Genomic DNA, 72,089 nt, shown 5'->3' on the forward strand with positions numbered 1-72,089 from the left:
GGCTCCAGCTATCCAGGATGTTAAATCTCACAGATAGACAAGTCAAAATCTGGTTCCAGAATCGGAGAATGAAAGAAAAGAAGCTAAGCAGAGATCGATTGCAATACTTCTCGGGAAATCCCTTGTTATAATTGAACATTTCGCTGGGTGTCAATGTTCGTTACACCTATAGTTACTGTGGTACATGATTAGGCCATTTCACATCATGAACAACCCGAAAATCAGTTTAAGTCAGCATTTACAATGGTATCATTCGTAGCAACTGCAAGCGAATGCGTTTATTTGTCAGTAGCATAAAAGCGTAGTTGTCCGTGATTGCATTGTAAGTGCATTTAAAACGATTTGCTGTTTGCTGTAAAAAAAGTCATTTATGTTCAGTTATTGTCTAGCTCACTCATGTCATATGTAAATCCCAACTCCTCTAGAATCTTTGTTTTATTGTTCATAGCACACCTAATATGTTAGTTACTTGTATGCTACGAAACTGTCTTTTAGGTTGTGGAATATTTGACAACCCTTGACTTTTATGTGTATGTGGTCATTGTATATATGTAACATAATCGCAGACACTCGATTCGGACTTCGGACTTGAATCTTTCCAAAAAAAAGCAAGTTTTTTACATTTTAGCCATCGAGAACTGTGACGTGTACAATCTGTAATATTTTTTTCTTTGTACAGAGACTATGCAAAGTGCATTCGTGACTGTAAATATAAGTTTATTTCGAATTTCTTTTCTTTCTCCCTGCTGCTATTTTCATTATATTGCCGAGGCAAACACAAGAGCTTTACATTTCGTTTCTAAATTATTTGCTTTGTGCTTGATGTTTTCTTGTTATGCGGTCGGAGAGAAAGATTACATTGGGCCTGTGTACTATATCTGTCAGAAATATTGGGGAATAAACCGAAATATTGGTTAAAAACAATGGTTGGTATTACTGGTAATTTCCAAATAATTTAATGATGCTTAGGCCAAGTAGGTTTTCAAGCTACATGCTATATAGTATAGGTAGGACTACATGTACACTATCTCTCTGTCTCTCTCTGTCTCTCTCTCTCACACACTCACACACACACACACACACAGGCCTGATGGTCAGCGCTCAAAATAAACTTTAAAATCCCTAGTAGTTTGTAATCGTTTATTATTTTCAATCCAACGGAATGAAAAAAGACTTCATTGTGTTGGAGAAGATGGAGAGGATTTGAGTAGAGAGGCGGGAAACTGAAGGCGGTTTACAACCAGATATTATGCTAGCGTGCGTAAGATCAACGGTGGGTAGCCCTTACACCTTTTGTAGGCCTACTACGGAGAAAGACGCAGTACGACGACATTGAAATTGCAGCCAAGAATCACGGCGGGGGAAAGACAGAGGGAAATGACAACCTCCTTTAGTGCTCACTAAATGGAATAGCCACTCTTGCAGTCTAGACACCGCCATAAAGGCAGAGGCACTAAATGGCTATTTTTTCCCTTAATTGCACCGTCTGTTCGAAGGGATTGGCGTTGACTTCCGCAGTAAATAGCAAACAAGTAAGACTGGCTTTTCGGAAAAAAGACAAAACGTTGGAAAGCCCTTCTCGATATGTAAAATAAGTGACATTTTATTTTGCAACCACCTCCACCGATTTCCGATTTGATCTGTCAATTGTACATGGTTGTCAACTGTACATGGTTGTTAGGTAGTGACCCTTAGATAAATATGTTTTTTTTAATGATGGCCTGTGGATACCGTGCATGTATGTGGATATTTGAGTTTCTGGGTGTGCGCATATGTCTGTGTGTGTTGTGTGTCTGTGCATGCGTGTGTGTCTACTGTCTACTCCCACATTGAAGTGCAAGTGTGTGTTTGTGCCTGTGGGTGTGCACATATGCACGCCTGCAATGTGCCCACGAGTAATTATGCCATAGCTTCCAGTGCCTTAGTGTGTATTCATCCGGGCATATGTGTATGTTGGGTTTGCACGTGTGCGAGCTGCACACGTGTGTATTAAGTTAAAATATATAATTAAAAAGTTGTCTTTGAACTTCAATAATGTCAAGGCCTTCACCTTTAACCTATTGCAATAAAGCGGAATCAAGGAGCCCCCTTTGCCAGGAAATGTGTGGAGGAGGACAAATAGCCAATGAGAATGAGTGGGAACAGAAAAAGGAATGTGTAGAGAGAACCAACTTTGACCCTTACAATTAAGCTACAGCAGGTAACTCTGCCAGCTTCAGCGGGCCCAGTAAATACTCTTTATTGTCCTTGTAAAATGTAATATTTTCACGCATGAGCAGTTTTAGGTTCACATTTAGGTTCAGCGCTTTGGGTGTTTCTTCAAAGTTCGTACATTCAGATTTTGCTGAAATAAGTGTGTGTGTGTGTGTGTGTGTGTGTGTGTGTGTGTGTGTGTGTGTGTGTGTGTGTGTGTGTGTGTGTGTGTGTTAGGGAGAGAGAGCAAGAGATATGTTTGTTTCGCTTGTTTGACACATGCATCTGGACCTGGGAAAACCTAGAAATGAAGCCCATTTAGCATATATAAAATGACTGTTGATATGTTGGAATTTCTGTTAGTTCCTTATTTTCTTTTGTATTTGTGTATGTGTGATAGAGAGAGAGAGAGAGGGAGAGGGAGAATAACTCAGTGGTTTGTTCAAAATAACAGACGGAGTGATAAGATTGCGGTTGTAGAGGGGGAAGGAGAATCTCAGCCAGGGATCAAGGCTACGGAAGGCTCCATGCAGTTGCCACACCCACCAACCTTGGCCCTGGCTCTGTGACGTAGTTAATATATCCAATTCCTCTGTCTTTGTATCGTCGCCATCACCACACAGCATGTCTGAAATAATGCATATCAAACAAATTAAGTTTTGGGGTCGTGTCTCGCTGAAATTCTTAACAGCACACCAAACGACGCGCGTTTTTCTGCAAAACAGTGTGGTCGCACACTTGTAAACTATCTTCACAAATGCGAATTTAAATGTGCTCGGTAATTATGACCGAAGAACTGTGTAGCGCTTGATTGGCTATGGAATATGTTGAGTTTTCATTCACTTTGGCAATGTTTCTGAGATATTCTGGTGGAGTGATCTAAATGGAATGCTGGAGCCAAAAGAATCATCCGGGTGCGCTCTTGGCACATGGAAAAGAAAATGGCGGGGCCCTTAGAAACATCAACATCAGACTCTAGCCTGGAAGACAACTTAGATGATTGTATGAAATTCCGTTTCGTCTGGAAGCACGTTGAATAGCAATTAAGAATAAAACATATGTGTTTATGGTATTATAAACGTGCAAGTACTGAAGATTAAGGATGGTTCCTATTAATATTTTGTAACTGTTTTTCGACAGTAATGCAAATGCAAATGGTAATCTGAAATTGAGTTGTTACTAAACATAAAGTGAAACATATCTTTATTTGTCTCTTTTTATAGGAACACGTGTAAACTGGATAGCAGAAATTAAAATCATCGGAGACCTCTTTTTGATTTGTCTTCTCTCAAAAATTGTGATGTGGTTAAATAATGCTCAGCAGGGGTATCCATAGCCCAGCACATCACTACTTTGCACTTTAATTGCTTTGTGAGATTTCAGTTGAAAATGTGCATTACTGCAGGGTTCCTGTAGTGACTTCCTCTCTCACATAAGTGTACAGTGAAAAAAATAACCTCCTAGGCGGTGTTCTGTAGTCATTTCGGTGGTCTTTCGCGATATTAAAATTTAATATAATGCTGATGTGCATCTCGATTACCACTCTCTGATTTATAATTGTCTTTAAGACGTTACATGCAGCAGCTATAAATTTCGTAGCGCCGTGGGTGGACGGCTGTTTAGTGAAGGGAAAAGAGCTGAACCTCGTTACTTTAAATTGGAGAGATATTTCATGGTCCTTGCAATGCATTTACAGGTCCAGCCCGCCCGGGTTCTGAGCAAAACAAATGCAGTGTACGTACCTGAGTGATGTGGTAGTGTAGCGTTGAATCGGATAGTTCCTAGTCTTCTGTTTTAAGATCAAGGCCGTGGGCCTTTTGCTCACAACTGATTATACATACCTTGTCCCTATCTTACCACCATATCTTGTCCCTATTTCCCTGTCTTGCCTCATATTATTTCCCTTTCCCACTCGTTCAAGTGTTGAAAAATAAACAAATTATAGACAGATCAAATTAATTCTAAACTTTCATTAATTAAACTTTCATCTGTCCTTTGAACAGGTTCAGATAGGTATAAATGAAGAATGGATTATATGCCCAAAGTGTGAAAAGACAACCGTTTCCACATATGGAGTTGTTTTTTTACATACTCAATGTGTTAATATTTTTCCAAACATTGTGACCACCATACGTCAGTAGTAAACGATAAGTAGGCTAGTAAGAGATAAGCTGTACATACCACACACGATAAAGAAAAACCTTTATTCCTTTAATTGATTAATTAACATGTACAGATAGCAATCAATCAGATGAAACATATTACTCATTCAACGTTTGTTTCTCGTAAGAATTCCAACTGTGCAAATAATGGAAAACTGTCTGCACAAATGTCCAGCAACAAAACTGCTCCGCTGCTGCACACACTGACGCATATCGATGAAAAATTCGATCCTCGAAACTTTGCTTTGATTCGTCATTGCGCAAAATACCAAAATGCTCTTTTCAAATTGACTTCTCAAAAACAATCAATGGAGTAATGCGGTGTTTAAACATACTGTTGATCTTGACTTTGGTCTTTTTAGTCAACACAATATTTACATGATCACAAACACGATGACACGGGGTTTAACCTAAACATTTTCACAAATACACAGGCAAGGTACACATGCATAGAATAATATTTTAACAGCATAGTTATTTCATAACTCAGTGGATGATGGAGGAGCCTGGATATTTTCTAATGTAACCATTGATAATCATTGATAATCCGCTCCATCGGCATTGTATGTATGAAATACTTACTGCGAAAAAGAGACATTAGAATTGTAAATACATTGTACATTGTATAATGATAAAAAAAAATGTTCTGTGGTTAAAAATGTTATGGACAGACCTTTCTCTCTAAATAGGCCTACTGTTTTTTTCCACATTGGCACAAGGGGAAATGTACAAGCGTTTGACAGACAGTGGAATGGACCAATCACACCGATGCAATAAAATCCTCGGAGGGTCATTGGCAGTGACCTTTCAGTCTGCGCTCCTGAAAGATAAAGCCACGGACAAGGCCTTCAAAACAAACCCTCCATTACAGAAGAAATATACAATTACTTCAGTTAAATGTTGGTAGGGGACTGGGTGATAGCGTTTGAGGAAGTAAACTCGACTTTCTTTCAGTGAAAAAGCATATATGCATAAGACGTATACATCTGAATTTTGAAGGTGTTTTAAGGCGGCAGGACACCCATGTAGGCTTATGTATAGGTTGTTTTATTTATGTTATAATATTCACATTACCGAAATGTAACAACCTTTCATTCAACCGCTTAAAAATCGGTCAAAATGTTATGTCACACCCTTTGTGCTAACATGTTTACAATGCTTCATTCAAAATCACCCAAAAAAACAAATACACAGAAAATGTTTACACATTTCTATCACATGGCTTAATTTGACGTTCAATCACACCATCAATGAGCATCATGATTTACTACAGAAAAAATGTAACACGGTTGTGGTATCATTAGTCGACATAATTTTTCTCTTGTGAACATAGGCATTTTACGCGCAGATTTACGTACATAATCCGAAGATGTCAGCGCACGAAGACCAAAATTAGGCGACGTGATTCAACGAATGTCGACTCCTATTTTTACCAAATTACCTCAAAGTAAGATAAACATTATTGACTTAACTTTAGGTACTTTTGAGTGTGGATTTCTTCGTTAAATAATTTAATCTTGATTAATATTAAATACTCTGGAGTATGTGTGTAAGTCTTTACACAACACACAAAATACAGTTAAATTAATAATTCAAATACCTATATTACAAGTGTTGCAGATGGATGTGTGTTATTCTACTAAATTAATTATTAACACGTGAGGTTAGGAAATCGTATGGGCTCCAACCACTGTAGAAGAGGCTAAAAGTAAAGCGGAAAACAACAGCGATGGGCCTAGCGTAGGCTACCGTTCGCCGGCAGGTTTAGGCTACTTCACCTTAACAACAACAAAACAACAAACTGCAAAGGGGGAAAAGTCTACAGCCAAAATCAAAGCAATCAATGTTCTCTTGCGTCTTGGCAGATATTTGAAAACATCTATATTTGGTGATCATGTCTTTGGATACTATTAACAGACCGAGGAGCGAAAGTAGTACGTAGATTGCAGTCATATTATAAGCTAAATTAAGACCAACATTGCAGTCTCCACACAATGCGAACAACGGCAAACTCCAATGGGATTCTTTATTTGATTAGTATTGGACAGCAGTTTCAATTGAAAGCCCTTTGCAACAACAAATTAACAAAAATAAAACAACACCCAGTAGATTGGCCTGTTAATATGATATAACTCGAACATACCTCATGCTTATTCTAAGGTAATTCCCTCTATTGAGCCTTCGTCAGTTCGGCTGGATCCCTGGACACGATCTAAAGAGTTCTCCAGGTTGTAAACATTTATATCGGCCATCACTTTACAGTCGTCTTTAACAACGTCGGCTCAGGCTTTTTGGGGTGAGGGTGGGGGGCTAGTACTTCACATTTCTCTTCAGAAAAGGTCTACCACAGGCGCCCCAGTCCCGCAATAGAAAGCCAAGCCTGGTTCAGCTGTTCTTTGTTCCTATGAATTAGAGTGTTGTTACAAGAAAATGTCGGCTAGATGGCGCCATTGCTCCACCCTACATCTCCTAAGTTTACCAACTTGACCCCGGTGACGTAAGCCCAGTCTGGAGCATCAAGGCCACTTCCAGAAGCTCATTGGTCTGAAAATCACATGACAAGGTTCTCTGACATCCATAATTATGTTGCTGATATTTTTGCCCCCCCAAAAGATGTCAGCGTCCTACTGTCCCTATCCCTCACGGAAAAAGCGAAATTGCTGCAAAACAAAAGGGTAGGCTAGTCCTTTACACACCAAAATGACATGTCCGAACAACGTGGCAGCGGGATCGTTTCTAATGGATTCGTTAGTCGGCGGTTCATCTCCTTACAGAGGTGAGGGTTACTCCGCCAACTCCGGGATGTATATGCAAACGGCTGCAGACTATGGCTGCTCAATGATGAGAAATTTCGGTATTCTGGGCGCACCTCTGTCTAAACGGGATGAGCTTTCACCAACCAGCCTCTCCCTGAGCGCTTACCACCACTCGCATTACCTGTCACAGCGGGACGCCTGGGGAACGGCTGCGAAAACTTACAGGAATGGACAACCTGTTGCCCAGGCTTTGCATCCGTGTTCCTTTACGACAAGCAATGTCAAAGAAGAAGACATTTCTTGTGTATTTCAAGCTGATACGGATAGGTCTAAAGACTCAAACGAGTCGTCTACTACGTACATACGATTGGGAGACAATACCAGGCAGACGGATCAAAGCACGGTCGCTGCGCACGACTATTTCCGCGGAGGATATTCTACCCAGGGAGGACAACAAGGAGGTGGGTTTGGAACAGATTTTCCCTCTATGCCCAGAATAACATCGCCCATTGAGACCCCATCGTCAGATGAGTCTGTCAAAAGAAGCAAGCTCAAGCAGGGCAGTATTGATGATGAGACGAAAGCTGAGGAGCATGATACCAACCAAGGGCAACCTAGGAAAGAGGAGAATGGCCCTAAGACGGACAGCTGTACAGATGACTCAGAAAATGAACTGAAAGGTGAATCTCTAAAACCATTAATAGCACAAAATAATTCTGTACAGATGAATTTACCAACACGTATCGTCTCTCTGTCTGTCTCTCTTTCACACACACACACATACGGGCGCTCACAAGCAAACATACACACACGCATTCTCCACCCCATGACACTACCACCTTAACAAACACTGCAAATGTAGACAAACAATTTAAATGCACACACACATGCGCACAGTACTGTATATCAAACAAAATATCAGTTCTGCGGGGAAGATGATAAATGTAGGAACATAATATGTAAAATATATTATGTGAAACAGTTGAATTCGAACAACACACATCTCCAGCAGCATAATCTTTAAGTACATTCATCTCTGTATCATTAGATTGCAGAGATATTTTGTACCACGTTTTTACAGCGACAGCTAGACCCATACAATGTAAATTATATGGAGAATGGATATGTGTTTACGGCGCTCACTGTATTAACACCTTTCCATAAAGGGAGAGAGACACTTACTATTGAAATAAACACTCTCCCACTTGCCCAATATAACGCAAGCACACGCTCACACACTGGTATGCACACGTACTTGCTACATGGACCATTTGAACAGACAAAACATAGTCCCCTGCCACTAGGCCCATGGCAGTCCCCATTTGCGCAATATTACGCGCAAACAGGCCATTCAAATTGAACATCTTGTTAAGCAAATAACACACGTGTAGCCATGCTAGGCTATTTTAATCGAATTCTGAAACCAATATATTTTTTGCACTGAAAAAAAAATAGCTTGATAAAAGGTTTAGCCTACTGCATTCATTGGCTTTATAATGTTCCAAATACATTTCCCCATGGTTCATATTTTTTCAATTTTTTTATTTAGTTATGTTTCATTTTTCTATAATTTTAATTATTCAACAGATCTCCTCCGTCATACTATTAAGGTTAGTGTTAGTTTTCACATTTTCATTTTACATTTGATATCATAAAACATGATTTCATAATTATATATTTGATTTGTATAGTGAACTTGGTCTAAATATGTTTATGAAATGGTATGAGGCGCTTGTAAAGTATGCTGTATAGCCTATATACAGATTCGCTCAATTTTAGTTAATGTGAGTGTGTATATTGTGAGCGGGAAAGCATGTCTTTCTTTCGTTTGCCTAAAATTCAAAGCTCAAAAAGTTTAAAGCTGGAGAGCTATGTTAAAAGAGTTACATTAGATAGTCCTATCATGGTAGATGAGTATGTTCTGTCGTGCATTTCCCCCTTTCTGTTTTGGCTATTCTGAGGCTCATAAGCGCGTCTGGTAATAAACCCTTACACTTTTAAAAATGTACACATTTTTCAACACTGCTCACTTGATTTTGGCCTCATATAATACTAAAATTAGTTTGGAGTAATAAGTCAAGTAGAATGATAACAATATTTGCAGTGCTGGTAATACTTCACTATAAAAACAGTGAGTTATGTTCTTGAATGATACACTTATCGCATTTATAATGGCACAATAATCCCGTTCATACGTAGATTAGAATACGTTTATTTATTGTTTAATTGAAAAGAAATAACTTGTATGAGGACTACGGTGATAGTTGCGGATAGTAGGCTAGGCTTACCACATTGCAATTTATTGAATAGGCTCATCATGGCCTTAAAAACATAAAAACGTTTATCTCACCCACCATTGTCACTTAATCTAAAGGTTTAGAGATAGGATTTCTGCATACTTAAATCAGTGCTGAATTAATGGAATTTGGATTCAAACAAAAGTTATTCTGATAATTCTGGATGATGTGAACGTAAATTTGGCTAATATAACCTGGTATATCTGTTATCCTACAGATGAGGATCGATTGGAAAAGACAACTGGAAACTGGCTTAAGGCAAAAAGTGGAAGAAAGAAGAGATGCCCATACACAAAGTACCAGACTCTCGAGCTTGAGAAGGAGTTCTTGTTCAACATGTACTTGACCCGTGAGCGCCGCCTGGAGATCAGCAAGAGTATCAACCTTACTGATAGACAGGTCAAAATATGGTTCCAAAATCGAAGGATGAAACTGAAGAAGCTAAATAGAGAGAGCCGAGTTCGTGAGCTAACAGGCTACAATTTCCATTAAATTGATGTGCGAACACACAGACACACACACACACACACACACACACACACACACACACTCACACACGCATACACGCGCGCGTTCGAGCATGTGGATTATGATCAGGGATTGGGAGATTTATGCGGATGATACAAACACAATTCTGTTTACACAATTCTAAAGAAACCTTTACAATTAATATCAGCTTGACTTGGTCCTGTACAAAGCCTGATTAAGACATTGACCTCATAGTGTAAATAGCCGTCATACGGAATATTGATTGCCCAGAAAGTAAACTTTACGCTTTTTTTGTATAAGATGCCCTCAACATTCTTATAATGTATTTTGTGAGCTTATATGTTGTAAGTGTCCCATACAATTTGCACGATGTATTCTGCATGTACATTGTTTTATTCTTATGCATTTATCATTTGGTGACTAAAATATAATGTGATTCCTTTCAAAGGATCATAATAATAAACTAGGGGTTGGCCAAAATAATGCAAGACATGCTTTGATCTGCTTCCCCTGGTTGTCCTTGCTGACATCACTTAAGACAGAGAAAGAGGCACAAGGAGAGAGTGAAGAAGAAAGGAGGGAGAGTGTGTCAGTTCTCTAATATAAGTGGGAGACCATAACGTTGATTTAAATATTATCCAGGTGACCACAGTAAGTCAAGGTCATAAAATTGTAATGTCAGGACAGTCCTGCAAAGCGCTGGGGGTGGATTTTATGATCTGCAAATATAATGTGCTGCTGCAGTAAAGATGCATTAAAAGGTGAGTGGAGGAGGGCTTAATCCACATAGCCGGGACTGCAATGTGCTGGATTCACCGAAGCGGTCTGCGAACTCGTTGCCTCCAGGAACTAGCAGCTAGCTAGAGGGAATAATGGAACACTTTTATACCAAGGACCTACGATGGATGGCTAATAAGAGAAAAGACTTCAGGAAGCTGATGACAAGATGGACAACCCCGTGCACGGTCTTCGACGATTCGTAAGGTAGGACACAGTATGTCATTATTTACTCTCACCCTCTGGCGAAGACACGAGATATCGTGGCAGCTGTTTCCAGACAGGTTTAACTGAGTCCTGGTTGCAATAGTACAGTGGTTTGGTTTTACCTTTGACAAATGCACTTTGCATATGTCACCGACGAGGTGGTTAGGCTACTGCGCATCTCCAGGGTTCATTTGTAGCTGTTTAGCACGTTTGGGATACTTCCTGCATTTAAGACAGACTACTGGTTGTAATTGTTGTTTTGTTTAGACGAATTCTAATTCGCGTCAACATAGCCTACAATATCCAAGCTGCATGCTTCCTTCACTTTAGCTGACACCAATTTGAAATAGCCTACCCTACTACTAATTCCATGGGATTTTGACAGGTCGTGAAGTCCATCATGATAACAACACTATTTTGTTAGTTTGTTTGTGGTTGCCTACTGCCTACTGGAAGTAGACTTCAAAATCTCATGTCACGACTGAATTGGACAGGAATCAAGCCATGTGTTTTAAAAGGAAACTACAATTAGCATACTAGCGGCCAGTTATATCATCAAACTGTATGGTTGATTTTTATTCTTACTTGTTTCTGGTGCATGTGTCGTTTGTCCTCCCCGCTGGATTACAAGTTACGCGCAGCTGATGCGTGGTTTAGGTAGTTTCATGTTGTTGGGATTGGCATCCTGGCTCGGCAACAAGAAACTGCCTTGATTACGTCAGTTCGTCTTCATCAAGGGCGACAATTGCCGTTAAATTACACCACTGAAATCCTCGCAAATGGCTTTGTAAATGAACTGCACAGTTACAGCCGGGACAGGCTCCCCTCTCAGCTTTGGTTCCATTTATGTGACTGGTTGTAAAATCAAGTAAGGTTCTCAGGGGAAGAATGGGTTGTAAACATTCAGGGATAAACTTCGACCGCACAAACACTTGGGCCCATATTTTGGTTGGAAGTTGGATCATGGAAGTCAGTGTTTTGACATATCACTCCTATCTGTCATCTTTGAGATAGATAGATAGATGGATGGATAGATAGATAGGAGGGGTTGATGGTTGTTAACAGGAAGAGCAAATTGAATACAATACATTCCAAAAATTATGCTACAGAAAGAAGAGATATCTGCTGCCGAGTGAAACCAAAAATAGTTTAAAAGCCGGTTGGTAAGATGCGGACTTGAGATATTTAATATGCAGGTTACCTCTTACGCTACTGTTGTGTATTGATTTATTTTGGTGGTACATTTTATGAGGATCTGTTTACTTTTTGATGTTGTAGACCGTGGCGTGCGTGTGTGTGTGTGCCCGCGCGCGCGCGTGTGTGTGTGTGTGCGTGCGTGTGTTTGTGTGCGCGCGCGCGTGTGTGTATGTAGGCTTAGGCGCACAATTCAAGTTTGGAAAACTAATATAAACAAACGTCTTTGAATGAGAATATGTAACAGCACATTGCAAAGTATTTCACTATGCATTTTACTTTAACTCTTGTGGAGGACTCTTTTAATAGATATGCTCCAACCTGATCAAAAACAAAAAATAAAGTTGTAAGGTGTTTATGAATAGGTACCTACAAAATAGGTAACATTTCATGACACATGGCACGTCCCCTAAATTCAAATGTCCATTTGCATTCAATCCTTCAATTATTTATTATAGGCCTATTGCATTTGCAGACAGTCCTTTTCATGTGAGCCGTAGCACAGTCAAGTGTCTTGCGTGGCAGTGAAACAGTTGTGCTGTAAATATTTTCTTGTTGTCCTAGCACCTCAACCTCCTACCCCCCTGTACAGCTCAGCTGTTTGAGACGTTAGGAGACAGTCTGGAATCCAAAGTCATTTTCATTCAGTTGAGTGAATGACTTCTCCTTTGGAATGCGCCAGCAACAAAGAGTTTACAGCACGTGAGATGGCCCCCACAGGACATGGATACCTCCACGGCGGATACAGCGGCAATTTGCGAAGAATAGCCTGCGATTTAGTGCAGTTCGGGATGTTCAGGCCTACTTTGAGCAGAAGCTATACACAAAGTGTTGTCTATGTTCTCTGTGTAGAATCTCTAATCGAGTAATAGCCACAAAGACGCTACCAGTCGTAGGCTACGGCATGCAAAGGATGTAGAAGGCAACTTTGGTATAGATTACAGCAAAGGGAGGGAGAGAAAACGAGAATTATGAAATGTCCATATGGTTTTCAGAGTGTAATATATGGTGATCATATATTGTTTTATATTTAAAATAGGCTATACATACAACACACACTAGTAGTCAGAGGACTGGGCGTATGCAGCTTGTAACTTGGGAGAGAAAGTCACAAATTGGCACTGATGAACAGGAGCCATCCTCTAAGGAGTTCAGAAGTGGATAAACTGAATAATTATTTAAGTCGATCTATCAAGGTTTTCGTAGCTCACGGGCTAGTTTAGCCAATGCCTCGCCGTTTAACCATCCTGGGATTTAATTGTTTTAAGATCTCAGGCCTGGCACTGTAAAATGTTGCCAATATACTACAAACACACATCACTAGTGAAATAGTGTTTTCAGCCATAGTGGACATATTTTGTCCGTGGACACACTGAATTATACACAAGATATTGAAATACAGGCCTCCCAGTGGTGCTTATCTAAAATGCGGCCATTTCGATTCGGATACAAGTTTTCGTTTTATATGGCGGAATAGACTTTCACAGGTACTGAGAGAAGAGGTAGGTGTAATTGTATTATATGTAGGCAAATTAATAAATATTATTGCAAAACCTTGGCTATTTGTAGCCACAACTTTAAGCGCCAATGAATACATATCAAAGGTTGAGTGACGCCAATTACGTTTAGGCTATAGTTTCTAAGGACTAAATACTGATGACCATAGGCAAATCATATTGTGTGTGTGTGTGTGTGTGCTACAAAATGAAGACACAAAAACATATAGTAGGCTACACACTTCTTCATTTTATTACAGATGTCTTTGGTCAAAACATGCATCTCATAGCCAATTCAAAGTATAGCCTACATTAGACATACATGGAAGATCACAATACTTCATAACATTAAATGCATATTCGTTAATGTCTTGTAGCCTTATTTATGTACACATATATGTACACGAGTAGATTCAATTCATGATAATAGTTTTTGTTGTTTAGTTGTTTTTGTTGTTTTAGTTGTCAGTCAAATTCAAGAGTAGGCGTCTAACGTTACGCATCCATTTGACGACTGACCAATAACTGCATTTCTAGCGTAATACGTGAATCTGCCTTATAGCCTTCCTTTGGAGGTTAGTCTGGAATCATGTTTTGCCATTCAGGTAGGCATTGAGCAATAAGCATAACCAGGTGATCATAAGATATAGACTAGCCAGATTTACAAAAAGTTACGAATCTATGGCAATTGTTACTCACTGGTTTGTATTCGCAAGGAATGAATTTATACCTAAGTAGCCTATACCTACTATGCTCATTCATTGTCAGTCACATATTGAAAGGTGCTGCATGAACATATTAATTAATCCTGTTTCATTAAACACGTCTCATAGCAAATATGAGATGTCACATTCAAAATAGGCAAACATTTCTAACATTTCTAACACTCGGGATGAGTAAAGTATCTATCTATATTTATCTATCTAGGCTATTTGTACACAAGACTATGGATTCATGAATAGATGTATCCAATTGCGCCAATTGAAACAGGTTGTGTGCCTCTGATGTGCTGCCAAAGGGGCGACACTGATGAGGCAAGCGTGGGCTTTTCTGTTCGTGCGCGGAGTGCAAAACGTCACCAGCCAAACCTTGACCGAAAACATGCAGTCGAGACTCGAGACCACAGAATCAAATTGCATGAAGCATTCGCTGCAGCCTTAAGGACACCATTTTAGGTAATATGGCGTGCTGTAGCAAGCATTGATGCGCTATTTTTTATAGGAAAGTAGGCCGTTTAGTTTACGGGAGGAGAGGTTATATTTTTAGATAATATTATATGAATCCAAACCCATGGCAATCATTAAACACCACGGGTTGCCTTTTTAAGTCATCCTAATATTATTACATTTACAGAAAACTGAGCTGCACTGTATTTATACAATGGATAGCCTATCCCCACAGATAGAATAATTCGGATTGTCTCATTGTATCATGGGTCACTAGCACCCAACAGAGAAGTATAAACGGTTAAGCCAAAGTCACTATAATTTGAGCGGACTATTTCAAACATACAATTGTTTGCCTCTACTCTATAAATGTTATTATGTTATTTTTTGTTTACACTCACAGATTGGCGTAGGCCTATGTTTGTCAAATATCCATTTAGTTGAAAAGCCCAGACAACTGAGGCGTAATATTTTTTTATTTACAAAACATCAAAATAAATTCAGGCAACAAAATGTCAATCAGGGCCTATTGTCTACAACTAGTTTATATGGATGAAAGAACTTGTCACGCAATGCGGAATGGATCGGATTGGGGAGTCAAATTGTCAAATTAACTAGGCAAATTGAATTCGCAGTCTGATGAAGACAAGGTAAAGAGTGACATTAACGTTACCTAACAATATGACAAAATTATCATATTTAAAACAATTGAGCTAGCCTAAAATAAGGCTTACGACATCTGATAAATGGGTGTGGTTATGATGATATAATCTAGTATAGGCCTAATTGTAAACAACAAGCCAGACAAAACTGATGTTTTAAATCAGTTATCTATAGGCTACTAATCTTTCAGATACATGTCCATTGTAATATTTTATAGATGGCACAAATCTGATAAATTAAAGGATAAAAAAGTTAAAATTACAAGGAAGAAACCAAACAAACCGAGACGTAAAGGAAAACTGTTCCTAGGTTCCTAGGTAAGTGTCACGATTGGCATGAACAATGGAAAATGACACGAATATTGCCTATTAATTATTGTTTATTATCAAAAGCTTTTGAGAAAAGAATGTAGTCGTACACTGCACTACAAACACTACAGTCGTTTTTGGAACATTTGCGGGCATGATGTAGGCTATGCTATGGCGTTAAGGCAGATGCATTTCACATGAACCCATACGCTGTACAGGCTACCCTTTATAGAATTTAGTAAACATATTCGTGCATTAGGTGCGTCAGCTTGACATCATGATATGGTAAGAGTGCTTAATTCGTAAAAGTAGGCTACACTTTCAGGAAAGGCTACTTGTGAAATAATGTATTTTCCCGGATTTGAAAACAGTCTAAATAAATAGGAAAATCTTTCAACTCAACTAATTCATGTTAACAATAACTATCGTAAGTATCTAGACTGATAGTCTGCTTATAGGCTGAACGAACCTATTTCATGCATCTAGCCTAAGTTAAAGCCTAGTCGAGGTTACGGCTGCAGCCAATAATACTCATAATAATAGCCTAATAATAAGCATAATCATAATAATAATAGATGAAACCCCAACAATATGAATGAGACTAATGTAAATTGATTTAAATGTGAACGTGTGTGTATGTGTGTGTTGCTTTAGAGGAAAGATTTTGAGGAAAAAAGCCTGACCTCATGTGGCCGCCTGGATACTGGGCCTAACGCTGACAATGACAGCAGACATGCACTGATTTGGACAATGCCGAATGTCAATATCATATCCTCGAGTTGTAGACCAAGAACTCAGCACCTGTTATCTGTCTGCTGTTGTGGGCAGACACATTTTTCAATTGTAGGTCTGTCTGACACTTAAAAAGAGACTTAATAAAGAGACTTAATCGTTAAAAAGTATTGTAGTTTACCCGTATTGTGGCTGTTTGCACGTGATACTTACCATTAATAATCTCATAGCCTACTCACACATCTTTATGAACGAGTTTAGTCGAGCCGTTTCTTCCGAATTTGTCTGTGAACGAGAAATGTCTACGAAATCGGCCAAATCAGATCTTCTGAATCAAGCACACCATGCACTACAGATTACGAGTCCCACGATGATATAAACTTGTTGTTTGCATACCACATGCAAAGACTAAACCGGACAGCAACTCAGCCTAGGCTACCTTATGTCAGTTATAGGACCAAACAAGCAAATATGACGGTAAAACAATATAACCAAATGTATAGGCCTACTTGTAGCCTAGGCGCAGTGAGTATTCAATCTACACAGTAAAATAAATTCTGGCTCGTGTGTTATTAGACATGCAGAAACTATTAGGGATTTCTTCTAGGCTAAGAATAATTATGCCTGCATTTACATTATACATTTACATATGCGCAAGCACTTTTACAATTTGTTTGGCGATGATAATGTGAAAAGGATTGTGCCCATATTGGTCTCTATTTCCCCTTGTCTGCAAGTTGGTTTATTCTCCATCACTGTTTGATGGGACTTTTTTCACAAGCCTCGTGTTGGTTTTATGCTATACTGGGAACTCAACTGCAGTTTTATTAACGACACGTTTATGAACAATCAAATGGTCCTCGTAAAAATTTATTGAAGGACATAAAAACATGCACGGCCACTTGCCGAATGTAGCTGTAGATACGTCTGTGAGGATGTAGGTATTCCCACCTCCCCGGTTTTAAAAAACATCATTTTACAAGGGATGTCCTGCTTGTGTTTATTTGTGACTCATGGAAACTATAATTCCAGTGTGTTAAAGACGCACTGCAACTCAACAGACCAGACTTTGGGGGTCTGTGAAAGCACAGGAATTGTCCACATTTAGGGGGAAATCAGACACACTATAAATGTCAATCAGGGACAAAAACAATACCTTTGGAGTCAAATAGTGGATTTTACTATCGAAAGCGGTGTTACTGAAGTATCCTACTGGCGCACACAGTGCTTCCCACAGATGTAGGGACAGACTCGACAAAGATTAATTACATAAAAAAATAGTGCCATTGCTAGATCTTAACGTACCTCGTACAGCGACGCGGCTTCACAAATATCTTTTGAATAAGAATAGCTAGACCAAAGGATTGGAGTTATACTTTTATCCTGGCGTCCCTTTGAGAGAAATCTTAAAATCACCACACTGTTATCCCGAAGTGCATTGCTATCCCAGGACAAGTCGCGCATTGATCCACTGTGCATTTTTTTGTGGGGGTAAATATAATCACGTGTTGCAGAGTCAGCCAATAGACGATGAAGACGGTTTGAGAAATAATTACCTGCTTGATTGTTCTATGGGTAGATAAAAAAGTACACATAGCCTACAGTCCATATAATAATCGGATGCATGTAAAAGAGAGGAGACGGATAATGTCGACCACGGGTCCCATAACTAATTATTATGTGGATTCTTTGATAAACCATGAAAACGATGATGTATTGTCGACTCGCTTTTCCTCTGCTGGTCCGCTTTCCTCCGGTCCCCGTTCGACAACTCTGGTGCCTGAGTGTGGAGACTACCCTTCCTGCAGCTTTGCCCCGAAACCAACCGTCTTCACTACCTCCTGGGCCCCTGTTCACTCCCAGTCTTCAGTGGTGTACCACCCATACACTCACCAACCTCATTTGGGAACGGACTCGAGATATGTACGATCATGGCTAGAACCAATTCCTGGTGCCGTATCCTTTCCTGGCTATCCAGCTAACAGTCGGCATTATGGTTTGAAGCCCGACGCCTTTCAAGAGCATAGAACCGGAGACTGTTTGTCCGCCAACGGACGCACCTATACGGATTATCTGTACTGCTCCCCGGCAGACATCCGAGAGAAAACGCAGCCGCACAACCCATCGCCTGAGACGGAGATTCTTTCTTCCGGAAAAGAAAAAGACGAGAAACCAGAATTAGACCCGAGTAAGTTGAATCTATGTTCATTCACAATGTGCTGTTGTGTTATTGCAATAGTGTGTCTTCTCTTTGTAGATATTAACATCTGGCTCCCAGATTCACGAGGTGTATATTTCAATAATCCCTGTCTGTTGTAATCTGACTAACCGGGGAGAAGGCTTTCTTAGGTATTGGAAAAGGAAAACACAGAGACGCGCGCGTACCAACACACACACACACACACACACACACACACACACCAAACATTGGGTTGTAAATGGTTATAAAATTCTAGTAGTCCAATTAATGGCGAGGTGGAGAGTGAGCCCTCCTTTCAAAGAACCAAAGTCCTTGTTATTTAGCTCCAGTGCTAGCATTGCTCATTTATTTTTACCCTAATGATAATTTCTATGACGGTGACAGTATAGTCTAGCCAATTTACATAGCCCATAATTTACCTGTAGCCTACTTTACGGAGGGGCTCACATCTTCAATTTTATCTCTTTTAATTTCTGGGTATTGATAGGCTACCATTTACCCAAAATATAGGCCCACCACATTTATAATGCATCCTCTTTTATCATAGTCCTTATAAATATAAGTGATGGCTCATGGATTTATTTTATTTCTTACTATGGCGGATATCAGCTATTTGAGTTCAACAAACAAAGACTTTACTTAAAGAAACAACTTGTGCCGTGTTACAGAGCCGGCTCCTATACCGCGACTGCAGCACTATAAGGGCTGGAGACCACAGGGCGTTTTAGTTCTTTATGGGCCTATAAAGCGAATAGGTGCATTCACTTGGCCTGCTTTATGACGCCTTTTCACTGTACTAAGCGATTTTTAGCACGGGAATCAGATCTGATAGTTTGCCATAATTACTGGAGGCCTGTGCCCTCAGTCGAGGGCAAGTGCGTAGATACTTTAGCAGGTTTGCTCACCTCTGAAGTCACACTCTTTTTCTTTTCTAAGCAGAGTTTAAGTGTATTGAGGTAAATCATGACTAAATCATCTATTTTTTCCTTATTTTTTACACAGATAACCCTGTGGCCAATTGGATCCATGCGCGATCGACGAGGAAAAAAAGATGCCCATACTCCAAATATCAAACATTGGAACTAGAAAAAGAATTTCTGTTCAATATGTATCTTACCAGAGACCGACGCTACGAAGTTGCCAGAGTCCTTAACCTAACCGAAAGACAGGTTAAAATTTGGTTTCAGAATCGACGGATGAAGATGAAAAAAATGAATAAAGAGAAAACAGACAACAAAGGACAGTCATAAAAACTGTGAAACAAACAACCCCACCAGAGTGCACAGTCTCACCAAACACACACACACACCAAGAGGAACTGTGGCCAAGAAATGTCTTATGCAGTAAACAGTTGTATTCATTCCTGTGACCTGTGAAACGGACTCCTTTAGTATATTTTATTGTTTATGTCTTTTTGGAGCAAGAATTTGGCGCGATTTAATTACAGAGGTGAAATATTGCTTGCTTATGCTAGAGGAAACCCTTTTAGTCATGGATTCATGAAACCTAAAACAGGCCTAAGGATACAGGCCGGTGGAAAAGCTGCCTCGAAGTAAAAGCAAGAAAATACTTGAACTGCCGTGTCTTTTTCATTTAGTAATTTATGAACTTCTCAAGACACTATTTCTTTTCGTTATGTTTGGGTGTTTGTGAATAAGTGAGATATTTTGTACAGAAAAATATAATGTCTTTCGTCCAAATACCCTATGTGCTAATGTCTTCGTGGTGTTGTAGATTTTCGATGTACCCAGTCGTGTATTTTCAATAGTTCTGTTTACGTTTGTTTTCTTTCTCCATTGCTCTGTTCAAATATATGGTCAACATCCAAATATTTGTGATTCATAATTTTATAGTAGACCTATTGTTACATCAGGCTGTAGGCCGGATTTCAGATGGCGACCTAGCCTGCTCCTTGTCGCTGGATAGATAGGCTACCACTAAATATCACATTATAAACTGAGTATTTAAACGTCACAAAAGTAATCAAAAGCATGAACACACATATGCCTATGTCAATAAAAGGCTGAAAACAACTTTGCATCGTATTACGATACCGTACAGTGCCCCTTGAAATTTAAGCAAAACTCATAGCTATTCTCATAGCTATTTGGAAGACGATAGACGAATTGTATTTTGACCAACGTGTAGGCTACAGGCTGGTCAAGCATAGTCCTCTAGAAAGGATAGGATAGTAGGCTATATGATTTTGCTGTAAGTAGGCCTTAGCATATACAATGAATGTGACAGGCCTACACCTAAGACTTAACGTTGAGTGTTAGACTTTTCTAATTAAGCAATGGGCCATATTGTTTTTTTCGAAGACAAATATTGTTTACGTATTGGCCCTCATGGTATAATTAGCCTAACAAATGAGAGACTTTTGAGAGAGAGATTTATATTCAAAGAATGTAGTCATATTTTAAATATGGACGCTGTGTCTTCACAGGTAGCCTGCCACCAGTAGCAATATGACTCACAGATATCACTAGCCTAATGGGAAAAAAGTAGGCCTAAATGGTTGCTGTTTTTGACCGTTTCCCACTATCAGTGTATGGTCACAGAGCAAAAGTGGACTATATTAGGCTACTTGGTAACATGCTAAGAATATTATCACTGCAGTGTAGGCCTAAACATATTCCACATAGATCCACAGATTGGTCTTAAGTAATTATTTTAAGCTTAAATAATATACATATATTGTGTGTGTGTGTTTGTGTGTGTTTTTATTATTATTTTACGTTTTGTCTAGAAACCAGAGCCATAAGTCTCTGTGTCTGGCGTTTGTTTCCTGACATCGGGTGAAATTGCCGTTTTGTATTGGCTAACAATACGAACAGGATGCTGAAATTTCAAAGCCTAATCCAGAGCATTTCCGCACAGGACAAAAAAGCCCTCGTTTTACAGTCTTACGTTGTTTGTCTCAAATGCAGACGAACAAAGCAAACCCGGCGAACTGGCTAGACGTCTGGGATAAATTACTTTATGGTTTAATGGACACTCATGGTGGATCCGTTCAAAGGGGGCTTTGGGTGCCATTAGACCCTGAAGCCTGCTGGAAATAACATGCTTTTCCCCACACCTCTCGGCGAGAAAGAGTAGCCTATATTCTAAAAAAGGAATTAACAGCTATCCACCCAAGGACAAATCAGCACTGCACCCTGTTTAATGTAGGCTAGGTTGTAGATTAACTGTAGGCCCTGTGGGCTTATCCCTTCCAACAGAATCGAAAGGAGTGGGCTACTTTTCCCAGCCATGACAGCGTACTAGGCTATTATGAATATGTGTTCGCAAATCAGTTACTGCGCCGAAAAGAAAATAAGGGGCAAATATCTGAGGGCAATCCTGCAATTTGTGTGTTGAATGACGTAATGTAGGTATCCCATCTGAACGCTAGATGACGCTGTTGACTGAAAATTGGTGCCTAGGCCTAAGCAACAATGCGAGTGCTGTGACGAAGAGCATGTCTGTCGAGTTAGGCTACACATTGACCTCAAAAAAGAACTCAGTTGTTCGTTGAATAGTAGCCTACAGATATATGGTTATCTTTATGATTCAGAGTATGATAGATGAACATATTTATTGTAGTTTTTTTGTTTAATATTCGACATATGTAGGTAATAGCCTAGGTCCTTTACAGGCCTATTAAACAAAACAACCAAAATGTAGAAGGCATTGGGTTTGGAGTACTGGAGGAATGCTTAGGCCATTTGAAATGTCCTGAGGCAAAATCTTCCTGGTGGAAAGCGAGAGATGTTTACTAAAACGTAGCCCTATATATCTTATAGAAAGCGTCTATAATTTAGTACCTTACATCTGTAGCCTATAGATTCAGACTGTATAGATTAGACTGTGGCTTGAGTTACTCAGACACTGTATGTTAATGGTTTGGGGTGCATACATAGAAAAAAATATACAATTATCGAAGGAGGGCTATAGCTCATGTTTTGGAGGACTTCTATACTTGCAATAATTGCAATATAATTTCATTCACACGTCATGTCCAAATAGGCTCTTTATCATGGATTGAAAACTATAGAAATTGTAAATGTTTCTTATGACTCTTAGACCATAGCCGAACTACGGCAAAACAACAAATATAAATTATTATTATTATTATTATTATTATTATTATTATTATTATTATTATTATTATTGTTGTTGTTGTTAGGCCTATTATTAGTAGTATTATGTTAGACTATTTTTTGCCGAGATTTTGGCTAATTGTGCTATTCCTGATCATTGTAGCCATGAAGAATAATTCAAATTTTAAAACAAGGTTCTAACCAGGCCAGAAATGACCAGTAATCTGCATCTTTATAGACTGTGAAAAGTCTATAAACTCTCTCTGTGTGCTTTCATATTTTACGATGATGTGTTAAAATCGTCAGTACCGCCACAAAACCACAAGAGTATACTTAAAGGAGGCCCTCTCAACCAGCGCAGCCGAAATAAACAACGTGATATGATGGTGTCTCGGAAAATAACGAGGCATCCAAGCTCAATTTTATTAACTCTGCGGGGCAGATTTACAACTTTTCACGAAAGGTTTAGCAGGGTCAGAGGAGTCAGTGACATGAAACTCGCTGGTCAATTTTATTTGTATTTCGCTGCTGACACATAAGGCTATTTGTGTGTCTACATTAGGCGTATGCATATTAGGCCTACCCATATCAAGGTTGACTTTAATACGACTAGCGGTTTAGCTGCATCGCACCACTAAGATAACCGATTTATAAAAATAGATAAATGCCATGTTTGTAAAATGGCCTCCACCATCGTTATACCATGCCAAGATATGTTAAATGGGAATGAAAGACTTATTGTGCATGACTGTAAAACTGTTGGCTAAAACATTGCGGATGCAAATGAGTTACAATATGAAAACAATAATAATATAATTTATTTTAATAATTTTGGTTATGTGGAGTACCTCAGACTTACCACGTGCTGGCGCTACATTGCTGATGTATATAAGACACAAATGTAAAAATTGGGCCTCCTTATAATCATTTATTAAATGTTTTCCCCCAAGGTGGACGCCTGAACCCATGCGGAAAGATGGGGAGAGGAAGGTGGAGGTGGCGGTGGTGTGTGGTGGGGTTTGAGGAGGGGAGGAGGGGGGTCATTGTAGTGGGGGTGGCTGGATGGGAAGCTAAAAAAAAGACCGCTTGTGACTGTGCCGGTGGAGCTAGCCAGCTTTAACCTTAACACACATCCACCATACACACCGTGAGCCGGATTTGAGACTGCAAAAGGAAAAGCTTGGTGAAAGAGAGTAAGTGTAAGGGAGAGCGAGAGTGGCGAGGACAAGGGAGTCGAAGAGAGAACTGCCAGATATTGTCCAAAGAGGCAGCATTTCTCCATCTAGTTCCGGTTTCTCTCTCTCCCTGTCTATGCTTCCAGCGATCTAGGACTTAAACAAAAGGCAGCCACCGAAAGGCATAAAGGACAATTATTTCAAAGGGACTCGTTTTAATGCATGCTAATCATGAGCTCATATTTTGTCAACCCTTTATTCTCCAAGTACAAAGGTGGCGATACACTGGAGCCAACTTACTACGACTGCAGGTTCCCTCAAAGCGTCGCCCGTAGCCACACGCTTGTCTACGGACCAGGAGCAACTGCGCCGGGTTTTCAACACCCGACTCATCATGTCCAGGATTTTTTCCATCACGGGGCAACGGGCATCTCAAACCCAGGATACCAACAGAACCCCTGCGCTCTGGCGTGCCATGGAGATGCAACGAAATTTTATGGATATGAGGCCATTCCGAGGCAGTCGCTTTATGGTACCCAACAAGAGGCGAGTTTAACGCAATATCCTGACTGTAAATCCAGCAGCTCTAACCCCGGAGAAGGACAAGGCCACTTAAATCAAAACTCGTCTCCCAGTCTCATGTTCCCCTGGATGAGACCCCACGGTTAGCAACATTATTTTGAGTTCTTATCTTGTGTGCTCGTGCGAACTTGAGTATGTATGTATAGGATTTGTGAGTGTATATTTGTGTAAGCGTGTGAGAAAGGAAGTATAAAAAAGGGAATAAGAAAAATATTTTCTTGTCATGTAATAACTCTAGCCAACAAACCATATACAAATTTCAACTTTATTACTGACCTAGTGCTACAAGCAACTTTTTGAATACTTCTACTTGCATGCATTTCGCCCAATTGCCATGTAATCTTGTGGTATGGTCAAAATGCAGCCATGGTAAAAAGGTTGCAGATCTTGGATTTTGATTGCAGATGTCTTCTGTTAGTTCGTTAGTTGTGTATAGTCCTGTAACAACAGCAGCGACAGTAAAGCATGTCCGTTTAATAAGTCAACTTCATACCCTAGCACAATTATGCCAGAGCATGAGGCACAGCAGCTTGAAGTTTATTTATCTTCGCTGTCATCGTCAGTGGACCATCAGGAAAGATTTATAATATAGTCGTGAAGTGTTGTCATTTACATGTGGTAGGGATACAGTAGCCTACAGTACAGTTTAATGGCACTGAAAAGTATAGCTCCAACTTTCCACATCACATATTCAAAATGCCTGATTATCCTCATCCAATCCGATACAAACAAATATACATACAATAACCTTTTTATTTATGTCAAATAGACTTAAATTAATGATATCTCTGCGTAAAAGTGAAAGTGTGTGTGTGTGTGTGTGTGTGTGTGTGTGTGTGTGTGTGTGTGTGTGTGTGTGTGAGAGAGAGTGTGTGTGAGAGAGAAAGAGAGAGAGAGAGGGAGGGAGAGAGAGAGAGAGAAAGAGAGAGAGCTCTGAAATGGCTGTGCAGATCAGTACAACCAAACGTGCATATATATACATGCCAATGACGAGATGGCCTGTTAAAACGATAGGCTAGGCCTACTTATCTTTTTTTTTTTAAGGATGACTCCGCTGAACATACAGAGTATCTCGATGTCATTGCTTGATTGTTATAACATTGGTTATCACCATCAACTTAGTCCAAGTAAGTTGAGAGAAAACAATATTTTAGCAGATTAAAAGACTGTCGATCGATGATTTCATTCGGTCTGTTCATTGTTTTATTTATTAACCATGTCCTTCTAAATACAATACAGTATGTTGATAGGTGTGAGATTGATATAAAAATGTCTGTATTCTGAATGTCACATACACTTAGTGATCATATACTTCTTTTACTTTAAGCCCCTGGAAGACGCAATGGAAGACAGACGTACAGCCGCTACCAGACTCTGGAACTGGAGAAAGAGTTTCTTTTCAATCCTTACCTCACACGCAAGCGGAGAATTGAAGTGTCCCATGCCCTAAGTCTCACCGAGCGACAAGTCAAAATATGGTTCCAGAACCGGAGAATGAAATGGAAAAAAGAGAACAACAAAGACAAGTTTCCGGGTCAGAGGGGAGAGACCGAGGCTGAGGAGGAGGGCAACGAGGACGGTGAAGTGGACGAAGGGGACGACAAGGAAACGGAAGAGAAAGAGGAGACGAAGGAGTGATTTTATGATCTTTTATGGTTATATGGCTGAGGGTCTCACGAAAAGGTGATGAAGGGGAAAGAGGGGGGAGGGTGCTTGTTTATGACTATGATTTCAGTCAGAAAACAGAGAATCACAATCTATCCCACACAACCAAGGAAAGGTACTTCGTGTATCTATGGATCCAGACTGTTCAGTACACGCGAACATGACCCAAGCCCATAGGTTCCTTGATTATTTAACCCTGTTTTGAAAGTCTAGTGCGTTATCAAAACATGTAAGGATTAAATCGCATGACAAACAGGGGCTGTAGTTTCAATATTCTTTCATATTTCAAACTTGAAGTGTTATCAATGGAAACTTTGTATGTTTTGTCCAAACTAATAACTGATTGCCCTTCAGCTGAAGGTTTTGTAAATGTACTCACAGCTGTTGTCAAGAATCAGTTCAGACGTGATAAAGTAATAATAAAAAAAGGACCGGATAGCCTACGCCACTGGCAATTGTAAATCATCCCAGCAGACATATAGTTTTATAGATTACATTATTATTGTTATTATTATTATTATTATTATTATTATTATTATTATTACAAACCCGTAATTATTTGATTTGACCTTATTGTAAGTAACCCTTTCAAACTCCTGAAAATGCTACCTAAGCCTGGGGAACTTGCAATATAGATTTCTCAACGGACACTTACGTTTTTAATACACATGTGTTTTTTTTATTTTGGAGGCCAATTATTTTCTCAATAATTACCCCTTTGAATGTCTTCAGAAGACATTAGCTCAAAGCCAAGCTGAGATATTACCAAGAGTATACCAAGCACTACCTACTCAAAGAGGCCTTTGCCTTATGAGAATTTGTATTCCAATCATTGGCTCTTCTGTATTTCCGTATGACACTTACAAATTTCCCCAACAACTTAAACTGCCTATAGAAAACGCACATTTATATGTAGATCATCATACATGCACCAATTATTATTCTATATTATTAAGGAGTGGTATTTTAACGTGCTGGTGATAATAGCTTAGATTTTCGATTGCACTGAATATAATCTTTGTGTATGTCTTGTAATATCTTACTGTTAACGATATGCTCGTTTTACTGGTGTTTCTCATGTGAAAAGACAGAAATGTGTGTGTCCACGCCATTGTTACTGGCATAAAAGGAAAATAAACAAAATGGTTAATCTTATTTGCTGTCTTTTTCGCTCATTTTCGGCAGTTATAACATGTTTTAAACAAAAGATTAGTCGCTTTCATGACCTTAAACGTGCACATTGCTTGCATCGAATGCAATGATATAAATTCAACATTCAGAACGTTTTCAGGTTGTTGAAAATTGGTAATGGATCGGTTCTGGATATTGGGTCAGGTACAGGTAGGTTATACGTATAGGAAACAGGTTGGAGAAAGACATGCAAGCAAATATTCAAGTAGGCTGTAAAAGGCTTCCAATTGTTAAATGATAGCCTATAACACACCTGATATGTGTCACTGGAGTCGGTTGACTTGCTTCCCTGCCTCCGTGACAGATTTAGTCGACTCAGGCAAAGTGTTGAAGACAAAACATATAAAATATGCAAAAGTTTTAGATACTACTCGTGGATGTTTGGGTTATCATCAGATTTAAACAAGCACTAGCCTATGGCTGCATTTAGGCTACTCCATAGATAAAGCAACGCACAATTTTGCGGAAATACATTCTGAACGCAAAAGGAATATCATCCACTGCGTCACTGACGAGCCACAAAAGCAATACCTGTCCACAGGGGCCTAAAGCAGGGTCTCTGCTGAGGGTTCAGTGGCAAACAATCCGACAGCGTCAATAGTGTAAGGCAAGGCTGCACACTCAGGCTTCAGAGAACTCCTGGAGAAGCCGACCCTCGCATGTCTCCAGACGCTTTCCTGAGGGAAGATTGTATTGTCGCGAGAAAGGCATTGTAAGTTTTCTGAAAATCTATGACTGCAAGATGGTTTCTGTTTTTCAAACGTTACAATTTTTTAGCTAAATTATATAGCCTATATAACAGCTCAATAGTCTTACAGTATTTTGAAGTGTTATGACTGTTGAAATTGGTAGAAAATACAGTGCTTATTTCGATGCAACAGCAACAAGTGTTTCTCTAGCTTAACAAGTTATCTCTTTGACTTCAACATTTTGGGGATATAATTGATAAGCAAATATGAGCAGTGCAATGGGGGAACAATTCCTCTTCAATATCGAGACTAGTCTAGCCTAGACCCTGATAGCAGTAGACTTCGGATGTATCACAAAAAAAAAACATTTCGTCTTATGGATATGCTTTCCCAAAATAATTCAGCTTTGTATGCATCTACAGGAACATGTGAGCCAAAGCTTCTTCGCTTATTCTCCTCTTCACTGTTTTTTGACACGTATCCTATAGGCCTACGGTTAATTTTTTAGTCTCAGAGATTCCATATTATGAACTATTTTATTATCATAGACTAGGCTACATTATATTAAGCCAAGCAGACTACGCTTTATATGTGGAGTATTGAAGAATGGCATAAATATAATGAATAATGAGACAAGCAAGTTGAAATCTGTGAAGCACAAACTAAAGAAAGCTCAGATTCTGTAAGAAGCTCGCCACGCTGGAGTAGAAAGCCGACTACCCATATTAAATAAATAATAATTTAAAAAACACTGGAAAAAGTATATAATCAGGCGACCGGATGTGCCTTCACGTAGGCTGATTTGAACAAAATACGCAGGACTAGCCTACTTATAATTAAGCGAGAAACAATTTCAGCGTAAATGGATTTTGAATGTTTGTAAAATGAAATCATTGTCTGAACCTATTCGAATTTCATAGCCCTATGAATGCATTATAACTTACATGACTGCATACCAGTGCAAGCCGAACCAAATGAGGAAAATTATAAAATAGCTTGACAATAATTATTTACGTTTCGTCATGAAGAATTGCCAGTTTGCCATTTTAATCACTGCCAATTCAGCACATTTATCTGCCGTCTGCGTTTTTGTGCTCTTCTTTGACACTATTCTTTAAACAACTGTTGAAATTACTGGAGGTTTCCGGTGGGTGCAATTGTCTGAGCATTGTCCATTCGCCGGACTATTGTATGTGGCACCAAATTAGGCCTTTTAGATACCTGCAGTAAAGTTTATTGGTGGTATAAACTCGACAGTGTCGTTTCCGGGCAGTCTGCGTTTAGTATAGACACAATGGTGAACGCAGGGAAAATTCTACTTGTGTTAGATATCAGGTGCAGTGCTACATTTAATCAATTTAATCAATCTCTGCAATCCTATTTAGTTCACTTTTAACCGTTTTACCTGCATCGTCAGAAGTAGTTTGACTTTGTCCACAACGAAATTTTATCAAACACCTAAGTCTATAGAGAGGAGACAATAAAATAAGTTGGAGTCCTGAATTTTACTACTCAATCGAAATTTAAATAGATTCATATGCTTAAACGAAAAGGGTATGCAAAGGGGATTCTCATGAAGTTGTTTTGTGCTGTTCTTTCAACGCCGTTGTAGCTAAACCACAAGGAAGTTACAGGGCTATATACATGTAACTTAAAAATATTGTTATTAGTGCAAGTCAATTTCTCCAACAATTACAGCTAAACATTGAGACTATTGGGCAACTTGACCTACATCATGACGTGTTAGGCCTACACCGACCAACTTGGAAGTAAATAAAACGAGTTTTCTAGCAGGAAAGCGCCATCTGAATGTTGGAAAATTACATAGGCTAGGCCTATTGATAGAACATTGTTTTAAATGAACGAATCAGACAATCCAGGCAGAACGCCGCGGCCTACAATCTTGAATGTTAATGGACCTGAACACCTGCTCTAGCCTATATCTCTAACCCAATAGATTGTGTATAGAGAGATTATGGCGCATTGAAAGTAGTACAGTGATTTTTGATTAAGGGACATTTTACTGAAAAGTCATATTCTGAAACAGTGCAATCGAAATGTATTTAAGATGTGAGGGGAATAAGGTGCGCCATCGTGCTACATGATTGTTGCATTTTTCGCATGTATATAGCATATCATAGCATAAGATAGATAAATAGATAGATAGATAGGCAAGGCTTCGTCTGTTCTCTTCACCGATAGCCGCGTTTGCGATATGCCTAGGCTAAATAAAAACATCAAAGCTATTCTTGAGCATAGGGTTAGTCAGGCTATCCCCTCATCCTTGGTTTGAGTAATAATCTGTCTTTAAAAAGTCATGTCTATATGACTGACACCTATCTTTTACTTTTGTTTATGGTAGAGTTCTGTCTTGCAGCTTGACAGAAGGAAGTTATGCTTGACAGTTGATGGTACAATTTTGGTAGGCTACCAAATACATATTCTACAATGACCAGCTCCATCAGCATCACTAACATTAATTCGTCTGCTGCTTTTGCCATTGCCATCATATTATGGCTGCTACTACTAGTGACTTCAGCTTCTGATGGGCCTAGGCTAAATCACCATGTTTGCCAAATCCATGTACCTTTATGGTAGACTCACTCGAATATTGTCCACGTGCTTTCATTAAGTTATTAGTTTTGTATGAAAAAATACCACCCTGCATAACATGGCAATAATTGGATCGAGGTGAGGGGGGATAGGGAAAAAACGCAAGACATTCCTAGTTGTTTGGAGGGGAATTTACAGCTGAGTAATAAAAGTTTACGACTGGATCGCTTCTCCCATTGGTTGTTGAAGATCACGTGTCATTGCTCCATGAACATGAACTTTATGCCGTTGTCTTCCTCACAAATGCGTCGTTTTACCGGCCAGAGTTTCACCGAATGCGCCTATAACACATCTTGTGTCTCTTACCGCTTTTTGATCCAGAAGTGAGTATGTTTTCTTTAACGGTGTTGAGTAGGCATCCTCTATCATTTGACTCGTTGCCAGTAATGGCCTCGCTACAGTCACCGCCTCCCATACACCATCTCACCCTATCCTGGAAGTTGAGTTCAGAGTGCTAAGGAGATAAGCAGGCAGTTAGGATCACTGTCTCCATTTTTGTTGTCAAATTCCTGTTTTGCGTTAGACACTTTGGAAAAATAGCCAACGAAATGGCCTCTGTGTTCTCTTTCTCGATGAGCTTGCCACTGCATTGGCAGCCTGCCGTCACACAAACAACTGCGAAAACGTGGGTAAGTAAGCAATTCACGACTCTTTATTGGCTTGGAAGTTTCTATAAGTCAGTGTATGAAATGTGCCCTTTGCTTGTTCATTTGAAGCTTACAAGATCAGTGCGTTTCCATGTCGTCACAGTTCTTAGCCTAAATCTAGAAGCCGCTAGCTTTGTTGGATCAGTAGCGTCAGTGTGCGTGTGTTTGTGTGAAACCTATGAGATGGTCCTTTTATATAACCACCCTTTACCTTTGCAAAGTCGCAATCTAAGTGGTTTGAGGTTGTGTTTATTATGTGATGAATGTGCCTTTACACGTGTGTGTGTGTGTGTGTGTGTGTGTTCCGTGTTCTTAAAGGGAGTGCGACTAGGGAATGGTGTGATTGAAATGAGAGTTCTGGTCAGTTTGCACAACGATGTGTGGGTAGCGGTCAGGGTTAGATCATTAGGACTCCGTTTCTTACCTGATTGTTTGGCATTTTGTCTGGCGATGGCATTCGTGTACTAATTTCTAGTTGTTATTGGGAAAAGTTATCTTGCAAATGACCAATTGGAAGGGAGAGCAATGAATATGATGAATGTTTACCCGTTGGTCAGCGTCACGTGGCCATCGTTATAGTATATTGCTTTATTTTGTCACTGAATTTTAAACCGAACGTGGAATACTATTTTAAATTGTTTATGCCCAGTATCTCTGTCGTAGAAAATTAGCGACTTGTTTGGTGGTAGTGCGCCACTCTTTACAAAACACACAAACGCCCCTGGCCGAGACACAATCTCGTGCCTAATCTGATGCGCGCGCTGGCTTGCTTGGAGCGATTCTATCCTCATGCCTACCCCAACATACTGGCATGCAAGGGAAATTAATGCTAGAAATGTATCAAACAAAAACACCATTGCTTAAGTTGATGATTACCCAGTGCATCCTGAAATAATGTCTGAACAGTTCATCATGTTCAATGCAGCTCATTTGAATGCTGCAGACAGGACCACACATTAGAGGGTTATTTCAACAATCATTGTTGGGTTTTCTAAGAATCCACATCTGTCTCTGTAAATGACCAGGTTTGCCATCAGCGCCAATGCAAAATTATGAAACGGGGACATTCAAATAAAATATGAGGTGATGACATGGCTATCACTGACTTACTGCACGAGTGGTAAGGCCCCCTTTGTCTTCTGTAGTGCCTATGAGAATTATCTGCTGAATCAGCAGAGCATCTGTCTTTCTCCCTGTATCTCTCAACACACACACACGTATATTTGCTGGTCCTTCTAATCATAGACGATTACCTAGGGGAAGGTGGGCACGTGCCTATAGGGCCCTGGACTCTGATGGGGGTGGCCTTGGCCCATTTGTGCATATTGACGGTCCAACAAAAAAGGTCGAAACAAAAAAGCGACGCACAAATGATGACCGAATAAGGACTACGTCACTAGCTCAGGTAGAATACGTTTTGAAGTAGCAGCATAAAATATGAAAGATTAATTGAAAAGGCTAACGTTAACGTTAGACTCAGTCGAGAACAGCATTGTGGTTAATCTGTGCCTAGCCCAATGGCCTGTGCCATGATACACTTCTGATGGGTGAGTACAGGTTTCTCTCTTGGACTGGGATCAGAGATTTTAATCTATAGCAATGCAGTTGTTACTTCTTATGCGTGGAGGTTTTGTTAATTGTAGGCTGGCTGGCAGAAGGCATTTGGAGAGCATAGGCTGTGATGGTTTGCCTCCAGTATAGATAGCACGAGAGAGAACAAATTTCGCTTCAGCACCCTCTGGTTTGTGTGATATGAGTTGGTGAGCCACTACAGTAACAATCGTTTTTTTTGCAAAACTCTACAGTGTGTGTATGGTGTGTTGGTATGTGTCTGCGCGCAGAAGCGCGCGCGTGTTCTTTGGGTGAATGCGTTTGTATTATATTCTTGAATTTCCCCTTGGGGATCAATAAAGTATCTATCTTTCTATCTATCTATGTATATGCGCGCGCGTGTGTGTGGGAGGGGAGGGGGGGGGGGGGGCGTTGCCATGCCATGCCATGCCCAGAGTCCGCGGTCATGATAATCCGCCCATGCTTCCAATACTGCCACCTTGTGCCCACTCGGAAAGGGATCCAGGCATTCAGGTTAGGCTCTTTGAAGACTGCACTTACTGTGAGTCATGATTGACATGTATCTAAAGGCAAATCAGTAACTACGCACAATTAGTTCTTTGGGAAATGCCCACTTAAAAACTGGTCTCCGAATTGTGCATCTGGTATCCAAAAAGCCGTTAGGTCAATAAGATTTTCTTTTTAGGTCATGAAGGTATGTATTGTTTCCTTTTTCGAGTTGTGTCCTTATGGGCGTATAGTATATTATATATTTCTAAATAAATACTTTTATAATGTTGGCCTGGGACACCTTTAGCAATCCCCTAGCCACAGCTCATCCCGCTAGTGGCCTCCATGGTGCCCTATGCCTCATTGGATTTCCTGGCACAGTAATCGTTCAGCTTTGTTTATTGTGTTGGCCTTTGTATAGGCCAACACAATAAACGGTACGTCGTTCAGTTATATGGCCTATAGAAATACGTCTTATAACACTGAATAAAACAGCGCTAACGTGGGGCTAACATATTTCCACTCAACCTATAATTTAGCGAATATATGCCAATATTGTTGGTCGCATTGCATATTAAGTAATATCATTTAATAATCTATCGCCTCTGTGTGCTATATTTATCACATGTGCACAGCCCTCATAGTGTCTAAAGCTCGTATTAGATATTACCATTTGATAAACAAGCTCAATTACCTCCCCATAGTTCTCAGATGAAGGAAGGCTCTAAGGGCCTGAAGCTTTCATTGTCTCAAAGTGTGATTGGCTTGTAAGCAGTGTAAGGCTTGTAAGGCTACTGTAAGCATAGGCTACTGCTGCCTGCAGTGTGTAGTGCGCAAGTCATCTTACGTCCAGAGTGATCCCTCCGATCCGTATTGGAACATGTTTTGTAAGCCTGCATTTGTTGTTGGTGATCTGTTCCATATTTGTGTGTTCATATGTGCCCATTTAAACACCTGAGTAGCCTATTTTCAGTTTTCTCTTCTAGCTTTTTTGGGGGTAGTTATGTATGTATATAGACCTAGCGTCCGAGCCGTAGGACACACAAGTAAGCTACATCAAAACTCAGTCAAAACACTTTACTTTGATATCTGCTAATCATTCCTTTATTTGCCAGTATTTTAAAATGATTATACATGTAATAATGATTCATAATATCATAAAAATGACACGATGATGCACACAACTAAACAGCATATGAAGACCGCTATACTTGAAGGCATTTTTGATGCTGGGCAGTCGTCTGATACTGGATGCTCGTCTTCTGAGACCTAGAAAACAGAATTGTGTAGGCTACTTCAGGTAATAATGAGGAAACAAAAAAGCAATTAGCAACACTGAAAGTTGGATGTATTTAGACCATATAAAAATTCTATGACTCCATAAGTTTGGATATTTCACAAATATGACTCCCATAAATTAGCGCATCTTTCCATGTGTGTGTGTGTGTATGTGTGTGTGGGATGGGGGGAGGGGGAGGATATTTTGACACAGTGATGATAGTCACTCTTAAGCAACTCCCGTTGCACTTGCGATTTCTGATTGTGTTGCTATTGGTAGATCCTTTGTTTTCAGCTCTCTGTAGACTATGCACCTCTGTTCAAAGGCCTCGTAAAATAGGAAAAGTCCCCTGGCCCCACCCATGCACTGCAGGACTATAGATGATCTCATTCTAGTTGAAGATCATCTTTGTCAAAATGGTACAAACTAGTAGCCTATATGGCTAGTGGTATGGGGGTTTAGGCTTTGTATAAGTAAATCCATTAGACTTCTCGAAGTTGGCGACGAATGGCATGCACACTAGGCCTAGCCTATATGTTAGCAGTAGGCTATTATAAAATATTGAGAGCGTCATCTTAAAGGAATTTGTATGTCGAAAGGGGCAGGGCAGGACAGACTCTTTCTTGTCTGTGTTTGAGTCTTATTATGTGCATTTCTTTATAATAATTATATTATACTTCAATTAGCTGTAGTTATACCGTTTTAAGATGTTTAGATCGTTTTAATCGAGTAGGCTACACCGTGTAAAAGAATGCTTCGCCTTTTGTTTGGTTAAATAAAAGGAATACAAATGGTATATTGGTACACTAGTGCAGACTATCCCTGCTTACTTCCTTACGTCTTTAAGTCTGAAAGGAATGAGTCAAACTGGCCATTTTATTTCAGCTACATATGCGCAGGCATGCCCACGTGATTTGTCTTAAGGGCGGCAATAAAACACTTACGAGTCTTTCTCCAGTCACATAGGTATGTCGAAAGCCTGGTTGCTTTGTTATGCACTACAACTTAAGGTCAGCAGCACACGAGTAAAGAGTCATCTTCTCTGATCATGATCTATCATAATTACACTATCAGAGCATCATCGCGCTATTGCTTTATGGGGAAACAAATCCAGTTTTCAGCCAGCAGTTCAGTTAGCTGTATGAAGCGACCTCTGTATAACTTAATCGGTTATTGACGCATCATCTTCAGTCACAGTTTGATCTGTTTTATCTGTCTGATGAAAGATACACGTGTTTAATATTCTTGTTAATGCAAAATGAATCCTGGATTGTCATTTGACTGTAAGTCATACAGCACAGAGTGGTAAAGTTTGTATGTAGACCGTAACGTTTGTCTTTCTGTGGTGAAACCGGCGTTAGCATTCGTTTTGGAATTTATTGTTTTATTTTGCAGTTGCTTGGCAAAAATTGCAAATATGTAGGCACTCGTGGAGAACATGCTATAATGTGTGAATGCTTCCAAACATACATGAGTATTTTTTGACTGACAAATAGCAACATAGGCCTACAAAATGCATTTAAATAATAATAATTAAAAACAATATTGATATTTAATTTAACCTCCCTTTGAAAACATAGATTAGTTTGTAGACATTGTTGTTGTTGTTGGGAATGTTGTTGTTATTATTATTATTATTATTATTATTATTATTATTATAATCATCACTACTTAACGTAGGGTCTTTGCCTACTTACAGGTTATTTCAAGCATTAAGAAGAGCTTGGCACAGTTCTTTGGATTTAGACGGTCTTGTCTTCTTCGTAATATCCCAAATAACAATGGTTTCTGACAGTTCTGATCTGATGTCCTTAAGTTTTAACATCTGCGATATTTCAAGTAGCCTATGCGTTTTGGAGAATATGTCTATAACTATTTTTAAATGACTGTTAATATAAAATAGCCTACATTTATTACCGAGACATACATGGATTGGACGCTTTAAGATGACTTTTTGTGAACAAATAAAGGACTAGACTGCATATAGCAATGAATTAAGGTCTGAGGTGAACTTGATTGACATGCTGAGCCAACAACTCCCTATATTTTAAACGTTATAATTGTAGAAAAATGTATTTCTTTTGTCATAGCCTACAATATCTTGAAATAGCATCCATCACTATTCACCAAAAACTTTGAATATCTCAGTACAGGCGCAGCAATACCGCAGTGGAAGTACAGACAGCCTGTTGTTGCAGTTTAAATGTGCGCATAGGAGGTACCCCATAAGCAACTTAGTCTAAGTATGTAACTTACATTAAATAACTTTCGAACCTATGTTGTGTTGTGATGTTTAGAGCGCTGGTTCCAGACAACATAAGATTTACATGTGTATACATTTACAATTGCATTTACATTTGTTACCTTACAAAAAGGTATAGGCGACACGTCTAGTCTAGTGGACACGCAGCTACGCTTTGGGCGTGATTTAAGTTTGGAATGGCTTGTTAGTTTTGTCATTGAAATGGAAAATGGATGCATTGGAAACAACATGTTTCCACAAACAGGACAGGTAGTAGGCTATGTTTTGTGAATCTGCAAAATATATACAGTTTTCTGTCATTGAAAATCACCGTCAGTCATTCAGAGCAAATATCGACTGTATACGAGTAAGTGGAATTGTGCCGGTTCTTGTGTACAATTATAGTATCGAAAATCGTAGTAGTCTAAATATGAGCCCAGCAAGTATGAGCCGAATGAAATCAATAAGTCCGGTTTAAGTTACACATATCATTGATTAATTGAACGTATTGATTGATGGTCATTATGACCATTACAGGTGAAATAAGTCATAGGTATTAAATAGGCCTGTACATTCCAAATTGGTGGCATTCCACTGGGATGCCTTAATTTTGACTGCAAGATGCTAGAGCAATGTGTCATTCATTTTAGTGTAGTGAAGATCACGTTTTTAAAGACAAAGCTCAACCTCAGACAGCAGTCCTTCAAATTACTTTACTGTGAATTATACTTAGATTTTCACTTATCTTGTTCCTCTTTTAATTCCATTATAAATCCCCTTTCGATGCATCCTTTTCATACAGGCCGCGCGCTCGCGCTGAGTGTGCGTGCGTGTGCGGGAGTGAAAGGAAGAGAGGCTGTGAGCTCACGTGCGCGCGCAGGCGTGCGCTTGCGTGTTTTTTTAAAGCTTTATGTGCTTTTACCAGAGGGCTATGAGGATACAAGCTACATGTTCCGCAGCACTCCCCGCTCACAATTGGTGGAAAATGGTCAGGTGACACTGTCATATTGTCCTCCTTTGAGCCAACCTTAGCTATAACACTAGGTTTGACCGTCTTAACTCGAGTATAGAAATTAATAATATTGAAATCTGAGTATCACCTGAAAGACCCGCAGACGCCAGGAGGTTGCCATCTTATGCGACAGAAAAATACACACTTGCCCTGAAAGTAGTATCCCAACTGTGAGAGTTGAGGGATTGAGACAGAGAGTAGTTGGAGGAAAAAGAGAAAGAGGAGGAAGAGCACACGTGAGGCCGATAGGGAAGGTATGAATTCGTATTTCGCGAACTCGTCGCTCCCCTGCCATTTATCTGGTGGTCAAGAAGTTCTACCAAACGTGTCTCTAAACTCGGGCGGCTATGACCCAGTCAGACATTTCTCGTCCTACAGCTCACCCATGAGTCAAAACCGGATTTACGCTTCGCCCTTCTATTCACCTCAAGATAACGTATTTGGGACGGGTCGAGGACCATACGACTATGGATCTAATATATTTCTCCAAGAAAAAGATGTGCTCCCTAGCTGCAGACAAACAAGAATGGGACTTAATGGTCAGAGCCACATCACTCAGGACTACAACTTGGATCCAGGCAGGAATGGGACACAAGAGCAGAAAGGCAACGTTCAGATATATCCATGGATGCAGCGCATGAACTCGCACAGTGGTAAGTTTTACTAGGACTTAGGGAGAGAATGGACTGGTTTTACGATATGTCCTAGCAACAGTGTGAGATACTTTTTATGGCCCCATAAACCACTGCTGAATGGTTTGACTATAAAGGCCCTTTTTCAAAGAGGAGTTTACCATTTGTCCCTCTCTTTTAGCAGCAGGGAACTAAAACATGTAAATATTTAGTTTTTTAAAATTATAGAATGCGCATTCCAGTGCAGTCTACTACTGAACTTTGCGATCATATTATGTTGACTATTTTTAATGGAATTTAATGATCTGACAAATTACCACTATGAAATACCATAGCTATGGAATGTTAAAATATAAGTTGCTTAAGGTGTTTAAAGTTAAGGTGTGCTCGTTTGTGTGCGTAACATAAACTGTTAATGCCATTTGAATGCGATGTATTGGATTTGTTCAGCGTACAACTGTAGCTGAAACCAATTAGTTGTCTTTGTCTCTTTGCCACTGTATCATTCTTATTATTATGTGACATTTACCAGCCTCTTATTTGTGTTTCTCACATTGAGCAGGGGTTGGCTATGGTGTAGACAGACGCAGAGGTCGCCAGATCTACTCCCGGTACCAGACACTGGAACTGGAGAAAGAATTCCACTTCAATCGGTATTTGACGAGACGAAGACGCATCGAGATTGCCAATGCGCTCTGCCTAACTGAACGCCAGATTAAAATTTGGTTCCAGAACCGCCGTATGAAATGGAAAAAGGAGAGCAACTTGACCTCTACTATCACGGCGAGTGAATCCACTGTTGTATCTCAAGAGGCAAACAAAGAGAGTGATGAGAATGAGCCAGAGGAGAAAAAGGAGGACTGATCCTCATTCTCCAAATTCCTGCATTCTGAACATTTAGTAGAACAGCAACATAACTACCTATTCATGACATTTTACACTTTAATGCATGATGAGCATTGTTATTCAGTTCCTGTTTCACCACCTCCTGTGCGTATGTACCCACTTGCAGGCGCAGAAACTCACTCTCTCATATAAGTACAGAAAACACACACGCGCACGCATACACACCAGCACGCACGCATGTTGAGAAACTGCAACAACTAGGTTTTTATATTTAGTGCAATTCTGCCGTTTGAATCGGAGAGAGGAATATATGCAACTTTGTGTGCTTGATATTGCCAGTTTTATCCTGTTGCCAAATTGGAAATAATTGTTATCCTATAGAGCAGTCCATAAACATTTGGCCAGGACAATGAGTAGGCTACATTTGCCTTACAGATGGATCGGCAAACCGTGCACCTCACCGTTCATTCCAAATAAAAACTGAATTACATATACATTTCTGTTGTTAACTTCTTTTGATGTTGTTGACATAATGTTGTGTAAAAAATTTTTTTCATGAATTTCGATGTCTGTCCTAATGGACAATAGCCTATACACTACCTACAGCCGATTGTTCATATTTGTATATATTAATCCACTGCTCAAGCATGGATTTCAACCTTTCGTTTGCTATTTTTTAAGTGTGAAGCACACTTTGGCTTGTACAGGAGAAATTGCAAACGCTTTGAAGTATAACATTAAAAATATAAATAATCTCATTTTTGATGTGAAGTGTTTTAAACTGTGCTTTATTTAATAAAAATGTTTCACAGTTTTTGCAATCTACTTTTGTACATTACTATACTACATCTACATGATATTCTTACTTCGCACAGTGGAGACATCATAGGCCGTTGTCCTATTCAAGCTGGTACAATGAGGTGGGTTCTGCACAGTATTCACTCTGACTGATGATAGCGTTGAATTATTTTCCCCCCAGTAGAACATGAAGCTATAAAAAGGCTAAATGACACACAGTAAATGCTGTAATTTCATCAACCTTCGTTTCTAAACCTATTCCTTAAGTGCTGGCACTATATAGTCTACTACAGAGTAGGCACCGAGACTGGACATCCTACGTATGTAACAGCAATTAGAATATAGAATATCAAAATAGCATTTCCTTTACTTCATATTTGAAGCAGGTTACAATGATGAATAATTTATTCACATGTGATTCACTAAAACTGACTGCCACTGCGAATCCACATAGGCGTAATGAGATGTGGAATTAATAGATCCTGGGATATGGTTACTTTAGGATGGACGAATCCGTAACCACTGGTCTCTATGATATTATGCTAATAAGAACTATTTTATTATTAGCAGTAACATTATAAGCCTACCAATACTAGGCCATAGTACCATATGGCGGCTGCTGCTAGGCTACTACTACCAGCACCACTACGACTACAATCACCATTAATAGTGTAACTACTATAAAGTAACATTTATCGCAAAAAAAAACATAATTAAACTGCTGAAAGAAAGATCACTGCTGTTTTAAACTATGTGTCTGGTGGAGGACATCGTGGCAACCACCTTATGACAATGGGTAGGGGAAGTGACACTCGTGGCCAGTGGATGGAACCGCTTTGCCCAGTAGCAAACACCAGATGACGCTCTTGGCTTGCTGTCTCGCCCCTTTTGCCCAAGCCCCTAGATAGTCCCCTCACCATGAAGTTGTCGGATACGTTTTCTCTTCATCCATCTCCAACCGCCTGGGGATCAAGCCAATTTATGACTGGCTAACATTTGCACGTGATTCTATTTAAGCATCCCATATTTGGGCAGTGCACGTCGAATCAAGAAAAAAAGAAAATGATTTCCCCACCTATAAATCCACGTATTTTTAAGGACAAAATCCCTCCAACTTTCAAAAGAGACACAAATCAAAAGGAATAAACAGTCAAACCAACAAGAGCAGGTGTGTGGCATACTTTACCCCCACTTTTCTACTCCTGTCGCAGCGTGAATTGCAGTAGCTATATTGCCTGATCCTTTTTTTAGATAAAATGAGTTCTTATGTTGCGAACTCATTTTATAAGCAACCGCATGACTCTTACAGCATGCACACCTTTGGCAACTATGGTTCACTCTCCGAGCTCCAGCAGAGCAGTTATTGCCACGGAGGTCTGGATCTCAGCGGAAACATCGCTGATCAGGCTTCCTGTAACTCCCCGAAACGGGAGGAGATGAGTGCAAGCCTTTGCGTCCGGACCAGCACGCCACCCGAGCCCCTTTCGCTGAAGCATAGGGTTGAAGGAGCTATGGAAGTGACCGCGAAGCCCAGCGGCAAAAACCGAGGGAACGAGATCAGAGACGAAAATGTAGGAAATCAACAAAATTGTTCGATCCAGAATTCGAATTCGAAGCAGCCACAGATATATCCCTGGATGACCAAGCTACACATGAGTCACGGTAAAGTGTGTCTTAAGATTCTTTCAGAGACTCAAAAATGGTCATCATTCTCAACCTTCGCTACATCTCCCTGCCTGTTTCTCTTTCATTCATAGTTTTCGTTCTTCAGTTGTAGGCCAAACGCAGGAAATAATAAAACTCTTGCTCGTAAATTTTATGACAGCCATTTATTGCTCGTAAACCTGCCCTGTTACTGTGAAGAGGTGATCTGTGATCAAATTTATGTTGGTAACGAAATTGAGTAGGACATCCAAAATTGTTAATACCACAAACAAATATTTTGAAGACACCCACTCTCACTTACGAGACTTATAATTTTACCCATTGTTGGTATAAGCTTTTCTAGATGTAGTGGCTACACTGTTTTGACCTCACTGTGAACTCGCCCTCAGAGGTTGAAACATCCCTGGATGATACCCTAAACTACAGAAAGGGTTGAGGCATCGTGGTAGACTTTTGTACATTGCATTCATACTGTGATTAAGGATTTTGGGAAGGGGTGTTGTTATTTGCTAAGTTAGTTACATGCAGTTCTGCCAATACATTTGCAGTTCTTTAGCATCTCCTCTGTCTGCATGCTCATATTTCCCTTGGATTAACTGCATGAATATGCTCCCATCCATTACATTTTACAAGGTAATGATGTGATTGTGCTTAGCATGGACATAGCCTACTGTAGGCCTACGTGGATCACTGATGCTCTAAAACTAAAACCCCTACCTTTTAGAAGCACAGTTTTGTAAAGGCAGACGGTTCAACGGGGCATGTTGGCTACTTAACCATCTAAATTGCACGAACACACCACCATGCCATATCAACAGGTGCCATTAAGTACCACCCATGCAATAGGAAAACGAGTATGCCATCAATTATCAACCAACACGATCCGTCATGGTTTCTTCGTTTCAACTGACTTTGTAACCCATATTTTTCTGGTGCCACTTCAGAATCCGAGGGTAAACGGTCACGAACCAGTTACACCCGCTACCAGACTCTGGAGTTGGAGAAAGAATTCCATTTCAACCGGTACCTCACTCGGCGCAGGCGTGTCGAGATCGCCAATAGCCTGTGCCTGAACGAGAGGCAAATAAAAATTTGGTTCCAAAACAGACGCATGAAGTGGAAGAAGGATGCAAATCTGAAAGTCAAGGAATCGCTATGAAGTCTTGTGTTAGGCCTGCTACTTCTCGTGTTGCTTAGATCAAGGAAACCCAATTACACATAAACATATAGTCCTATGTTTCAAAATGTTAAAATATATTTACATAGTAAATTATTTGTTTTTGTTTGTTTGTCTGTGTGTGTGTGTGGGGGGGGGGGGGGGGGCGGCGTATGCCAGTTGCACCGTGTGAGTTTAATTCTGGTCTTATTGCCATAATTTCAGTTCTGTGTATATCATATAACCAGATAGCAGATATAACAGATTACATAATGACACTCCCCATCTTAAAGATACATCCATCTTTTTTCATGACCGTTGTTAAATTAATCATGTGCACGGTTACTCCAACTTCCTGTACAGTTTACATTATGGTCTTATGTCGTCCCATGAACTTTTATATATTTCGTTTGCTATCATTGTTATTGTTATCACAGTGTGGTTGTGTAATTTGCTGTTGTGCACGTTTAAATGCGGCTAACCTTTCAATGACTCTGAGACCTGTATGTCTGAATGTTTGAATATGCCAGAAAATAGTTTGGATTTGCGTGAAGCACATGTAATAATTTCAACACTGTTGCAAATAGTGTGTTTTAGGTGAGTTATGAGATTCAAATAACAGGCTATCCGCCTCCATCTTTATCATCAGTCGTGATGGTGGCTAATATGACTTCACAAACTGGCCTATATGTCTTCCTATAAACTTTTGTAACTGCAAAGTCATGTGTATGGCTCTTGGAAATGTTGGAGTTGTTTTGTTGAAAGGTACCCTCAATAAACGTATCTGGATTCCCATTGGATTGTTCTAAATGGTGTGTTTTGTGTCCCTACTCAACTTTAACATACCCTGGATGTTTGTCAAGACAAATCCGCAACCTAACCAAACCATCCTATTTTGAATCCTTAAACCAATACTAGACGGAGAGGCCTATAGACTTCAAAAATAGTTGGATCTTCTATTATCCTGGACATAGTATATGTCCTGATGTGGATATTTAGGCCAGTCTATTTTAAGACCAAGGATATCCCACTGTAAAACGTGTTTTAAAACGGAAGCACATATGAGTTATACTACGAAACACCGCCAGCCTCAATTAACTCGGGCATTATTTACAGTTGCTCATGCTCTCCGACAGATGCTAATAAAAGTTTACGACCTCAATAAAACTACTGCGTTTCCTCGCACCATTCAAAAAATCACGACTGTTTCCTGTTATAACAGACCTACGCGGAAGCATTGTTACAGTAGCCCTTTGATGGTCAAGACGATATAGGTATCTGGTTGACGTAAACTAACAAAGTATCTTTCTGTCATTTTGAGGTTTGTGATTGCATTAGACTACATTTGGTAACGTCATAAGACAGGATAGACCGGATGATAATTAGGCCTATAGGCTAATGTTCCGGCAATTCATAGTTGTTTGTGCCAAATGGTCTAAATACGAAATTATTTTAAACTGTAAGTTATTTTAAACTGTGTCTCTCCTTTTTTTATTTTTAACCTAAATTAAAAAAAATCAGGGTAGCCTATTACCCTATGCAGCACAGATTCAAACAATGACGTCTAGCCTATTTGTCATCTTTAAAAGTGCTATGCAATGATCGAAGATTGTTTAATATAGGCTACTGACAAGTGTTTTTATTTATTTATTAATTCAAAATTGCTAACATCTGAATCTGAAGCTTAGGTCTGATTTCTCATGATGAAATATGAAATTACTCACCGTGGAACTGAGGTTTCACTGTACATGTTCCATTACCTGCAATAGAGGCCAAATGCTCAGTCAGGGCTCACCGCACGAATGCACTTTGTGAGCAACAGTGGATGTTCCCTTCTTTAAAACACCCTTTTCTGTAGCTTTCTTTTCACATACTTTAAACTTTTGAAGGTTATTTATGCTAGTTGCCTAGAGCAGGGCCGATGAGTGGTTCACTATGAGCACGTGGTATCATTAAAGTGGGTTTTATGGCCTGGAAGACCTGACAATGCCTCAATATATTTACATCATATATAATCTTAACTGTCCGGAATCGCAGCTGCCGACTCTCCTTATCTGTGAGAGTAGGGCTCTGAGACTGTTTAGTGTGGATTACATTGTGGCGGGTTGTGGTCATCTTATAGCACCCAGCACGCTATGAATGGATTCTAATCGTGTGCGGTAAGTTAATACGCTCATTTCTGTAGAATAGGTTAAATTAACACCCGGCTAAAGAATACCGAATTAAGAAAAAAATGCAATGAAATACTTTAGGTATTTCAGGTTAAGGGCGAATAAAGTTTAGGCTGGCTACTAGGACTTCTGTTTGTAAATGTGATTGCAAAACTTTGTAGACTAGGCTACTTGTCTTGTCTCTTTTGTATATTTTGTATATTTTTAGGTTAACTTTATGTTCATATGACTAACAGTTCTTCACAGTTTTGTAATTTCATTAGAATAATTTAGTTTTGGGTGCACTTTTACAGAAGCCTGTCACTCTGTGCAACACACAACGGCTTTCAGTTTTTTCAGTATATATTTTTACAATCTTTCGATGCTGTCAGTCCATAGAAAAACAATGCTGTTTTATCAATTTTCTTCAATTCTCACAAAAACCTACAATCATAATGCTTGCATCAAAACACATGGGTTTGAATGCAGTCTGGGGTCGTTTGAGGGGCGGGAAGAGAGGAAAAGCACCGCCAGAAGGGTCTGTCATTTCCATGGGGTCATGTACAGGGCAGCATGAACATAAAACAAATCCTTGGCATGGAAAGGTCAACCATGAGGATAATCACCACCACAGCACAGACGCTCCCTTGCCAGAATTCGGTGTCCACGTGACCTGCTGTGTGTAAGCTCATGTGAATGGGAGTTTTAAAATCTTAACAGCCTATAAGGAAAATGCTAAATGTTTTTTATTTTTTTTTATTTGGCATTGACTTTTCCACTGACAGCAAAGAAGGTTTTGGTCAGGGCAGAAATAGAATACTGCATCTTGCACAAACAAAAATAAACCAACAGTCCTGTTCTGAAGCTATGCATATAAACCAAGGTCCTATACTGTATGCCTGCATATAAACCAAGGTCCTGTACTGTATGCCTGCATATAAACCAAGGTCCTATACTGAAGCTATGCATTGTCCAGGCAAGCAGAGATCCCAAGGAGGAGGAAGCCTTTACTCAACTGTATGGAATGTGAATGTCGAAAGGCATCACTAGGGGTTCCACTCTTGCAATCCTAGCTGCAGACTAAACAAGTAGACCTTGTTGTTTTGCCATAGACCAGAAACAAAGTGATACATTTAATATTCAGTTTTGCTTATAGTTTATGTGTTGTAGATATTACATGTAATACACACATACATTTTTGGACAGATATCAGTGTTCCATTCCTCTATTAGAAGATGCAGATAGGACTGCATCTTGTTGAACTATGGAAAGAGCATGGTCATCATGTTCATCAGACATGGAGGTGTAGGCCTTTTTTCATCCCTTCTGTTGCTCACTCAACAGAGCTGTTATTCATCATTTCCAGAATGACCCCCTATTGTCTCAGATCACAAGTGGAAATATATTCCTGAAGTGTAAGTTGTCGAAACCATACATAGCATTTCCTGTCATTTCCTTGAGCTAATGACTACAACCAGGACCAGGGTCACTTGTGCAGGATGGAAGTATTGATCTCTTGATTTTGTTTGATATATGTAGAGGTGTACCAATAATAATGATATTCTGGCAGTAAAATTTAAAACACAAAATGACTTGAGCTGTGGGGGTTAAAGTGTCAACATTCATCCAGCATTCACAGAATTCAGAATTCTCTCTCAATGCCATCACTGATGCTGCTGCTGCAGTGAAACATCCAAATCTGTAAAACAGTCAAAACAGCAAAAATGAGTGAAAAAAAAAATTTGAGTTGAATCCTCTATATCAGGATGTATTCTTGTGTTGATCTAGCTTTAATCTTTGTTGGTATTGTTTTGACCATGTTGATTTCTAGGAAGAGGTCATGTTGCAAAGTTTCTCCAGTGATCATCCTCATATTAATGAAACTGATGGACATGGATGGATGCTCTAATTAGAGATCAGACCACATTAACTCATTAGTCTTATTTGAATTGATAGCTTGCAATGACGTTCAGAGTTGCTCAAGAAAAAAGATGGGTGCTGGGGTTTTGATGCACAATTCAAACCTGATTGTTATTCTGTGTGAATGCTTGATGTTCCAGGAGTAGGTCTGCTGGTAGAACAGGTCTTGGGTCTGTGAAATAATCTCTTGGTCAGATGGATTTTCAGTGATAGTCAGATTTGTCTCAGAGGAAATCGCAGTGTTTGGTTTCCGGAGTAGTATCTAGGTTAAAGGCACTATTCTAGGAAATTACCTAAAAGAGCAATTCATTTCACATGGCTTACTTCCAGGGGTGTGAAGATTTCACTCCATCTGTCAGCTCAACAAGCTTTACCACATACAAATGCAAATGCCGTTATGGTCATTGTACATGTACAACAACATGCTGTATAATAATCAGTCATTTAAAGGTATCCATACAGACTCCAGGGATTTAACTCGAGAATGAATCGTCTGTGTATACTCATGCAGGGCTAAACTTATTCACTACTTAAGCAATAGCAACATTAGCTTCCATCATGTTATTGTATCTTCAATGTTTTCTATAATGTCTCTGTTGTTCAAGAAAAATACAAGATTCCTTGCTTGGCATCCTATATAGTTCATACAACTTTTCCCACTGATTTTGATTTGGCTTTGTACCTATGCAGGTTCCTATCACAGCTGTTGGGTAGAAATCTTGTATCTCCACATTTATTAATTTTCATAAAATTGAAAAAAAAAAACCTTGTATTTTTTAAATAATCCAACATTGTATCATGAAATACTTATACTGTAAACACACGACACAGGCACAAATAGGACCTAAGGTTACAGATAGATTAACATTAATATAAAATGAACAAAATGTGGTCAGTGGTTGTGTGTGAATACCTGACATTGAAGTCAATAAATTAAGTCAAGAGTGTAGCCCAATTTATTTTGTTAACACATTTAAAGATGCAGCCTTCATATCAACACAAATAGCACTGCATTTATATATAAACTGTCTGGTCATGTGCTGCTATGTGCCTTAGCATGAGTATACCATGTTGGAAGGTGAATTATCAGAAAATTGCAATTAATTAAAATATTGAGAATGTATGACTTACTATTCCTATAGTAACCCCCTTTTTTCTGTCTGTCTGTCTGTCTATCTATCTGCCTGTTTGTCTGTCTGCCTATCTGCCTATCTCTCTGAATTGAATGTGGTTCTGATTGGATTATGTGTTGTTGCTTCTGTATTCTTTGCATTGCTCATTAAGTAGTTTAATTCTTGAACCCTTCCAATAAATTTAAATTAGTGCACCAATAGGGGGTGCTGTTACATGTCCTCCTTAGCAGAACAACTGGTCACTCTCTGTTCAACAAGGTCATACTTCAGTGGCATGTATTTCGAAGGACATACAGGTGCAAACAAATATATCAGTTATATCATTCTGAGTGTGAACACGTGAAACAGAAGATTATACTCAATGTGGTGATCAATGTAGAGCAGTGTGATGAAAACACACGTTGATACTTGCCTACTAGCGTATAATAGCACACAGGACAAAGGCAATCTACAGGAAACTCATGGTACATCTACAACATAGAAGAACACCTCTGATGGACTGATAAGAAAGAATAAGACTTATGATATTCAACTTTAATTGAGAACAACTGTTCTGTTGCCGGTCAATATGTGGTCTACCTGGAGACGTCATTCAGTCTTCGTAAAATAATTATTTGAATCTCGCTTTTAATTATATTCTGCCAATTGAGACGGAAAATGTAAACCAATTTACACTACCACACTGCCATCTGACAAGCTTTTGGCATTGTAGGCTATTGAATAAGAGATGCCATATCTGACCTCACTCTCATTCCTTGCTTCATTTTTTCATCTTAGCAACCAAATTCCTTTTCAATGCATAGTCATTTAGTGTAACATTTTAGGAGCATATGGAATAATTTCGTAATTTCAATGCGCTATAATAAGGCCACAGAGCTCTGGGTTTCTTTGTTGTCCTTCAAGGATCTTACTAGATGTCTACGTTCATCACTATAACTAAAAATACGCCAATACATTGGCGAAATGAAACCAAAAATAACCTGAGCTAAATGCAGTCGTTTGTCCTAGTTTGGGAGATCACGCCCTTGGACTGAACGCTTAAATTACCCTGATGCCGAGACAGAGACAGGAATGTGAGACTACGAAGATTGGAGGAAATTGGTCTTTTATCGTAATTATTAGGCTTGAGATTAAATGTTTGTTTAAATGGCATATTGAAATTATGATGTCAGTTCTATAACGAATTAAGATCACAATCTCATTTTAACAGATACTCTGTTACTATATTTGGTTTGTCAGTATAGACCCTAAATAATGTAGCCTATGATTCAACTTTGATACAACTGAAAAAAGAGAAAATAGCCTTGGTAGTTTATTTCAAATATCTGTTTCGTACAAAGTTAAAAGTGTCTAAATTTCACACCAGTCATCATTTCAAAGACATTGAAATCATTGAAAGGTCCGTATTTTAAGAAGGAAATTCAGAAGTTCAAATAACTGTAATAGCATATCTATAATAAATTCCGAATTATCCGAGTGCTCAATTGGGTCCCACTTGTTATCGCAACAAAGTGAAAGCTTTGATTTTAGAAGGAAACCCAATACTTTCTTTTAAACAAAATTACCTTTCTTTTCAGGAGAAAACGAAGACGGCAATGACGTGAGGACAAGCAGGACTAAACAAACTCGTAAGTTTTTTCCCCCCCTTGGTTTGTTTACACCACACTCATCTTGTTCTCCCGTGTTGCTTGGTATAGCCGACAGAGAGGGCAGTGTTCACTGATGATGCTGACGGCGACAGCTTCTTAGACAGACATTGGCTGACGAGAGTCTATGAAAAGTATAACATGCAGAGAGTTTTCTTTGTAGCATTACCATAAAGGTCTCCTCAACCCCCTATATCAAACATTATCCGACAACACAACTGTTTTGCAGAATATGCAATTGGCTTCACCACAATGCAGAATCACTTGTACCTAAATCAATATAGATTGACTATATTGAAAACTGACTATAGCCTAAGGAAACTACCTCCAAATAGTTTTGCTTAACATAAATCGTTTTGTCTTATCAGTTGAACCATGATGAAGTTTGCCCATAGAGCCTCTATAGGTTGCGTCATTATGAATAGCTGTGAAGTGAATCCCGTTTATATTAGCAAACTGAAACTGACAACCAAAACTGTTTACATTAGCAATGGCCATTTATGTGCGCTCCAGAGCTGTGCCAGATCCGCTCCAGATCCAACCACTGTCACGAGATATAGCCTGCTGATATAGTCGAATAACTTCTTTAAACTTGTTTAATCTGACAGTCTCTGTAGCCTGTTGTTTTCATTGAAACAGTGGACTATTTATGCTTAGCAACCTTTTAAAATATTTATTCTTTCAGAATTTAGTCATAGATGACGATATGATCAATAGATGGAGCACAAACAAATATGCCATAGAATGCCTATCATATGCTGCCACCGTAAGCACCATGAGCTATTTCTGTCATTTAATAAACAGGCTCATGTATATCGTAGGCCTAATATTAACATAGCCTACTCACCTTTATTTACATGTAATGACCATTTCCGTGAATACGAGTACTAGGTCATTTTAATTATGACTATTGGTGAATAGCGTTGCATGATTATTTTCGTTCACAGTGTTCATGTTCAAATAATGTCAAGTCAGTTTGGAAAAGAAATAATTCATAAATTTCTAGTTCAATTTTGATCAACCTTGTTAAAATAAGTTGCTGAGAATCGATTACCTTGTCTACACCTGAACTCTGCTCCAAATAGTCAATACACGTGTCCCTCGAGGGTTTAGGCTGTTGTGGATTTAGATTCCTTCAGACATATAATTGATTTTTAAAGACTGAGATTGGATGTTTTCACATCCCATTGACCTGTCTTGATTAAATGTTGTTTGCTGATGCTTCCACGAATCAATATTTTTGAAAATATTATCCAGAAATATTTATCTTAAAATAGTAGGCTACACATAGGTCTAATTATTTTTTTGCACGCAGCCTACTAGCCTATTGAGAGTTCAGGAAAATCGTATCGTCTACTGTGAAGACCCCCAAGAAAGTCTTGCATCTTGTAATATGTTTTGCCTACATTTAAGGCCACTGCAAGATCTGTTAAATCCGATAGTGCCCAGGTGATGTTGCATATGGTCCAGAATGATGACGCAGTGCTTGTATTATTGTGCTTCAGAGAAATATATCTCTGTATATCTATCTAAATCGTCTTTGTAGTAGCCTATGTGTTTGCGCAAACGTTTTGAAGGATACTTTTGCACATGTATGCGTGAGCGTGTTTCACGACGTGTCCACACGTTTCTGAGTTGAAAAGCATTTTTCAACATACAAATGAAACATCAAATTAGTTCGCCTGCAGGCTTCGTTTCTCCCCTCTAGTCCAACAGCATAACTAGTTATTGAACTAGGTGCAAGATCTAAAGTCATTTGTGTGCAGAAGGAATTCATCGTTGGTCCTCCATCAATAACTCTGTGGCAGTGAACTATTGGAACGAGTCAAGCGCGTGAGGTGAAATGCAGGTCAGGCTGTCTAACTAATATTAAAATGCGTCCGCAGCACTGCAGAGGGGGCGAGCGGGTGCAGGAACGGCGTTTTAGACTGCTAGGGCGAACAAAAATCCCCAATGATATTCTGAGACTGAGACGGACAATGTGTACGAAAAGGTTATTCCATGTATCCATATTTCTCCAAAACGGCTCGTTTAAAAGGCGACTCGACTTATTTATCAGTTAAGGTAGGCAATGAAAAAGGTTATTCACGTGCAAGTGTGTTTAAATGCTCTGTTGTCCACTTTTGAACGAAAAAGTTTCCAGCTAAGCAACGTGGCAATTGTACATCCTGCTTCAAAGGAAAAAAAACGCGTGGGTTTGTATTCGTAATTTTGAAGTCCTTATAGCCTAATAATGTTTTACTGAAAAAATATAGATAAAAATGTATGCAACTCTTCAGAAGGTTACCGCTCGGTCATATGGTAATAGGGAGCACAGAAAAGAATGGGGGACAATGGAAACTTATTTTTCATCTGCGCTGTCACGCGTCCGCTTTGTGTCCAGCGTGTTTGCGACTGAATATTCATAGTGTGAGGGGCACCTCAAAGGTTAGGACTTGATAGCATCTGATGGCAAAAAAGACCCCCCTCTCAATCTCAGTCTCCCTCAATCCCACATCACACCCCCATTTCTCTTCGAGAGGTGTTGGTAATTTACCATTAGTTGGATTACATTAGATTTGCCTAAACTACTTGACGTTTCTGATCATGGTTATGGGTAACTGAATTTTAACATGAAACTGAAAAGAGACTTGCAGGCCAAAGATGCTTACGGTATCTAAGAGGCCACCTCTCTACCAACCAATTAAATGATTTCTTCAAATATGTCTGTTAACCCTACTCACAAGTTAAGCTCTGAAATACATATCATGTAGACAGCGGGGTATTTTGCAGGACTATTGACTGATTGTGATGCTTGCATAAAGAGGAGAACTGTTTTCATTCTTCTATGTTATTTAAAACACAAGATAAATGAGACTGTTGTGTAATAAATGGAACACAGAACAATACTCCATTCTGAGAATAATTCAAAGATAGATTGAACTGGGAAACTGTTGACGCTGGCCTGAAATCTCATTACAAACGTGCACGAAATGAATTTGTATTTAAGTATTTATAGTTTATGTGAACTTTTGTCAGAGAAAAATATTGGATTTTTTTTTACTGATCATATTACTGTGTACAATTCTGTCGTACCAAGTTTGTTATAGGCTACTAAGCATGGCTACATTGTCAGCACACCTTGTAGAGATTTGGTTTGTTTGTTTTGTTTTCCTCTAATGAAGAGCACCGTCGCCCTGCCTTCCAGCTTCCGACTTCCTCTCCAAACAGTTGTCTATATGTACCCTGTAGAACCGAATTTGTGTGACAACCAAGTAATCGCAAATGCGTCTCTACAGGAATACATGGGCAACTTAAAAGCTACATATGTGAAGTTTTTGATGTTCCACTTGATATCATCGAGTCCGAGACACAGACATGTGTCCGCGCAGTAGAATGTATGCCAGAATGTGTCAGACTTGGCTACTTCCTTTACTAGAGTAAACAATCAAAACGTTATTTGGTTCGAATAAGAATAATTTCTTGCATTAGAGGCCTTGGATAGAATGAACACCTCCTGGACAGAATGCGAGGGATACTGTTGGGGGATTCTGGGCCTTCTTCTCTTTAACACATTGATTTGTGGCCTTATAGCCCCATAAAACTCCATAAGGTGCTGCCAAAGCTACCAATCTAATCGGAAGTGTACTTGTCCCTTCAACCTCAGAAGACCCTTCTGTCATTTTTACAACTTAATGAACAAATAAGAGAAAGTAGTTCAGATATCAACAGCTGGCCTAATTCCCTCACTGAATAATAAATAATAAACACAGTAGGCCTAAACCCTTGAACAGGACAAAGGATTTCGTCTTATTCTCTTTCCATACCAGATACTTTTGTCATAGTTTTTACATACAGTTCTACAGGGCGAAGACATAAATGTATCTAATGGTTGAACAATAAAGATGGTTTAGTTGACAATATCATCAGTGTGTCAGGTTAATGCTGTCAGCACATCATCACCACAGGCCTATATCTTTTCTGTGATCGCAACATAATGCTTTACATTCAAAATTCGTCTTTATTGTACTATATCCATTCCTGAATCATCCTGCTGACCCAAGCACCAAAAACATGGTGCCCCATAAATAGCCTATACATCACTTGGAGGTAAGGCCTACCTACTGGTCTTAATGAGCGTATGCTGCCGAGAGAGAGAGAGAGAGAGAGAGAGAGAGAGTACAATGGCGACAACTGAATGTGTATTTGGAATCATCTTTGGTTCCTTATCCGGGGACTACCTCTCACACTGCTATTGGGCCACTGTGTCACGTGGTAAAAGTAACTTTACAGGGTTGCTCGCTAGTAGGAGGGCTTTATGGAGCAGAAAAACGACAAAGCTAGAAAAATTATTTTTCACTCCAGAAATTAATGATCATGAGCTCGTATTTGATGGACTCTAACTACATCGATCCGAAATTTCCTCCATGTGAGGAATATTCGCAAAATAGCTACATCCCAGACCATAGTCCCGAATATTACAACCGCGCGAGGGACACTGGCTACCAGCATCACCATCAGGAGTTATATCCTCCACGGTCAAGCTACCAGGAGCGACAGTATAGCTGCCCAAGCATCCCTGAGCCCGAGACCCAAAGAGGACATGGACTACCACTCTCTGGGCACCTGCTCGCAGGGAAGGGGCAACCTGCCTCATGTGAACCCCAGTTACCTATGTCCCCATCCACACCACCGGCTGCCTCTGCCGCCTGCAACCAAGCCACACCGGAGCATCCAAACAGCACAGCCTCTGCCAAGCAGCCCGTAGTATACCCATGGATGAAGAAAATTCACGTCAGCACCGGTAGGAAACTTGTGTCTTTCTGTGCTCCATCCAGCGCTCTCATCCTCCTACATCTCCCCCTTTCTGCCTGTCTCACTCCCTATAACCCATATCTCCTCAGCAGCCCCTGCTACGATAGGATAGAAGCCTTTGAAATGGCACAACTGAGGTGGATTTACGACTCGGCTTTGGTAATTACACCCACCATAAATTTTATAGCCGAGCTATACTCTGGGCAGCCGTATCACCATGTGGCTTCTCTTGTTATGTATGTGTGCGAGAGGGAGGGAGAGTTGGGACAGGAAAAAAAGCTTTGTAATGTTGCATAAATAATTAAGCACTGATTTCGACTTGAATGTCTCTCACTTTGGAGACATATACCTTTTAGATGTATTTAAATCCCCATTCCCATCATGTTCCACTGACACCATTTCAGAGACCAAAACATTCTTGTTTACCCACTTCTTCCTTCGCTGCTTCTTTCCCTTTCTCTCTATGCTCTTTGCTCACATTCTCCCCTTTTCAGCGAATCCCAATTACAATGGAGCGGATGCCAAGCGGTCTAGAACTGCTTACACCCGCCAGCAGGTTTTAGAATTGGAGAAGGAATTCCACTATAATCGCTACTTAACACGACGAAGGCGCATCGAGATTGCTCACACCCTGGTTCTCTCCGAACGGCAAATCAAAATTTGGTTTCAGAACCGCAGAATGAAGTGGAAGAAAGACCATAGGCTGCCCAACACCAAAGTCAGATCGTCCTCTTCCACAGGCATATCCAGCGGGTCCAGCACAACCTCTGCAGTCAGCGTTGTTGGAGCAACCTCGGCTCCAAGCACCATGTCAACTACCGATGAACTCTCCGGAACTGACCGTGGCGAGGATATTACAAGGTTATAAAAACAATTTCACGAAGCAGAAAGAAATGACTGATAATTTATAGAATATAATATATTTTGTTTTCGTAGTTATCTTGTGCGTAAAAAGGGATTTCCATGTAGTCCACAATTACATGAAATGCATGTTATCTAGCATGGATCAATGCGAACACCACTGGATTTTTTACGCGATACAGGGTTTAATTTATTTAAAACGGAGGCAAAATGTTTTGTATGAAATTGCTGTTCTGGATGAAGCAGTAAATGGACAATATATCTAAGTATTATTGTGGGCCACAGTCTGCCCACTGCTGCCAAGGTGAAGTGCACAATTGTTCTATTTATTTCATATCTAGGATTGGAGGACATTCCTTTTTGTATTTCCATGCTACCGCCGAGAACATAAAACGCTGATCTTGAAAGTAGCTTATTTGTTTATCTGAAAAATATCTGAAATACTGTGTTGCTCAGCGTATAAAAATTAAATTATTATTTGGTTATGTGGTGATGTTGTGTTTAGGCTATTAGCAGATCATTGTGAGATGCAATAAAATCCAGTTTAGTGTTGTGATAATCATATTGGTCAATAAAACGTGAGTGTCTATTAGTTTAAAAAAATGCTTGAGTGAATATCATCCATTTTTAATTTAGGCCAAATGTCCATTTTGTGAATAAACCTTGACTGATCGAGTACTGAAACCAATGTGTTTGGAAGGTGTGCAGCTCAAATATGGCCATAGTAAGGGTAAATGTAATGTTTAAATAAATATACTAATTAATAATATTGCTCTCCTGGATTGGCCTGGACCACCCCATGTATGGTTCATACAGGCACTGAATGATAGCAAAAGTAAATATCTAGGATTAATTACTTAATGAGAAATTAGCTGTGTCTCTTTCTGTTTAAAATATTTTGCCATAGCAATAGCTAGCCTAGGGTTCTGTCCTGGTCATCACTTTCGCATTCGATTAGAATAAATAGTCTGAGCCCTTCCTTTGAGATCTTATCAGGACTGACTGCAATGGACAGTTCCTAGCTCAATATGAAATTGGACCTTCCTCACAATGTCTTTGAAAATCAATGCCACTTGTAAAAAGGGAGACCTTTTGTTTAAAGATGTATTGTTTTCACTTCTGTCAGACTGTGCAGACGTTGACTTACCATCAGCAAAACCCATCAAGATTTTTGCAAGGATATTAAGCATTGGTAATGCGATTAAAGCCACGTCACTGCATTACGTTACATTAAAAGGGATCGGTTTAGGCTACTGTGTATTCCACAGATCATTTGCTTTTTTGTTCAACACATTTAAATTCTGCGCCTGCAAAGTTTTAGTTGTCAAAGTAATTCTTAATCTAAGACTGTGCCCTTCAAATGCTATTTATGTAGTTGATGAATAAAGCCTGATCTGAAAACAACTCGTGATAAAATATCTTAATAGTACAAGTGAATAGGGGGCATAAGCAACTATATGCAAATACAATTTTAGGATAGGCCTATTAGTATGATGGTAGTGGGAGCTAGCAGTGGTATGCGGTGCGCCTAATTGTATTTCTTGTTTTGAAAGTAGCCTGCACATTTAGCCTAAAAGTAGCATATGCCAACTACATAAAAACCTGTCAATGATGCAGTCTGTAACGTTGTTGTGAATGTATGGAAAGAATTCACATTGTCTGTTGTTAACCATAGGCGTAAATTCTGTTGAAGTATTTGCGTTGTTCTGTTCCATTTTTTACGTGCCATAGGCCTACTCTCACAGCCTTTTAAAAAGTGGCGCTGGCCAGTGTTCCATACGACGTCATGACGTCCTCATCCGGAGTGTGTTATCCATATAGAGGAATCCATGAACCCCAGTATCCCCAAATGGTAGGCTACTCGATGTAAAACGTTTTGAAAGATTCACATATGCAATATCCCAACGAATCAAATGAACGCAAACACTCGTGATTTTTGCAAGCCAATAAATCATTCTTGTCTGATGCATTCACAATACCTTGGTGGTATTTTGTTTGAGTAAACCATAGCCTACATATAGATGTGTTTTCTCTACTCACATAGCACTAAATATGCTTGAAGATGTACAGCAAATGAATACTGAATTTGATGGATTGTAAACCGGTGTGACTTGAATGAAGATTATACAACGGCCTACTAGGTGGGGGGCTGAGAAGCACAAAGGGAAGAGGTATTCTAGATCATCAATCACCTACGGCCGGGTTGGAGTCAATCGCACTTGAATATTATTAATTGTGTTTGCAGGTATTTTCAGAATACACCATGCATCCATACAACTAGTATTTATCCTGAATCTAGCTTTTAATATGTTCGTCCCAGCAAGTGCAAAAATGAACGTTTGTGCACTAGTTTGACTTGGCCATGACTTTGGAGAGGCGCATAAAAGAAGGTCCCAGTTCAGAGGCCATTATACCAGTGGACAGCAGGGAGAAATGAATGTGCATGCCTAAATCGCAGCATCCCGGTCATTCCTTTAAATGCTGTCGCCACCATGTCGTGAAGCTGAAAAGGTACTTTATTGAAGTTTCGGGTGAGAAGCGAGAAGGCCGAGTTCATTTCGAGGGCACATTTTCTGTTCCATTAAGTTCATTTCAGCCGGGATGGCCGACCTCTCGCACCCCGTGACCTGACTGCATCTCTCAACGTGTAGCGTACCTTCTGTGCTTGCCCTCATAGATTTCCTTGGGCCCCGCCAGTGCGCTTTCTTTCTTTATAGGCTGTGCAGTTGTATGAATGTGGCTGTGCAGTTAGAACATCTGACTGTGAGGCTCTTTTGTTACTCGCTGAAGTGACCTAAGTGTGCGGTGAACTATCGGGCAAATCTCAACAATTGTAAACCCAGCGGTAACCTTGGCCCTTTCCATGTGGGATTGTCGAAGGCCTTAACCTCGGAGACACGAGTGAGTAGTGAGTACAAACACACATTTAATATTTAAATTGCAGTACTGAAGATAATAGATCGCTCCATTAGGAAATATCCTATCATTATTGGTGGTTTTTATTGTTAATATAACCGAAACATTTAGATAACTGATTAATATTTGATGTTCTGTGGCATATTTTCATAAAATAGCCTATCGATGCGTTTGAATGTAAGTGTCGCATGGTAGCCATGCTCTAAAATATCTAGATTAGGGCTATTGCTTTGTTGCTTCCTTCCTTGTAATATATATATTAGTTTCTATTACACGCTATTAGATGGCTGTTTTAATCGTTTGTTGAATTGAAATTGATTTCCCCACTTGTAGGCTACAATGTATCGAAGCAATGCATTTGTGTATTGTGCATGCCTACATTATGTTACACATATATGGTACATGCAGTTGTCAGCTCCTGTTGTAAAACTTGCCCCGGGGAAGACGTCTTCTAATAACTTTATGAGCAAACCCCGAAATTCTTCATTTTTGTTGTCTGTGGCACACATAAGCCTAGGCCACACACACACACACACACACACACACACACATTTAACCAATGGATTATGCTCTATAGTCCTATATACAAAGTCCTACATTCAAATATAACGTCTTTTTAAGTAGGCTTATTCCCATTTTTAAACCCATTTCATTTTACAAAATGTCTCAATTTTCCAAGAAATGCATGGCACAAGTTAAAAAGACTTACAATATTAAACTATTTCAGACATTGAAACTAGTTTCGAGCTTATATCGTGTTAAACTGTTTGGATAGGTTTGCCTGTGAGGAATTTCATTCTGCATTGCTACAAATTTAGCCACATGCACGCTTATAGTGTTGCCAATTGAGAGACTATAATGTCGTATTTAAATAGTGTTAAACTGCGAACTGGTCCACCAAATTCAGATAAACCTAACAGATAAGAAAACACTGGGTTTTATGGCGCTGAACTTCCTAACTTGAATTTGAAGCCGATCTGACACGAACAGGACAAAAAAGTCCTCCATATTCTGGAAACATCAGTCGGATTCAAATGCATCTTCAATTAGTGGAGACCAGAATCAAAACATCATATACACTTTTTCGTTAATTAGCTCAGACGTGTTTGTTACACACGGAGAGGCTACATGATCTTAAAATGCGAACTTGTTAAATTAAGAGAACGTCAATAGCTAAGATAAATGCACAGCCAGCTAATTATCAGGGGGAAAAATACCCCGCTTAAATATAAAAAAGAAGTCTCTGAAGGTTATGTCTACTAGGTCAACTCGAATACGGAACTCTGTTCCTGACCATTAGCCTACCTTCTTGCAGTGAGTGTCTTCCCTGAAACGTCGGTCTACTTCTCACATTATGTTAACGTCCCTAACCCATTGTGTTCTCCTTAAATTACAAGACGATAAAAAGGGTGTTAGACTTTAAGTCAAAAGGTGTTCTCTTGATCTTGGTATTACACAAACGATTAGCCTAGTGCCCTATACAGAGATGCTGAATTATAATGCGTAGAACGGGGTAGAGCAACTGGGATAACATGAAACTTTGTTAGTATTGGGTATCACACTGCATACAATCTTCATCAGAAAAATACGTTTTTGCTACAAAAAATATCAGGTTGGGGGTGCTGGCCAAATGAAGGCTAGATGACTGTGTGGGGGGGGGGACTGTCCAGTAGCAAAATGGACATTAGCTTTACATGTTGCGCTTTTTAATATAGGCCTAAAACATTAGAATTTCATGGTCAAGCCATGACACAACTATTTAGCCATCTTGGTGCCATTCAACTGACAAAACGTCACAAAATATGAAGACTTTACAGGGACAGGAAAAATCGAAAATTATCCTTAACCTTATAAAGAATATTTCAAGTGTGTGTAGAAATGACAAAACCTTTATTTTCACATTAAGCTAAAGTATAACAGGCTATCTTCAAACCTCCCTGAAGAAGTCTTAACAATTTGGAGGGTGCTGCTGAAAAGTATCTGTTGAGAGTATTGTGACCAAGTGATCTGTTTAAACTGCTGCTGTGACAGCTGTATAAAAGCCCAGAGTTGAACGTGAGGTCACTCCAGTTCCAAGGAGATATTCTCCCACATTGACCACTGTTGAACGAGCGTGTCTGCCCACCTATGCTTAGTGTCTTGCCCACATTGCCATAAAGACTCTAATTCCTACCTTGTAGAGGTGAGGGTGCCTATATGTAAGGGCTAACATCATTTGAATGTATGTGAGTGTGGAGGAAAAAGAAAAAGAAACTGAGTGGTGAGTCCACAATGGCTCAGGCCATCTCCATAGCTATTGTTCTGGGATGTCACCCACTCACCCTTACACTTAGGCTGACCCCTCTCTCCACGCCAAATGGTCTCCCTGGCTACCACTGAACTGATGGACTTTCCATGGCAGACAACTAACTGATTGGGAAACACGAGAAACCTCATTGTATATTTAGCAAAACTCTCTTAGTATTTCAATGTATTCTTAAAATATTACATTTTTATGCTATAGCCTGTGTATTGTTAGTGTTCACAATAGATGATGCTAGCTATGTGAGGAAAGCACTTCTAGCTTGCATCCGCTCACCTGAGGAGGAGTACTCACAGGGGCCAGCCCTCTACGTGACTGTAAAAAGATTCACTGATCAGGTTATTGTTCTCTGAAAATATGACCTCAGCCCTTGATCATTTTAATTTCGCACTGTATTCAGAGGTTAGGTCAGGAAGCTTCAGGTAACAGTCAAACTTGCTCACCCTTTTTACCTTTCAACTGTGATTTTCAATGAAAAACCCATTCATGTACAAAAATTGAGGGTTGTATTGGCAATGACTTCCATAATGACAATCCATAATGTTTTGAAATTCACTATGAAGATTTTACTCAATCAGTGTTTAGTTTGTAGTCTGTAGTCATCATCCCATTTTGAACTAGGTGTTTACTGTACAATCTGGCACTACAGATCTAGATAGTATACCATATACATTAGGAGAGGCTGCATGAATCTCCAGTATATTGCATGTGACGCTGTAGGGAATTTTCACATGAATTCACCAAGAACCAATGATTATATCGCTCTCTTTTCTCTGTTTCATATTTTAGACCATAGTAGGTCCACATTTCAAAGCAAAAGTGACTAGTCAAAGTCAAAACAAAGTTTATCTCACTTGTTTTAAAGGTCAAACATATCTCTTAAGTTCTCTTTGTGTCTCTGTCTCTCTGTGTATATTTGAAATATGCTCAGGCTTTTTGTTGAGACCAGAATAGTGGTTGAATATGCTTTTATCAACATACAGACATCTTGGCTTATTTTGGGGAGAAATTGAGTGAGAGGGGGGTTACCATTAATATTTTAGCTTGGAATGTGGGCTGTGAGTCAGATATGGTTGTATTGGTTGGTGTATTGATGGTTGTAAAAAAAAGAAAAAGCTTCTCTCCTCTCTCTTTCTCTCTCTCTCTCTCTCTCTCTCTCTCTCTCTCTCTCTCTCTTTCTCTCTCATACACTGTGCAATTGTCAGAATAGTTTAGTGTCTGTAGTGTAATGGCTGTAGTTTATGCCTTTAATGATATGGGTTAGCTTAGCTCCTGTTTTAGCAGTTCAGGATCATTTCTGTAGAAACCTTTTCTGGGAGGAGGTAGGGAGGTATGGCCAGTCTTGGTGTGAGAGGTGTTTGCTGGCTTTTTGATCGGACAGGCTAAGTGGTTCATGCTGAAATCCTATAACAATGATGACCATGTTCTGATGGTTGCTATCTGGTGAAATCAAGGGTAAGGGTGCATTATTAACAAACAGTGTGGCCTCTGGAATAAGTGATTTGTGATGGAGACACATTAATGAGACACAGATGTGACTATTAATGACTGGTGGACTATTTCTTTAACAAGTAAAGCAGAAGAAGGTAGATATATTAGACTTTTAAAGTCTCTCTCATTTCATCCCTTCTCTGTTTCTTCTCTCTTTATCACCCTCTGATAAACTAAAAACAGTATATCAATTTTAAATGGGTGGACACTACCGGACATAATCTTTCAGGGAAGACCCTCATCTGTAGTCTCCAGAATGCTCTCAGCGGTCATTAAAGGTTCCATGACAAGATGGAAGAATCCTCCAGATTGATCAATTGAAAGATCCCTTGGTGCCAGTATCACATGCCTAACACTACTCCCGAGGCATAGCAACGCTTCAACAGTAATATGCTATAAACTCCAAATTTCACTGCAAAACAAGTCTGAAATGCACTTAACATATCTAAAATGCAAAATAATGATTGAACAGATAATTAATCAAAAGATCACACTTTGTACCATTGTGACTTGGTTAAAGCCTAGAAAACGTTTTGGTTTCTTGAGAGAAAGGCCTCCAGGGCCCGTTGGCCTCTGTGGTGACATGAGTGTGAGGGGCTATTGTCCTCTTCTCCATGGTGTCTGCTCTCCCGTCGGAGCCAGTATGAGGTCATGTCGAGGTCGTAAGGCATGATGCAGAACCTAAATGATTTATTTAAACTTTTGAATCTCGAAGGAAAACGAGTATGGAGACATTTTAGAATATACCAACTATATGTATGCCTACATAATTACTTAAGTCTATTCAGCATTCACTCTAATTGTGTAGGTAAACGTTTCTGATATTCGAGTACTGAGGTTGTTGTAGGCTAGGCTGTGTTTTCTTTGCAGAGGCCAGGCAGACATCTTTATTATGTGCATAATACAGCATTGCATGGGTAGGATTTTTTTCAAAGTAAAAGTTGAAAACAACAATACGCCTGCCAAACATTTTCGGCAAATTTACGACTGCTGTGTGGAGCTTTATACGCATTTGGCAAGCAAGATGGGTTGTGTAGCCTACAATTTCATCTCACAAACATGCAACTTATAAACAGATGGGCTAGGCCTATATGTTGTTATTTACCTATCCTAATTTATGTGAAAATCGGAGTGAAATTAAGTATGTTCCTTCACATCAACATATAGTTGTATGGCACCACCATGGAGACCACGAGACACCATGGAGACAACTTGAAACTTGGTGGTGTTATGACATCACCTGTCCTCCCTTTAGTTACAGTGTGAGGGGCACTCCACAGATCTGAGCGCTTTAATTTAACTCTGCATTGTTTACAGCGATACAAGACACATCTGCAATAAATCTTCCGGTTGGTCCACCGAGACAGGCCCATTTGTATGCATCGTTATAACCGAAAACATCCTCTACCCATTAACATTCTTTCCTAGAGTCACTCTCTCTCCCACTCTATCCACCTCCATATCTCTTTTCATGCTCAACACTGGAGCATGGAAAACAGATCGTTAATGCCTTTGTTCAAGAGCAGTCTGCACCAGTCTGGCATAGCTACAGAGTGTTTTTGAAAGAGGGACGTTGTAGTGTTGCATGCAGTTATGTCAAGGCAACAGCAGTCCACATGATGTCAACATGGACAGATTGAAAATAAGATTTCAATAAGATGTGTGATTCGATTCGTTTTACAAATTAATCGAATCACACATTTCTACAATGTGAATTCCATCATAATGTTACTCGTTATGGCTTTATAAACGTACGTTACCCTTGCCTTAACATTGCAAAAGAAAGAGTCCACTAAATAAGGAAAACAAATACAAAAACAATACAACGTGCATTCGCACCATCTTGTTCTAATGTAGGTTTATTTATTCTGGAAACAGGTGCATAATTTTCAGTTTTTTTCCTTTGCGTTAAATTTCATCCATTGCTGGTCAGACATGGAACGATTCTGCTTTGTGCAGCTGTTTGTGTCGGCAACCACAAGAGCGCAGAAGGTAAGGAGGAATTATAAAAGGCTTGACACCAAGAGAGACCGGCGCGCTTTTGTGAGAGAAAGAAAAATGATTTATTGCCAGCAACGTGGTTCAAACAGAGTTCACGGAGAATTGTAGTATACTCACGGAGGCGCTGAGTTATGGTCTTGCTGAGCTAGTACATCAAAGATTGCTGCTCAAATGCAGCGAATGTGCTCAACCATGTGAGACACAGGAGACAAACTGAACTTATTTTGAGATTTCTTTTGTCAGAGCGATGTAAGAAGCACACCATTTGATTCTTTCGAAACACTGCATAACAACGTCTGTAGCCTAATGAATTCACTTTCGCGTAATCTATAGCATTTTTATAGCCTATATGCATTGCTGCGTCTGCCGGATTGCCAATAACTAGTAGGCTGTTGTCCCCTTGAAGTCTAATTAATTTTTACACCGGAAAAATGCTGTCCCCATGTAATTTAATCAAGATTTCACTCCGCTTTATAATTGCGCAACAAATGCTGTTTGGCCCTTTTTCATGGTCTTTAGGCTAGTGTTGGTAGGCCTATAAACTGTCTTTAACTACTAATTTTAACTGAATTTACCAAACATAGGGTTAAAAGAATAAAATAATAGATACGATGTAGCCTATTTAGACAACACCAATTACAATGACAGGTAACTTTGGCATCGTTTTTTCATGTGCTATTTTTTTAAATGTTGCAGAGTGAATCTACTTGCATGAAATCCACACTTCTGTGTAGTAATATTTCATGTTAATGGCGTTGCAGCTTGTCTGAGTTTGGACTTGTAATATGCATGCTGAATGCTTCTATGTGACAAGCCTTTTGACAGCAATTCACTGAGCTCTGGATAACAAATCGTTCCTAAAACAAGATTGATTTTAGTGGTGCAATTGAAGAAGATAAGGGCAAGACCGCCTTCTTGATACTCTTCCTTAATGGATGTATTATAAAATGTGTGCAACTTTGTGACTGAAGCGACAAAGTATTATTTTATTTATTTATTTTTTGTTTGTTTTTGGAGGGGGCAGATTGCTTAGCCTATTGGTCTGATTCACCTCCTCGACATTTGAGTTTGATAATCTGCGAAATTAAATTAGTTGGAAAGCCTTTCTGTTCACTAGAAAAGCGACATTTTATATCAAGGCTGACTATGATTTAGAGTTAGCTAGGCCTACTGGTAACGTAACCTACTGTGCTTCTGGCTGATGCAGTTAAGTTATTGGTCAGGCCATGTTACTGGATCTCTCCTCACTGCACTTCAGAAGATCTGTGTTACTGACTGAAAGGGGCCAGAAGCCTATTGGCGGCAACTCTGAAGAGTGACTTTCGTGGTACAGTTGGAACACTAGCGTTGACTATGCATCCAGAACGCATATCGCCCATTCATAAGCCTATATTGAGAATGGACTATTTTCGATATGTGTACAAAATGTCAAATTCAATTATCGTCAATAAGTCAAAAGCGACTAGGTCTGCATGTGTTTATTCTCAGCAGCAACAATTAACAGTTAAAATGAACACGAACGGGTGTTCATAGACTAGTTATAGGCCATCTTGTGAAGCTGGACCAAATAATAAATATCATGCATCCCTTTATGCTTTCATGTTTATTTATCAACAAAAACGTTAAAGTAATAATGTCAAATCTTAAAGACAGCTATAACCTATGCATTAGGCTACTAGCTTACTGTCTGAGCTTTAAACCAGCCTGTCTTATTGAGGGCAATAAATGCAAAGCTAGGGCAACTTACTTCTGTGAGGGCTAGGTGAGGCGAGATCACCTTTTACAAAATACATAGACTATAGGCTACTAATAGCATTTTAAACAGCCTATGAGGTCAACAAGTTCCTTTAGGTCAGCTTCATAAGAGACAGATTGGCCTATAGGCTAAACATTTCCATTTCAAGAAGTCGTTTGTTTTTCCTAAGCACTGTACAGCTCCGGCTTTCTTTGTTCTTCGGGACATCGATGTATTATGACGCTCATTTTTCAGTCGATAACATGACTCGAAACAAAATAAGAAGTGGTACAGTTCAAGGTTTAGATGCATAGACTATCACTGTGCAGAAAGGCAGTTGCATATGCTATGTCACTAGTCGGTAGCAACATAGTTTAGTTTGTGCAAGAGTGAATTCTATTGTAAGGTTCTCCGTCTTTGTGTCGCAATGAGTGTCAAAACGCCTTTGTTTTGACCACTCCCATTTATGCAATTGAAGTCGATTGCCTTCAGGTAAAAGGTGCACTTTCCCGCAATACGTGACAAGTAGGCTCTACGAGGGTTCTGTCGTGTTTATTGAATACACTTTCAATATAATAATGAAATAAACAGTTTATTATAGCATATGTCACAAAGTCACAAAGACCGATGTAAAAAAACTACAACACAGGCCACATATAAAACATTTAATAAGGAATAAACATGATAGGAGACAATAATAAACTTCATTTGCTATGAATATATGTAGGAAAATGACAAGAGATTATCGAAAGGACGGCAAAGATTACTCGAGTTAATTAACATGGCAAGTTTTTCCCAGTCCACCCGGGCTAAATTGTTTAATGGAACCTACCACATATAAAAGCCGGTCGATGTTACTTTTCAGGTCCGGAGATGTCGTTGTGACTTCACTTAAAATTGGCACACAGGCTAAATCTAATGAAGTTCTGAAATGAAAGCACAACATCCTCCGATGATTGTCGTAATACGTAGATATCACTTATCGTTGCCTAATCATTACTGTAGGGTACGCGGTTCATCTCTCGTCTCCAGCTGCCAGTCATACAATACAAGCCCCTCTTCTCGATCACCTTTTAAAATATAGCATACATACTTCTTTGTCTCGCCATGGATACAATGTTTTGTTTTATTTTTCTTCAGAGTCATGTGAGGAATACAAAACTGCCTGGTATGCCGGGAAAGACTCTTTGTCCGACTCCAAGTTGTCGGACAGCTGACAACTCAAGCATCATTTGCCTCGTGCTGCCATTGGAGGAAACTTCCACGTGACATAAAGGTTTACTCATGTTCTCATCGTATGAATTAGCTTTAACAGTTATTTTTTCTGCCCTTTCCCCCCTAGCGATAAAGATAAAATTATATTTGCCGAAATTAAAGGAATTAGACAGGTATTAGACCCACTACAGGGCATTCCAACATTATCAAAATGTTTACAGTTAAATTGAATACTGATCAAACTGATCAGAGACTCGGCTCTTGTTTAGCTAATCATAAATCTTATTCCTGTCATCTGCAGGATGGAAGTTATGCGCAAGTGTTTGGCGGTGATCTGGAACACAGCGCGGGACATAGCGGAGGCCATATCCCGGAACTACCGGTGCGCACTGACTTTTCTCAAACAAGCGCTAATCTTGGTGATGTCAGCCGTATCTCAAGTGAGATTCACGCTCACTGGAGCTCCCAGGGCCCCACGGACAGAGGTCCAAGCGTTGCAGGAGATGCAGGCTTGAGCCAGAGTGTTGAGTTTTACCCTCACTGGCTTTCAACGGAGCACATATACCCTTGGATGAAAGAGATGCGACCGACCCACAATCAGAAGGTGGTTCACTCTACTTCAAAAACAGGTGAGACAAGTTACAATGTGTCAATCACCGTTGACTCTACAGCCAGTGATGACCACGATACGATTAGTATAAGAGAATGAGAAGTGAGCAATGAAGAGAATGTGAAGTGAGCAATGAAGTGAAGTTCTTTGAAGAAGATTTGTTTGTTTCTTGACGGGACCTTGACGTTTAACACAGCTTTAGTGACTAGTAAACTTCAAGCAGCGACAAAGCCTTATTGTATAATATTAATCGATTCTGATCATGGGGCAAGTCTATCAGATCACCTCATGACCACAAGTCTACTCAGGTAACAGAACATCCATCTAAGCATGGGTCATTAATATGGCTAAGCCCACTAGAATGTTGAGTTTAGTTGGATGCAGTCAGGTGTAACACTTGATATGGATCAATATGCTATTTTAGAATCATGTATTCATGATTGTCATCTCTTTTTCCTGAGGTTAGTGGTATAGGTCAAGAGATCAGCTCTGGACTAATGTGCATCAAAACAATTTGGACTGAAATACAGAAGTATTTTTGCAGTTCAGGAGTGTGAATGATGAAATGCAGCAGAAACCTTTTCTTGCTGAGTTGAATTGTAGTAAATCCTTAAGTTATGAGGCTCTTAGTGCCATCTAGACTGTGAGGTAAAACAGTATACATTCCATGACCTGACTTCAGAACTCTTGAGTACTTAAGTTACTTGATCGGATGATGCTAAGTTTCTTAAATGATGTGCACACATTTTGGCACATGGTGATTGAGTCACTATCTATACATTTTTACTTTGCACCTCTCGATTTAATGGCCTTTGTCTTTAACCACAGAGCAGAGAAGGTAATTAAAACGTAATGGACTCCCAGTAGGACAGACTTTCAAATGAGCACAATGTCTAATATTCTACACAATATAATGCCTATTTCTCTAAAATGGTTAGAATCCAGACTATCTAGGATTTTGATTTCATACATAACATCATTAAATATGTAGAAATTGCTAAGTGAATATTAAGTCTCCTTGACATGAAAATGAAACCATTTATGCATTGTGGATTCAGAAAGACTTTACATTATGAACCAATGGCGAACATTTTAAAATACTGCATGATTTAAGAGAAGAATTAAGGTGTAAATTTCCCAGGAGGAGTCAAGTGAAGTGAAGCCAGACTATAGTTGTACTTCAATTTTGAAGTGAAATGATAAAATGATAAACTGCTTGCATTTGCTGTATGGGCAGCTAAGACGAATGGTACAGAGTGGTATAGCAGTCTCCTAGTTTAAACCATTTAAAATTAGGTGCAGTGCACTCAGACACCCAGTCGATTCTTCATAACCCATTTAGAATGCAGCCACAGAGGCAAATGGGTTGCAGGCCAGTTACTCTGCTCTATGCTGAGAATAGGGGTCACTCTGAGGATAGGACACTGAGGAAAATATCTTTGAATTCACAAAGAAATGTGACTGACTTCTTAAGAAGAACCCCATGAAGAAAGCTGCCAGCAAATACTGTTTTTAAACATCAAACATGAAGTAAGAATTCTTCCTGTCTCCTTGTCAGTATTGACACGGAAACCTTTCTTTGTGAGAGAAAACAAGATATCTCTAGGCCAGGCAAAGTGATTTGACGAAGACACTGATGATCTGTCATGTCACTCCACAGGTGAAGCAGGTGGTGGTTCTGATGGAGCCCATCTCCCGGTGACGGGCAGGATTGGCGGCTTCAAGGGGAATAGCAAGCGAGCGCGCACAGCCTTCACCAGCTCACAGCTGCTGGAGCTGGAGAAGGAGTTCCACTTCAGCGCGTACCTTTGTCGCCCGCGGCGACTGGAGATGGCGTCTCTACTGAAGCTCAGCGACCGGCAGATTAAGATCTGGTTTCAGAACCGTCGCATGAAGTGCAAGAAGGACCACAGGGACCGCGTGACGGCGATGGGACGAGTGAATGCCTCTGCAGCAGACATGTGTCATCGCAGCCCAGCTGGACCCCCATCTCCACCTCCATACAGAAGCATTAACACCTGTCAGCAAGGTGACATCTCTTTACCACCCCACACATACCTGCTCTGTGAGATACCTGATCACACAGCAAGGCTAAGCACTGGCTATTATATGCCTGCGGCAACCAATTCTGATAAACCCAAAGGCATTAGACATGCCAGCAGAGGAACGCCTAGGGACTTGGCCATCTCCCAGCCCATTTGCACTGTTCTGGACCCTGAACTGGATCTTTCTACAGCATTTGGACTTGTTGGGTCACCTTCTGCCTTAGAGGGTGAAGACAGCACACACCATCACCAGGGTCAAGGGCTCTCTCTGACCTCCCATACGCTCACACACCTGTAGTCACACACCTGCGCGGCCGCCTCTGTGCGCCGGGGCGTCGGAACTCTCCACAGGCACATGCGTCCGTCAGGTCCCAGTCAACAGCACTAACTCTCCCTGACGTAGCGCCCAGTCGGCGGCTTCACACTCCTACGAGAACTTGTCCTCTCCAGCTGCCAGGTCTGTAGTGGGGAGCCAGGATTTGTGGTGGTGAGCATGGTGATTTAGAGGGAATTGTTAACTTTAATGAACTCCATACCTGTGTGGTGTTCCTGGGGAGGGTGCCGAGAGCAGCCCCCTCTCTCGTTATCAGTGTGTGAATGGGAGGTTCTGGCTGTGGACAATCTTGCCTCTCTCTGATATATTGCTCTTGGCTTGTTGTGTGTGGATCCCGGCCAACTTCCATGTTTTTGTCTGTGCAACTCAGAAACAAAATGTGTTATGAAAGGGAGGCCTTAATAACAGCATTGTTGTCCTCTTAAGATTTACATTAACTTTTGTCTGAGATTAAAGTTTAATTGCAGGGTGTGCATGTTTCAGTGCTTTGAAGTAATCCATCACAAATCATCTTCAGTATGGTATATGTAAAGGGTGAGAAAAGCCAACAAATCTTTTGACTCCTTTTAACATATTTTCTAAGAGCACTGTTACTCTTAGACAGTCTTAGTCACTGTTGCTATGAGCTGACTGGTACATGTGTGTTCTCACTTACTGCTAGGTATGAATTTGGTATGATTAACCACGAGATCTAAGTTGAACTGAAAACGAGCAAATTGAATGAACTGAAATGTTCTCCCTTGTGCTTCATATGAACACTGGGAAAGAGATTGGTCTCATTGTACTCTATGGGTATTTGTATATTATCAAGTCAACTTCTGATAACTACAGCCATTATTATTGCCCCACTGACATTGACAGAAGTGCATGTTTAATGTGTGTGCTATGTGCTCTAGTTAATGCACTTCACCGGGATTGTGGAAAGCTTTATATACCATGTTTTATGGAAGGGAAATTGAAATCTCTCAAGCAATATTTTTACCAGAATATGGGGATGATTCTGCATGTGTATATGTTCCATGGTTTTGTCATTCAAGAATACAAATATTTTCTTTGAAGGATAATTGAGAAATGTACATGAAATGAGATTTGGTTATGGTGATCCATTTTGTCTAATAAAATGATGGTGGATCTTGAAATAATAAGAATTAGTTTGTTTTTCTTTTTGTTTGGTGATATATTTGAACACTATTCAATGAATCATGTGCTTGCAGAATGGAATTATAAACACTAACATGTTAGTTAAGCTAGTCTCACAATAAACCTAATAAACTAACAAACAATTACCTGGAAATCCAAAGAAAGGGAAGGTAAACTGTTTTTTACAGAGCTAGCACCATTGTACTTTGTATTCTTACAACATAATCTGTGCATACATGTCTCCCCACCTCCCCCGCCTCCTTCTCTTCCTCCATTAATCATCAAGACAAGGCAGTCTCTCCAGCGCTCCAAGCACGGCTCTCCAACCCGCTGGGTGAGATGACAAGAGCACTGCCAAGACACTCCTCTAGCCCTCCACAGCCTTCTCATCTCATAGAGTCAAGCGCAGCACATACAAGTCAGGACGAGCAGGTTTGGGTTGCTCATCCTTCTCTGCACAGCCCCATTGCCTCCCCCCCCCCCCCACGTAGCGCTCTGTTAGTATGGCATATACATGGCAATGTGGCCATGCGGGCTGTTATCCAGGCTTATTAATTCAATTTAATTAGTATGTCATCTCGTGTCATTTTATATACTAGCTAGCGGATAGACATTTTCCCCATTAAGAAGTTGCAAATTTATTTTCATTTTCAAATTATCTGATTAATTAATGTCATTCCAAAGAGCTCAATAATGATGCCTGAAATCATTGGACAAAGGAATGATTGATGCTGTTGAGCAAGTAAAAAACAAATGGCTATGGATTATTTACTATAAATGATCACGAGTGGAATAGCACCAGGAGCATCAATTAAGCAAAG

At 39.7% G+C, this 72,089-nt stretch overlaps 7 protein-coding genes across 8 annotated transcripts in view; all 7 read left to right on the forward strand.

Moving 5' to 3' along the window:
- Positions 1–131, forward strand: part of hoxc11a (homeobox C11a) — a 2,234-nt gene extending 2,103 nt beyond the window's left edge. The window contains exon 2 of the mRNA XM_076276259.1: positions 1–131. This exon is cut by the window's left edge and continues 102 nt beyond it. Within this exon, the coding sequence (XP_076132374.1) occupies positions 1–131 (131 nt within the window).
- Positions 132–7,055: 6,924 nt separating this feature from the next.
- hoxc10a (homeobox C10a) lies at positions 7,056–9,900 on the forward strand. The gene is made up of 2 exons (XM_076276426.1): positions 7,056–7,761; positions 9,626–9,900. Exons 1-2 carry the CDS (start codon positions 7,056–7,058, stop codon positions 9,898–9,900), a joined length of 981 nt encoding a protein of 326 aa, XP_076132541.1.
- Positions 9,901–18,060: 8,160 nt separating this feature from the next.
- On the forward strand, positions 18,061–20,215 carry hoxc9a (homeobox C9a). Its single transcript, XM_076276029.1, has 2 exons — positions 18,061–18,628; positions 19,643–20,215. Exons 1-2 carry the CDS (start codon positions 18,061–18,063, stop codon positions 19,888–19,890), a joined length of 816 nt encoding a protein of 271 aa, XP_076132144.1. The 3' UTR covers positions 19,891–20,215.
- Positions 20,216–24,090: 3,875 nt separating this feature from the next.
- Positions 24,091–26,117, forward strand: hoxc8a (homeobox C8a). The gene is made up of 2 exons (XM_076276006.1): positions 24,091–24,561; positions 25,807–26,117. Exons 1-2 carry the CDS (start codon positions 24,120–24,122, stop codon positions 26,115–26,117), a joined length of 753 nt encoding a protein of 250 aa, XP_076132121.1. The 5' UTR covers positions 24,091–24,119.
- A 12,017-nt stretch (positions 26,118–38,134) lies between these two features.
- Positions 38,135–39,374, forward strand: LOC143114487 (homeobox protein Hox-C6a-like). 2 transcript variants are annotated; one of them, XM_076276114.1, is made up of 2 exons: positions 38,135–38,531; positions 39,073–39,374. In XM_076276114.1, exons 1-2 carry the CDS (start codon positions 38,135–38,137, stop codon positions 39,372–39,374), a joined length of 699 nt encoding a protein of 232 aa, XP_076132229.1. The 2 variants fall into 2 exon arrangements, with proteins under 2 accessions (XP_076132229.1, XP_076132230.1); XM_076276115.1 differs by having other exon boundaries at positions 38,135–38,528.
- A 2,036-nt stretch (positions 39,375–41,410) lies between these two features.
- Positions 41,411–43,046, forward strand: hoxc5a (homeobox C5a). The gene is made up of 2 exons (XM_076276351.1): positions 41,411–41,816; positions 42,764–43,046. Exons 1-2 carry the CDS (start codon positions 41,411–41,413, stop codon positions 42,976–42,978), a joined length of 621 nt encoding a protein of 206 aa, XP_076132466.1. The 3' UTR covers positions 42,979–43,046.
- An 11,092-nt stretch (positions 43,047–54,138) lies between these two features.
- hoxc4a (homeobox C4a) lies at positions 54,139–56,061 on the forward strand. The gene is made up of 2 exons (XM_076275842.1): positions 54,139–54,607; positions 55,113–56,061. The coding sequence occupies exons 1-2, from the start codon at positions 54,175–54,177 to the stop codon at positions 55,484–55,486; spliced, it is 807 nt and encodes a 268-aa protein (XP_076131957.1). The 5' UTR covers positions 54,139–54,174; the 3' UTR covers positions 55,487–56,061.
- The last annotated feature ends 16,028 nt before the right edge of the window (positions 56,062–72,089 follow it).

Source organism: Alosa pseudoharengus, unplaced genomic scaffold (genome assembly GCF_046254945.1).
Source record: "Alosa pseudoharengus isolate Yale_2024_CS ecotype anadromous, Long Island Sound unplaced genomic scaffold, YU_APseudo_1.1 YU_APseudo_1.1_scf_9, whole genome shotgun sequence".
Lineage (NCBI taxonomy): Eukaryota > Metazoa > Chordata > Actinopteri > Clupeiformes > Clupeidae > Alosa > Alosa pseudoharengus.

What these genes read in the sequence shown, in the direction of transcription:
- hoxc10a (XM_076276426.1), top strand. Translation starts at nt 7,056, where the DNA reads ATGACATGTCCGAACAACGTGGCAGCGGGATCGTTTCTAATGGATTCG. An exon ending in TGGCCCTAAGACGGACAGCT is followed by an intron (nt 7,762 to 9,625) that starts GTACAGATGACT and finishes GTTATCCTACAG; the next exon opens with ATGAGGATCGATTGGAAAAG.
- hoxc9a (XM_076276029.1), top strand. Translation starts at nt 18,061, where the DNA reads ATGCATGTAAAAGAGAGGAGACGGATAATGTCGACCACGGGTCCCATA. An exon ending in GAAACCAGAATTAGACCCGA is followed by an intron (nt 18,629 to 19,642) that starts GTAAGTTGAATC and finishes TTTTTTACACAG; the next exon opens with ATAACCCTGTGGCCAATTGG.
- hoxc8a (XM_076276006.1), top strand. Translation starts at nt 24,120, where the DNA reads ATGCTAATCATGAGCTCATATTTTGTCAACCCTTTATTCTCCAAGTAC. An exon ending in CCCCTGGATGAGACCCCACG is followed by an intron (nt 24,562 to 25,806) that starts GTTAGCAACATT and finishes TTTTACTTTAAG; the next exon opens with CCCCTGGAAGACGCAATGGA.
- LOC143114487 (XM_076276114.1), top strand. Translation starts at nt 38,135, where the DNA reads ATGAATTCGTATTTCGCGAACTCGTCGCTCCCCTGCCATTTATCTGGT. An exon ending in GCGCATGAACTCGCACAGTG is followed by an intron (nt 38,532 to 39,072) that starts GTAAGTTTTACT and finishes CACATTGAGCAG; the next exon opens with GGGTTGGCTATGGTGTAGAC.
- hoxc5a (XM_076276351.1), top strand. Translation starts at nt 41,411, where the DNA reads ATGAGTTCTTATGTTGCGAACTCATTTTATAAGCAACCGCATGACTCT. An exon ending in CAAGCTACACATGAGTCACG is followed by an intron (nt 41,817 to 42,763) that starts GTAAAGTGTGTC and finishes GTGCCACTTCAG; the next exon opens with AATCCGAGGGTAAACGGTCA.
- hoxc4a (XM_076275842.1), top strand. Translation starts at nt 54,175, where the DNA reads ATGATCATGAGCTCGTATTTGATGGACTCTAACTACATCGATCCGAAA. An exon ending in GAAAATTCACGTCAGCACCG is followed by an intron (nt 54,608 to 55,112) that starts GTAGGAAACTTG and finishes TCCCCTTTTCAG; the next exon opens with CGAATCCCAATTACAATGGA.